The sequence below is a fragment of the Oculina patagonica genome, chromosome 10, assembly GCF_052425735.1.
Source record: "Oculina patagonica isolate OP01 chromosome 10, crgOcupat, whole genome shotgun sequence".
Classification (NCBI taxonomy): Eukaryota; Metazoa; Cnidaria; class Anthozoa; order Scleractinia; family Oculinidae; genus Oculina; species Oculina patagonica.
Window position 1 is genome coordinate 10021311 of NC_135767.1, and position 59560 is coordinate 10080870.

The 59560-nt window shown below is 39.0% G+C and overlaps 5 protein-coding genes across 6 annotated transcripts in view; 4 read left to right on the forward strand and 1 right to left on the reverse strand.

Moving 5' to 3' along the window:
* LOC144667104 (protein NEDD1-like) overlaps positions 1-2528 on the reverse strand; it is a 44941-nt gene extending 42413 nt beyond the window's left edge. For both annotated transcript variants that reach the window (XM_078528485.1, XM_078528484.1), the window contains exons 1-3: positions 2296-2528; positions 1566-1654; positions 51-167 (exon numbers count right to left, since the gene is read on the reverse strand). In XM_078528485.1, the coding sequence (XP_078384611.1) occupies positions 51-167; positions 1566-1654; positions 2296-2425 (336 nt within the window). In that variant the 5' untranslated portion in view covers positions 2426-2528. The remainder of the gene's footprint in view (positions 1-50; positions 168-1565; positions 1655-2295) is intronic.
* Positions 2529-6355: 3827 nt separating this feature from the next.
* On the forward strand, positions 6356-7726 carry LOC144629363 (transcription factor HES-4-like). The gene is made up of 3 exons (XM_078487598.1): positions 6356-6582; positions 6838-6928; positions 7053-7726. The coding sequence occupies exons 2-3, from the start codon at positions 6859-6861 to the stop codon at positions 7523-7525; spliced, it is 543 nt and encodes a 180-aa protein (XP_078343724.1). The 5' UTR covers positions 6356-6582; positions 6838-6858; the 3' UTR covers positions 7526-7726.
* Positions 7727-9442: 1716 nt separating this feature from the next.
* Positions 9443-19202, forward strand: LOC144667382 (b(0,+)-type amino acid transporter 1-like). Its single transcript, XM_078528777.1, has 2 exons — positions 9443-9608; positions 17151-19202. Exons 1-2 carry the CDS (start codon positions 9587-9589, stop codon positions 18641-18643), a joined length of 1515 nt encoding a protein of 504 aa, XP_078384903.1. The 5' UTR covers positions 9443-9586; the 3' UTR covers positions 18644-19202.
* Positions 19203-26019: 6817 nt separating this feature from the next.
* Positions 26020-47084, forward strand: LOC144628061 (uncharacterized). The gene is made up of 13 exons (XM_078486115.1): positions 26020-26886; positions 27006-27181; positions 29803-30023; positions 30860-31017; positions 31513-31601; positions 32377-32617; positions 37577-38008; positions 38331-38414; positions 39120-39560; positions 40560-40757; positions 42004-43551; positions 43785-43906; positions 45054-47084. The coding sequence occupies exons 1-13, from the start codon at positions 26554-26556 to the stop codon at positions 45985-45987; spliced, it is 4977 nt and encodes a 1658-aa protein (XP_078342241.1). The 5' UTR covers positions 26020-26553; the 3' UTR covers positions 45988-47084.
* Positions 47085-54863: 7779 nt separating this feature from the next.
* On the forward strand, positions 54864-57592 carry LOC144628068 (beta-2 adrenergic receptor-like). Its single transcript, XM_078486123.1, has one exon. The coding sequence runs from the start codon at positions 55105-55107 to the stop codon at positions 56170-56172; it is 1068 nt and encodes a 355-aa protein (XP_078342249.1). The 5' UTR covers positions 54864-55104; the 3' UTR covers positions 56173-57592.
* Positions 57593-59560: the final 1968 nt, after the last annotated feature.

A 59560-nucleotide genomic window follows, 5' to 3' on the forward strand; every position in this document is an offset into this window, starting at 1 on the left:
AGTTAATATTATCAGATGTTTATCAGACTTTTCTCTTTGAAAAGACTAACCTTGTATGTCTTCTTAATACTCTTGGTTTTCATATCCCAAATACTTAGAGTCTTGCTTTTTCCACCAGTCAGTAAATACCGAGAGGACGAGTTGAACGAAACACAGGTATTTCCCTCCTGAAATTGACAAAAAATAACACAATTGAACCTCTCCTAAGTACGAACACCTCTCTAATACAGGCACCTACCTATTACGGACAATTTCCGATGTCCTGTTAGTTTATAATATGTACCCTAGCTCTCTAATACGGACAAGGGACACTAAATCTCAGCCCCAACAGGGAGCAAATCCATATAAACCTAACCTGGTCATTACGGACAGTCCGGTAATTAGGTGATGATAGTTTGTCTAAGTAATACAATTTGTCTGTTTGTGGTAACAAAAACAACAACGCTTTATATTCACCTAAGACGTTTTCAGAATTTTGCTTAATGTTACTTTACATGCAGCATTCCATTACAGATCATATTGTTTGATAAAAGTGTTTCGTATACAGTACATTAAGCTGACATGTACAATGTAAATTAATTAATTATTGCAGCAGTTAAAAGACAAGTGTGGGCCTCATTTTAGTTCTTGCACACTTAAACTAACAGAGGAGTCATAAAAGTGATGTCATCATGGTGACCTTTATAATTCAGACACCTCTCTAATACGGACACTTTGGTTTGTCCCTTTAGTGTCCATTTTAGAGAGGTCCAACTGTACTGTCAAATTAAACCTCAATAAAAGAGGTTGTTGTTCAATGCAGGTTTTGTTTACTGGGACTGTGACAACTGGCCCCTAAAGAGGAGGTGGCTGTGAAACAGGAGGGAATAGAGCTTTGATGGTACTAACAGGAGAAAAGAACGATGAACTGAACAGCAAATAAATAAAATAAATCACTTTATAAAATTGTCAATGTATTTAGCACTGCTGTGCTAATTGTGAACACTGTAAATAAATAAACAACTATAAAATCCAACATAAACTTGTTAAAAACCCTAACTGGCAGGAGGCTGACCCGCTGGGTATTTACAAAGTGTGGAGGAGTTGAATTGGGGGCCACTGAAGACAAATCCGTCTAGTAGCAGGAGGATTGGAGCCCGGGACCTCCGGATTACAAGTCCAGTACCCTAACCATTAGGCCATTCCTCCCTTTTGCAGAACAAGCAGACATACTGCAGAGTCTGACCCAGAAGTTAAATTCCACCACTGACCTGTAGAATATTAGGGAGGAAACAAGGTATGATGACATTATCTATGCCGATACTGATCACTGAAACAGCTGCAAATCTGAACAGTCTATTTGTCTTAGCTCATAGGTTGCTAATATCATACGCAGGCATGAGATCAGTTAAAAATTATTGCAATATTTATCTGGCCTGGTAAGCAGAGTCTCTATGGATTTCTGAAGCCATTCCCATTTTTAGAGGCCTGGGAGAAAATGTCTGTAATCCTTTTCTCCTTGACCTAATAATATTTGACTCTTTGTTATTGACACCATACCATAATATGCAAAAAAATGCACTTACCCCAGCAGTAATTTCAGTTGAATCATATACATCTTCTTTGATGTAAGTGACAACAACTTTGTCATTAGCAGCACTGGCTAGACATTGATCTGATCACGTTAAGAAAAAGCAAACATCTGCATGCTACAATGTAACTACGATATTTCAGTTTCCAGAAGTGTGCAGTGCAAACAACATTAGACAGCTGTAGATAGTCCAAATAATTCAACTCTAAGCAAAATATAGTATTGATTAACAATATCCTTGTAGAGGACAAGTAAAAGCATTTAGTACAGTACTGAACCGTCTACACTACATTTTACTGGTGACTATCTAATAGATTCCATTTTGCCGTGGGTGTGTTCAGTAGTTTAATATAGATCACGGAAGACATCAAAAACGTGGTAAGAACATCAATGACTAGCTCGCTTAGCGCCTCGTGAGCCAATTTTTTGTTTCTACCACATTTTAACGTCACCTGTGGTCTATAACTGAACAGTCTCATGGTAAAATCGGATTAATTTGTTAAAATAGATTAAACTAACTAATTTTAAGCTTAAGAAAGCTTATATTGATCGCTTTTCAATGATCGATTTTCTTCGATTGGGAACGCAGGACTCCACTGTATGTCAGCAATTGTTGTGGCAATTAAGATAAGATTTTAGTTTTAATGATGTATATAGGGAAAGCACAAGCATCTTCAAGGCTTAAATGATAAGCTTAATTGGTTAAAAGCTACAGAAAAAGATACTGTTGGGACTCCAACACAACGAACCCACAGGCTGTGAGTGAGGACTGAAAGCCTTCACCATGTTTACCTCTGGAACTTCCCAAATCTTTATGTCGCCCCCAGATGATGCAAGATGTAACTTTCCTGCCATCCTCCCAATTTTATAACCCACTCTTTCGTCCTGGAGTAGTTGTGTCTACATGTTTTGAATTTGTTTCGTGAAATCAATATACATACGATATTGCCGCCATTTTTTCTTCTAGTGACTAACCATGATGCTTCAGTAGATACAGCTGTGTGGTTGTCCACTGACCTGAGGGCAGGCTCACTCGGTAGGAAAGAGATGGCATCTTATCTTGCCACAGGACAACTCGGATTAATATTAATCCGCGGATTATAATAATAATAGATTATAATAGGATTATTATAATCCAGTAATAGATTATTATAATCCAGTAATAGATTATTATAATCCAGTAATATATTATTATAATCCAGTAATAGATTAAGGCACGGCAAAAAATTGGAAGGATTAGATTATTATTAATATTATAATCCGGATTAATATTAATCTCTATTATAATCACGATAAAATTCCTTGAATGTTTGGATAACAGATATGTCTATTTGACTATCTGACAGATATGTATATGACAAACACACTGCAGACTTACAATGCAGGACTGACAGAACATAAGTCACTAATCACATCCGTCACATGACGATCACTTTTGCATATGCTAAAGCTAGATTAGACGATGTTGTTGACCCTAGAAGTAAAAGAAAATAATCAAGCGCCTCTGGGTCAGCGAATCCGTGCCGCGGGTATGTTCTTTCACAAAACAGGAGACCTAACGACAGGGAATCGTTACCAGCTACAAAGAAATAGCTGGTATCAGCTGTTATCAGCAGACGCACTTATTTAAAAAATATCTTTATATTTTACTGATCTTATATCTGTTATATTTAGATACCAAGCAAAAGGGTCCAAGGATGCATAAGATATTGATAAGGCCGCCTTAGATCATTAAATAATGTCAATGTTCGGAAGCTTTGGACTAGGATTGAGTTTTTGAGATTTATTATTAAGATTAATATTAATCCGATTAATATTAATCTTACATAAGATTAATATTAATCCTAATGGATTAAGGCACGGCTCAAACCTCAGTAATAGATTATAATAATCTATTACTGGATTATAATAATCTATTAGTGGATTATAATAATCTATTACTGGATTATAATAATCATTAGGATTAATATTAATCCGATTAATATTAATCCGAGTTGTCCTGTTGCCAGCCATCTTGCATTGGACATCTTGCCTACTTGCCTTCGTAATCGAAATGTAAATTTTCCTCTGTCGTAACCTGATTTAACATTCATTTTGATTTTCGGTTTATTATTACTGCTTTGGTGTTTTTCTATCCCACTTAAGAAGACAACTTTGCATTTGCGTACGTTGCCCTAGGGGTCCGGAGGGTTAGGGTTTAGCTCTGAAGTGTAATCCACGAACAGATTGTTTTATATGGTTTATGGTCCGTCCTCATTCGTTTCAATTCCTCGAGAAGACAAGAGGAAGACGAGCAAACGAATGAACCCCAGAAGTGGAGAGAGAGAGAATAAAGAGAGAGACGAGTGAGGGAGGTAGCAAATTAAATGCGACAAAAACGGTCGGCCAGTTAATGAAGTGGTAAAAGCAGTCCGATTTTACCGGGTTTTTAAAAATTGTAGCCATAGAAACCATGCCTATACAAACATATCGCAACGCACAATTATTAAGAAAAATGCTACACCACGTACACAGATTGCATAATTCGACTAACAAACTGAATGTCTTCAGGTTGAGTGAGCTTGCGATTTTTCAAAACTGATGCGCTAATGACCATACCTACCTTGCAAATCAAATTTGATGCTGTGATATGGGATACGACAAATTTAAAAAATGACTTGCAAAAAAAGGCTCTAGCTACTTAGCCATTGGTCTCCTTGTTCAAAAATAGCCAGCACATAATACGAACAAAGTTTGCGCAGATCGACCACACAAGCCAAGGTGACCTGACGTGAGCGGCTAGCTGGAAATTTATCAATAGAATATTATTCTTATCAAAGTATAAAAGAAAGTCAAACTTTATTTTCACATGGTTGCAAACTGATTTTGAGGGCTGGTACTGAGAAAAATGGACAAGAGTGACCCCTATATAACGCTCGAAACGTCAGCTGATTGTTCTAAGACGGCGGCTAGCTTTCCTTGGTAATAACTTGTACGCCGAAACAGCGCATTTTTTCGTTTCTTCCTAGCAAGCACAGCGTTTTGCGCTAACCTGCCATCAGGCGTTATTTTTCTCGGGGGTTGAGAAGGGGGGTAGTCCCCCCCCCGAAAGCCTGATCACAGGTTTGTTTTGCGCTAGCGATCAGTTCCCAATTTACACAGCAATTTACACTTCCCGCCAATATAGACTTCTCGTGAAATAATTCTGCCATGGCACAAAGGAAGTTCAGAAAAGCATACTATTGTTAAACGCAGTTGATTCCCTTCAATTTTAGGTTTGGAAGACGAATGCAGAGGTAGCAAAATCACGTGTCATTCTTTTTTGCGAGTGACATAAAAAGGATGTACGCTTTGGTTGATTTATTAATTGGGATTCAAGCGTCTCAAAGCGTGTCTAACCGGACGTATGTATAATTACAAATTAAACGCGAAGTATAAACAAAAGAATGATTTTATTCATTGAGCTCATCGGCAAAGTGTCCCTTGATAATTTTAAGAAGACCGCGACGCGAAATTGAAGTTTAATAAGGTATTATGTTGTGATTATTCGTACTAATAAGTAAACAGCAATACAACAGCAAATTAATGAGGTCTAAGTGAATTATAATGTCCGTTTCATAGCCGAAAACACGAATAAGATCGCTGACTAGGCTCGCGGCTGCCTTTTGATAAGCTATTGAATAGCATTGATATTAATATATTTTAATTGTCCACGGACAATTAACTTCGCGGCAAATCAAAAACAAAGTTTTTCTTGAAACGTAAAGGAAAAGGCGCTTGAATTTTGATACACCAAACCTTTTTATCGAAACACTTCAGAGGGAAACGCTTTGAAACGCTTAACTTGGGCTTTTAATAAAATTTAACCGATCTATTTCTAGCAAAAATAAATTTTCATGGAAATTTTTCGGGAGTCCTTGAAACAAAGTGCTTGTCAAGATTTTTTTGCATAATCATCTTTTTCCTTCAGAAAGAGGTCATCTGTTGAAGAACTTTTTTCCTTGATTTTGCATGCTTCAGGGCCCTCTATTGTTATTCATAAAGTATTGTTTTACACAGTTTTAGCCGGTTCACTTTGTCCTCCATTTTCGACCTCAGGTATTTTTCGGGCGGTATATGAATCTTTTTGTTTGCGTAATATTTTGCACACCGTAATTAAAGGCACGCGCTTATAAAGCTTTACACACATAGCTAAACAGGCTTACCTGTTAAAATTGTAATAACGTGAAAAATCATGTTCGGTTGTTTTTTTGCGCACAAATGAAGCGGTTGGAACTTTGTTAAGCTCCGAAAATCCATTAGTCGTTGAGGTTTTGAACGTTCACCGCGCATGTTCAAGTCCCTCAATTGTTAAGGACACGATCACACACAGTTTCATTTGGAACAAAATTTCGCGGGAATTTAACGGTGAGCACGCAAGCACGGCCAAAGTCAACTTTCAAATAAAATGAAACATGCGCCAATGTTTATTTTATTTTTCCTATCGGGATAAAAATATCTCCGCAATGCAAATCCACAGGGAGTTTATCGCTTCATCTTTGAAGTGAAAAGGTAAAAAGAATTTGACAGTTTAAAGGCGTGATGTTTGTTACAAAGCCAATAATTTGTTCGCATTCGCGTGCGAGAATGGAAAGCCTGATTGCATCAAGACAACCGCCGCTTCTGATTGGCTCAAAGGTGAATGCGTGCAAAATTGCGAACCCGTGCCATTGTAATTTAGCTGAAGAGTTTTTGCACCAACTTCATTTCCTGACTCAGCGTCGCACAGAAAGGATCTCTCTAATCTACAAACAAGAAATTTACACGGTGTTTCAACATGGCAGAAAGAGTTCAGCTAACTAGAAGACGACAGGTACTGTAGGCGTCCTATCCTGCTTTTTTTAAACTTTAAGGTCTTGTTTTCGTGTGTTCATTATTTATTTTCTTCTCTCCAGCAGGCAAGTAAACCCTTGCTGGAAAGACAAAGAAGAGCGCGCATAAACCGAAGCCTCGAAGAACTAAAAGGACTCGTTTTGTCTGCGCTGTGTCGTGATGTAGTTTGAGTTTGCTCGAATTTTTTAGCTCTATTTGCTTACTTCTCTACATGCGCCTTTTGCCGTGTTACTTTCCAGTGCTTGTTGTATGTGTGTTTTTTATTCAAACATTCGCGTATCAATGTTTCACGAAGTTTTGTAAGCTCGCTGTAAGCGTCACTCGAGGGGCAAATTTCACACCTAAGTACTCTGACTAGCAAGTAAATGAAAATTCATTACCAGTTTTGTGAGCCTTTGACCTTTTTGTCTCCACAGAATGATCAAAACTTTCAAAAGATGGAAAAAGCTGAAATTCTGGAGCTGACTGTAAACTTTTTGAAAATGATTCGAGAGCAACAAGTAACAGGTTTGTATTTTTACAATGTTGTTTCCACTCCGCTGCTGACTTTGCCGTGTAAATGCCAAAATATTTCATGTTAACTATGGCAAAGTTGAAAACATAATTAATGCCCTGTTAAATGTTTCTTTAGGTTACTGGACCAATCATGGTGATGCTGAATCACTGAGTAACTACCGAGCGGGATTTAATGAGTGCGCGACCAAAGTGTACAGCTTTATGGAAAACCAGCAAAGTGGAGTGGATTCCAAACTGCGGGAACAAATGCTGGCGCGTTTGGCGGCATCGTGCAGCTACAATACGCACACGACCACCCCGGTGCACGTGAAATCTGACCACCCTGTGTGTTACTCTCCCAGCCCATCAGTATACGGTTTACACACAACGGGAGAATCACCTTGCGTCGGCTGTGCTTCGACACCCCCGCCTTCGCCACCATCGAGCGCATTCAGCCCATTTAACCGCAACGAAGCTGCGATGATTAACACAGCGGGAAATACTTCCAGTATTAGCATTGTGGAGCCGAGAAGATTCGCTAGCCCAGTGGAATGCAGTCTGCCGCTTTGGAGGCCGTGGATGTCAAACACACGAGATGGGCAAAGTTAATTCCTCGATTCACTTGATTTCCAATTCCACTTGCATAATCCATTGTCTTCTTTAACAATCTTAAATAATACATCGCTCTCTAGCCAGAGACTGAGAAACGAACAGACAACTGAAAATCCGGTACATGTAAACAAACTTCTGCAGTACGGAGTTGACCGTTCTTTTAAATTGGCAATATGGTAGTAAGGCATATAAAGTGCAAAGTATGGCTGCATATGTAATACGAATATTTAGGAAATTTAACTTTAATGTATAAAAAGAAATAATTAAAAAAAATTAACACTTGAGTCAAAAGTCTAGTGGTCCTTTATTTCCATGTGGGACGGATGGTTGATTTTTTTGGGTTTACCGTATTTTCTCTCGATTAAACCCTGTCGTTTATGACTTAGCCTGGTGGACCCGGCGTTTATTTGACTCCTGCAGTTTATTTGAGCCCGATGTTCATTAAGCAAGGGTTTTTTATTCATTATTTTTGACAAAAATGTATCTTGCTAATATAGCTTATACCACAAATAAATACCCGAGTGGCCAATTTTCAACTTCACCTTGGAGACCCGGCGTTTTACCTCAGTGTAAGAACCTTTTTTTTCTTTGTTTTGGAGCTTTTGTTTTCCTGCTCTTAATTGTTTGAGGTTCTTTGTTAGCCTGGTTTTTCTTTGTTTTACGTCCTAACTGGTGAGTTACGTGAACATGTTTTTACACCGAGGATAAGCCAATATTTTTGGTTATGGCACGGACGGTAAAACTTTAAAAATTATCACTTTTTGTCGTTTGTAATCCGTTTTCTGTCATGCTAAAATTTGACCGTTGTGAAAATGTTTGATCTTTTTCGTGCTATTTTTTTTCGTAGCGCTTGTCATTCGTTACCTTTTTATTTACGCGACGGTTAGCCCAGCGGAAAGCTCTTTCACCAGTTCATTAAATAATCCCAGCAGGGAACCCCTTTACGTTCGTTGCTCGAAGGGCGTCGCGTTAACAAAAACTGAAGATCCCAACCCTGGATCCCAACGAATAACAAGCGCACCAATATTGATCGAACATTTTAATATTCGCTTTTCCTTTTTGATATATATTTCAGTCACTCACTCACTTAATCAATAAAATTTATTTACCCTCGGAGCTGCGCTGACGGTAGCCTGCTAGCCTCCTACGCACGTAGCCTCCTTACGAACAAAACGCGTGACAAGCCCTAAGAACGTCTGCGTAGGAGGCTAGTTGCCTGCGCGAGAAGGAGAAGCGAAGTTCGAGCGCGAAGCGCGAGGTGCAAGGAGAGAGCGCGAAGCGCGATCGGAGAACGCATCTCGCGCTTCGCGCTCGAACTCCCCTTCTCCTTCCCATTTGAAAGCCGGCCACGCAGGCTAGCGGGAGAGCAGACGGCTTTTTCGGTTAGAGTTTCACCCGCGAAACTCGGGAGAAGAGAGGGCCGGAAATGCGTCCACGTTCGCAGGCTGTGGGGGGCTGGCTTGGCCCCAAGCAAAACAAAACATATGCTAATAAGCCGAGAAAAAAAAAAACATAAATAAATATAGAAAGAAAAATTAAATGAATAAAAAAGTATTTAATTGATTAAATGAAAAAGCCAAATGATTAAGCCAAGACGTCCCAAATCGCGCCAAATGTGCTAAAAAAATCAACAGTTTTTTGTTGGAGACCTATTGTCCGAAAATTGTAAGTACGAACCAAGGTACGAACATTGTCACGAAATCTGAGTATATTAGGTAAAATATTCGAATTTAACTTAAATTTTGTAACCGATAATGACAGATATATTTATGTCGAAACATATTTTCCAAGAAAACCTTGTCGTGGTCGTCGTGGTCCAAAAGTCTGGCTGATCTTCGGCGAGACGTTGAGAAGCGCGGGCTCAGTGATATTTTCCCTGGCCGAGGATGGCCGAGGAGGACTCTAACCGACTCGGTGACGTGTCGCTGCGACTGGTGGCAGGACTTTTCATCCTCCTGCTGGGGACCCGGAATGTAGATGTTCAGTGATTCTGTCGCTCTACTGAGTACTATACATAGTCTGGTTTGCCAGGAATCAAATGTGACCCAATAAAGAGGAATGCGGCGGTCTAGGATGAAAGGTAAGCACAATATCTGATCAAGCTTATAAGTGTTTCTAAAATTCTAGTAAGAGTTCTAGCCTGCGTAGCGACTGTTATTCGTTTGGTCCTGAATCAATTTATTCACCTTTAAATGCAAAACACAGCTTTTGCAAGCCTTTCTTTTGCAGCTGCAATGTCATAAGAGAACATGATTAATAAGCTTAAAGCCCTCTTCCTTCCCGACTTCCACCAAGAGTCGCGAATGTAACCCCAAGCCACGAGGAATCAATAACACAACATTGATTGAATTGTTTAAATCTCCTCCACCCTTCCCATATACAGTCAATTCTTGCCTTGTGGACACACCGCTATTGTGGACACTAGCTATTACAGAGTTGACTGTATTCGATTTCCTCACCTTAATACTACCGAAATCACTAAACTGTTAGCACCCCGGAAAAAACGATCGATCGCATTTGAATTTTGGGCTTGCTCACGTGACCATTTCGAGCGACCGGATTAGTCACGTGACATTCTGTTTCTTTTCGCGGGCAGAACAACTTTGCTTTGAACTTTTCAAGTGAAATGAATGCTCACGGAAGAACTTTCGAACGTGGAAAACCAATTGGCAAGGATTTGAGGTCACTGATTGTTGATGATATTTTGAGCGGAGGCGGAGATGTTTCAACAGAGTTCTACCCAGGAAGTTTTAGAGCAATAGGATCAAAGTACAAAGTGAGCGGTGTTACAGTTTCGAATGTATGGAAGACCTTTTGTCAAACGGGAGAAAATCTGCCTCGCCATGCTGCTGCTAGGGGTAAGGCAAGATTCCGCACAGCCCCCTACATTAATTATGCATACAATATTTGAGTATTCTTTTTATATTGCTTTTATGTATAGTGATAGTATGAAATAATTGCATACATAATTATGTAGGGGGCTGTGCGGAAATCCCGGGGTCAACCGAAAGGCTGAGGACCTGATAGACTTGGTCAGCTGCTCGTAAAAAGTAGACCTCGATAATTATAAGGACATTAAAGAAAATATCGAGGCACACTCAACGGCAACAGCCGACCGCCAAGGCCGAGCTGTCCGTGGTTACCAGAAGGGAAGAGGAAAAGAGAAGGCCAGCAGCCGAAAATCCCCTGATCACGCATGCCAAGCACCCAACATGAGTACCAGATCCGTTTCGCGTTTTTTTTGATGAAGCTTTTAAATCGGTCACGACGCGGTGAGGGAACGTGTGTGAGGCCGAGCCAAAGTTACTTTTATGTCGGACTAAGGAGTAATGTACGCCAAACCCCAGGCGCCCATTTTATCAAGAGGCAAGCCCACGCAGCCGATGGAAACCCTAGATATGGAGACATATTTGATAATTTCTTCACCTCGATGGAGGACAAGCATTAGCGAGTGGTTGGAAGTTTTGGAGTCACCCTTTATATCTTCCAGTTATTCACCGGAGCTTACCCCCGTTGAGTTATTTTCAAAAAATAAAACTTGTTACATAGGTATGAGTACCGTGACCTCCTTAGGTTTAATATCGATGTAGCGATTACCATGCGCTTCAAGAGATTCGCCAGCTCGTTTTTTTATGACATTTGAATACTCAAAGAGTAGTTTTCGAGTTAGATATTAGATTCTATTTATTAAAACAGTATACAAACTACGCAGCTGCGTCGTTTCGGAGTTGATAAACATGTATTGTTATTGTATTAAATGTTCAATTTATACATTGGAATTGACACCAGTTATCTCTACAATGTCGAGTGTTGGGAAGATTTAAAATTAGTTTTATTCATCTGCTGTTGTTTTGGTATTAAGCGTTGACTGTTAATCTCGTAGCGTTTCTCCACGAAAATGAAACCAGCGATGTTTACAGATTAAAATTATTGTTGCACTGAGAACACAAACCATCTTTTATTTGGTAAACAACAAATGTTTCAGTTAATACAGAAATGTTTTAAATAAAGATAAAAGTAACGAAAGTTGGTGGGTTAAATTTGCAGTTCTCATGAATGTTCTATATTTAGAAACTCGCTATCAAAACATCTCTATTTCTGTAAACACAAATCCCGCGCCCGGGTCACGGCTTTCAAATATTTCAATGTCAAAAAAGCAGAATTGGCTGTTCTCGATGAGGAAACACAAACGGGCAACTAACACAAATTATTTATGTCAATGAAAACGGTGTTAAAAAAAATCACAGTTCTCGAGAATCTCTGTTACGTTGCCTGAGTAAAAATAACACTGTATCAAATTACTCTGTGAATAATCTCAAGCAAAATTCGCTACACTTTCTCATAGTAACAATGCATTTTCTTTTGCTATTTTCGATTTCTGTAAACACAAACATTCAAATTTTAACATACAAAAACGGTTTACAATCAAAGTTCTCAAGTATTTTTAGTTTGTCTCTTGTGGTCTGAACTTCAGACGTCTGTCTCTTGCCATCTAAGAAGTCTGAGTGAAAATTACTCTATTGTTGAATTGTCAGAAACCAAATTCGCTGCACTAGCTAGGAGTGACAGCGGATTTTCTTGAGACACATTCTTAGTGCTAGCATATGTACTACTTTGGTTGAAACTTGGGTCTTTACAAGGGACATTTACAGTCGTGAAGTCTTGAGAAAATGTGAAGTCTGGAGCTCGTGAAATCGGACTTGCATGGGAAAAGGAAAACTCATCACTGTGACTGTGTGATGATAGTGACAACAAATTTCCTTCAGATGCATTGATGGTGCTACTATATGTACAACTGCCTTGTTCTTGACAAGGAACATTTACAGCCGTGCAGTTTCGAGAAAATTCGCGGAACTCTTGAGCTCTTGAAATCGATCTTGCATGGGAAAAGGATAACTGATTACCTTGACTACACAGTGCGGTGTTTAGTTGGCTCTCACGCAAAGCCAAATTGATTTGATAGTTCTCCTCCTCTGGTGTTTGAGGCACAGGTATCGAACACCTCGAAGGCGGGCAAATAGGACCAGTTCCTGGAAAGATCACCCCTTTCTTCGCCCAGAGCTCTTTCACTACACTGGATCTGCTCCTTGTGCTCGACGCCAACGATGAGAGATTCTCCTGTGAATCGTGTTTCTCTATTAGTTCTTGAAGGTTGTCGTTTGGCCCAGGAATCGCACCATGGCAAATCTTCTCGATCTTTTTGGCGTCTGTGTTGATTGCCATCCAGTTTACTACTTCGCGGCCACTCTGATAAGAAGTGTATTTGTCCCTGTCGCTGTTTATCAAGCGTGTGAGAATCCGTTGGGAAAATGTTCGCTTGCTGGACTGCATGTTTTGCAGCAAACTATCAAGTTCCTCCTTAAATTTTTTTTTCTTTTGATTTTAGAAGCTGAAGATCCGTTTTCAAATCTTTAATTTGTCGTTTCTCCTATGGATGCCGTTTTATATCTCCACAAAGGCGCGCCGAAGTACAGCATTCATTCACACAATTTGCGCGCGTATGGCCTGCCCGCAAATGACACTTCGTGCACGCTGGTCTAGTCGAGTCGAAAGGAATTTGAGAATAGGCCTGCTCGAGTGCAGCTATTTCGTTCATTTTGGAGGATATTTCTGCTTCCTGCTTTTGAATTTGCTGTTCTTTTGATTGAATAAGATTTTCAACGGGTGATGTATAGCGTTTTATACTTCGTTCACCGGTGTGAGTGACATCAAGGTGGCGTTCACTTTCAGAACAAGTAGCCTGCGAGCTAGTTTCAAGTTCTTTCTTTCGCTTCTTCGGTGGTGCGGGGGAATACCAAACCTCGGCTTGAACATTTATCCTTTTCCAGTTTGTTCCCGGAACATCGCGCGCACACCTTAACAGTTCGCCCATGAGTCCTTCCTCAAAGTTTACGTAACAATTCTCATCGTCAAGATAACGGAGACGAATTTGATCGCAGCTTATATCCTGAAATGTTTTGGTGATATCTTTCACTCTATTAACAAATCCGTAAAAATCGAGATCTTCAATCGAAGAGGTGAAAAATGTTCCACACTTTTGAAAATCATTTCCATAATAAACCTTCACTTGATACACAGCCATGACACGTACGGGAGTGAAAGGCAAAACCCAACCCGCGAAAATGTCACGTGACTAATCCGGTCCCTCGAAATGGTCACGTGAGCAAGCCCAAAATTCAAATGCGATCGATCGTTTTTTCCGGGGTGCTAACAGTTTAGTGATTTCGGTAGTACCAACCATAGTTATCCAATGATGTGAAATTCTCCCCTCCCCCTGTGCACATTGACCAGTCAAATGCATGTCCGGTTATGCCCTGACGGGGGTGGGAGGATGTTGAAGTTTGGATTTAATTGGTACATTACTTGGGCATATATGTAAGGAGAGAAAAAAAGCAACAGTTTCCAAACATGTGGCACATCTGTGGACTGGCTGTCTCGGCTTCATATGAAATTAATTTTTCGTAAATATCTGTAAACAGTTCAGTTTCATCCACTTGACAAATGCAGAAGGCTTGAAATTGAAGTTCATGTCTCCCAAAATTTTTATTAAGGGAGGGTTCATAATTTATAAAGAAGTGAGCTATGTCAATTTTTAGGGGGGGGGGGGAAGGGCATGATTTTTTCCTGTTAAGTTTTAGGGGGGCTAATTTCTGCCAAATTGAATATGGAAGGAGGTAAGGGGGGGGGGGGGGGGGGGGGGAAAAAAAAAGGGGGGAAGAGATGATTTGTTGGATGATATTGCATGGCCAGTTATCAATAAATGCAGTGGTTTGATGGAGATAAGAATGAATAAATTCTCACCTTTATCAAGCCCCAGCAAATCTATCAAACCACTTACTACTTTATAACTGGCTGTACAACATGTGTAGACCACATTTGAAATGGCCATGACTCGGACTCCATTGTACACATTGTATGGTATTTTGTCCATGGTTGTGGGTTATGCAATGTGGGGGGGGGGGGGGGGGGCAGGGAAAATACACATCAAATAATAGGGAGGGGGGCTTCCAAAATTACAAGGGAAAAAAATCTAAAATCGACATAGCTCCCCTCTACATAAATAATTATAAACCCTTCCTAAAGCCTTTGCCACTATAAAAAAAGTTAGATTTGACCAAATTTGTGCAGGCATAACATTCATTTATTATACAAACTGCAGTGGTATAGTGAGTGGTAGCAAATAGAGAAAAATGGTGTCACACATGTGTGAATGAAAATGATATCCACACATGTGTGATATCATTTTTGACCAATCAGCTCGCAGAGTTTCAATGCTCAATAAGCCAAATTTATCGATATTAAGTCAAAACATCTTTGGATCTTCCCCAGCAGTCTTCGGCAATCTTTGCAAAACGTCGGAAATTGGAAAAGGAAAATGTTCGGAATCATTTGTACGACCTTCGGACAACATTTTAAAAATTTGGTTGGAAAATTGTCAAAAACATCGTAATTTCTAGGTTTAAACAATAAACAGAATAATGCATGGTTGCTTGGATATATGAAATTTATCTTCTCGTGTGCTCACAGACAGACAAGTCTCTGTGTTTGAGGCTGCGTGACGTAAGCGTCACGGTATGTACTATTTGATCCCATACATTCACTGTAATTTGTAATGATTGACCTCCACTTGAGTCAACTGATTGTGAGAAATGCTCCATTTATCATAGGGGCAGGAATGATCAAAAGCACATAACAATATTACAGCCTTAAAATATTAAAATATGCTAAATATATACATACTATCAAATAAAGGGGCAAGAGCAAGAAACGCACATCGAGTTTTGGCCAAATTGAAAATTGTCACAAACAACTCCAAATTTCGTACGCAAGTTCGTTTACGTGTACTTAACATTGATCTGTATTCAAATTCGCTGGATCTAGCTTCGTTTTCTAGAAATTACGTATGCAAAGAACAAAGGCGTTTTGCAAAGCTTACGTTCTCCACAGTCAGCCAGCAGTATGAGTTTTTCGACATTTATTTAACTGTCCAGGGAGGTTGAAAAACGTGTCAGAGCCATGCTTTTAGTTTCTAGCCGCCATTGTTAAGGATTCGCTTTAAGAAAAGGACTGGATAACACATTGTGACGCGAGGTCACCTGATAGGTGTCACGTGTGAGGAAAGAGAAAAAAATGGCCGTTTGTTCCTGAAAATCAAAGCCTTTGGTTAGTTTTAGCGTAACTGCGGCTGCCAGGTGGTTGAAGGACATCATTAAGTCTGAATACACGTAAGTTAAAAGCATCGCTCGAAGAACTGAGGGATGTTCCTGCCTTTGTTGTGTACAACAGCGCTGTTTAGCGCTCCAGAACAACGTTGCACAAACCAAGGTAGTTTTGAGCCTGGCAGAATAAAAGCCTAAAACGAGAGTTTCTTGCCAGGAACTTTGTCAAGGCGAGTTTTGCAGTGTCCGCTTGGATGCTGGCGCGACAAAGTTGCAGAGAAGTGACCTGGTTTTAGACTTATAAGATATTTGTGAGTGCCCGGAGCGCTACCTCCTATCGCAAATATGTTTTCGCTACCTCATTAAGTATGCATGTATAGATTGGTCAAAAAGTGTGTGCGATCTTGTCTTGATTACGCGCGCAGGGTCTTTAGATCTAGATTGTGTGATGTAATAATGTAAGGATAGGAGATGGGAGAGCAAACAGTGCTTTACTGAAAGCAAAAGCAAGATGTAATTGGAAAACCAGCAGAATGTGATTTTGCTGAGCATGCTCGCCATGCCATTTACTTGGCCTTCCTTAAATCGGATCAACGGTGTGTGTGTCACAGAAGTTGAGTGTTGTGCAGTCGCTTTATCGAGAAAACTTATCAAAATAGTGTTGCCCCAAACAACAAAAAACAGCTAACCGCAAGCAGGCTGCAGTGAAAGCTAACTGCAAGCAAACTGGAGAGAATTAGCTTACGGCAAAAAAAGCGTGATCTTAGGGTTAAGGCCGACTCGGATCTTAACCCTAACTTGAAACGCTAACCCTAACTTGATTTTGTAACCCTAACTTAAAGCGCTAACCCCAACCCTAAGCCTCAGGGTTCACTTTTGCCTTAGGGTTAAGCGCTTAAACCCTAACTTGGAACATTAACCCTAACCTTAGGGTTAGAGTTGTTTCAGTTATAGTTTGATCCTTAAAACGTTTGCTGGTTTCATTGTTTTAAGGAACAAAAGGGTTCCTTTGTTTATCGTTTGTCAAAGAAAATTCCTTAATATGCCACCAGCAAAAACCTTGTCTTTTTGCATGTGTTATTTTTCGAAAACGAAGGAAAGACCAGCAAAATTAAATACAGGGCAGTGTTGAGCACACGTAAACGAACTTGCGTGTGAAATTTGAGGTTGTTTGTGACAATTTTCAATTTGGCCAAAACTCGATGTGCGTTTCTTGCTCTTGCCCCTTCAAATGATCTTTAGGCTAAAAGCTACTTGAGATGAGACTTAACAGTAAAATAATATTATGCTGGCTAGCTGGGAGTACATTCCAAAGTGTAGGCCCTGATACACTGAAAGACCTGTCATCATAAGACTGATCATGGTCTGAATAATGCTTGAACTCTGCGAGTGCTTTAAGGTTACTGAATGGACAATTTTCCTTAGCTTAATTTTCATGGTAAAATTTGTTTTATTTTTCTTAGATGCTAAGGTTGTAGCTGAAGACCAAGACAACTCTGCTGTGGAATCCACTGCAGATAATAAGATGGGCAAGTCTTCAGTGCAGCAAGATGACATGAGTGTTGGTATTACATTTCACGAAAGCAAAGCAAGTGCAAAAGAAAAGCTCATTAACTCACAAAAGAACTCAAAAGAAAATGTCACAGGGAAATTGAAGAGAAATGTGACACTCCTACAGGGGGTCTCACTTATTGTTGGTGTTATGATTGGTTCAGGAATCTTTGTCACTCCACGCTATGTCCTTCTTCACTCAGGCTCTGTGGGAATGACCCTGTTGGTATGGATTACATCTGGTGTCATGGCAACACTTGGAGCTTTGTGCTACTGTGAATTAGGAACACTGATTCAACGTTCTGGTGGTGAACTAACATACATCCGTGAAGCTCTGGGCCTTTTGCCTGGTTTTCTAGTAAGCTGGACAATGGTTCTGATTTTAAAACCAGCCTCTGTAGCCATCATCACACTAAGTTTTGCCTCCTATGCTATCCAGCCTTTTTTAAGTGACAGCAGCATTGAACCTGAAGCCCTTATCAAATTCATTGCTACAATTTCCATTGTCTTGATCACGTCAGTAAACTGTGTGAGTTCTCGCTGGGCAGGCCAGATGCAGATTGTTTTTATGATTATGAAGTTGCTTGCAATTGGGATAATAGTGTTGATTGGAGCTACCAGAATTGCCAGTGGACGTTATGAAAATTTTAAGTCTCCCTTCAAAGGAACTAATCAGAACATTGGAGAAATTGCACATGCTTTTTTTAGTGGACTGTGGGCATATGATGGCTGGAACCAACTGAACTATGTCACTGAGGAGCTACAGAATCCTCATAAGAATCTTCCTCGTGGCGTCATGATTGCACTGCCACTTGTCACACTTTGCTACACTCTGGTAAATGTAGCATATTTAAGTATTCTGACACCAGCAGAAGTCCTGTCCTCCACTGCAGTAGCTGTATCTGTTGCTGAGAAAGTGCACCCCACCCTTGTTTCTGTCATGCCTCTATTTGTAGCTTGTTCTTGTTATGGTGCAGCTAATGGGTCCATATTCACTAATGGGAGAGTTGTTTGCTCAGCAGCCAAAGAAGGGCATATGCCTCGGTTTCTTGCAACCATCAGTGAACGATTCCACACTCCACTACTTGCCATAATGTTCCCATCATTCATTTCCATCTGCATGTTAATGCTTGGTGATTTAGATTCTTTGCTAAGTTGTTTCAGTTTTGTGGCATGGATTTTCCTTGGTAGCACATTCCTCTCACTGCTGGTTCTGCGCTGGAAGAGGCCTGATGACCATCGCCCTTACAAAGTGTGGATTGGAATTCCTGTTGTCATGGTGATGGTGTCATGCTATCTTGTTATTGCTCCACTTTTGGCCAAACCGCAGTCATCAGCAGTAGCACTGGCTTTTGTTTTGTCTGGTGTGCCTGTGTATTTCTGCTTTGTTAACCATAACAAGTAGCTAATGTAAAACCCCAAAATATAGCGGCCAGCAGTTGAAGTACTGTTATCATATAATACTATAATGATTTGATTTAGTATCCAGGCCATGGTTGTTTGGTGGATAGCGTTATATCCACAGTAGGCCCAGCGTGCTAATTCATTTTTGGTAGCTCAAGGGAGGGTGCTATGGAGAGGGGCACTTATTAGGGGCTTGGGCTCAGTTGCATAAAGCAACGTAAGATAAGTGGGATTTTGTGCACCTGTTCTGTCTGTTCCTAAAGGTGTTTTTACACCAGCATTGTATTTCTTCCCATGCTCTTAAATCCATGTTTGGTTGATTTATTATTAAGTAGTCTTAAGATGCTTTATGCAACCGGGCCCCGCTGCTTGTTTCTTGTTTATAACCATCGGCTTCTTTTTGCAGTACAGTGAAGTTATACGACTAATGCGCACATTAGATTGTAACCAAGGACTATATTTTTGATGAGATATTGAAATTATATATGTCAAACTTAACAATTTTCGGGACAGTGTTATGCCATGTCGATGAGCAATGGAATAAATTTATCTTACAATCACTTGTCAGCATTCTTATTTTCTTCATTGTATTACACTCTTTTTTAAGAACGAACGTTGAGGCTGAGATTTGTCCCAAAATTGTATGGGCTAAAATAAGAACATTCTCAGGCTCAGCCAAATTTTATGCGTTCTTATGTATAAAATCAAAGATCTCTTCGAGATATCGACTTTTTTTGCATGAAGTTAGTATGAGTTAAAGGTTTATGCTGGGCATTGTTGTTCGAACATATCATGGAAGAATTCAAACGTCTTTCAGTTCAAGCATTTTTTTTATTTTCGCGGAGGAAATGCTGTATTTGTCAGTCGCGACGGCTGGGTGCTTTGCGATTCATATACTTTGGCTTAGTTAAAAAGGCGGAGGGAAGGCTCAGGGAAGGCTCATTTTTCCGTTGAGCGAGAAAAATAACGCCTGATCGCACGTTAGGTTACGCACGACAGAGTTACCTTTTGTCTCGTCACGCAATCTTAACCCCACATTGAGCATGAGAAGTACATTTTTGTTTGAATATTACCAAAAGCCGCTTCTCCTCACGTTATTCTTTACCTTACGGCTACACATGCCATTTCTAACGACTACATTTCCAGTAAAACCGTTGCTGTTTATTTTTCTAATGGCGATGCATTAACTTCAGAACAGAAGAAACGTTTAGCGTTTAGTGCCCGGGGGGGGGGGGGGGTACTCCCATATATGGGCTATATAGGTATGTGCCGCCCGATAGGGTATGATTTTTGAGGTTCTCGGTCCTTAAATAGGGTATCATTTTTGCTCCTTTTGGCATTTTGTTCCTGGTGTGATCCTTAGATAGGGTACCTATATTCTATCAGCTTTAGTAAATGCCCAGATAAACAAAAAAAGGTATCTTAAAACTGAACTACCCGTTCAAGTATTAGTAAAGCGATTTTATAAAGATTTGTGTCTTGCCGTGCGCGGTTAGCCACTATTTGGGTCATCACGGAACGCGTCTCCTTCCCTTGAATAGGGTGTCATTTCTCGGTTTGGACCCTTAAAAAGGGTATCAATTTTCGCTTTCTTTATCCTTGAATAGGGTAAGGGTTTAAGAACCTTGGGGGCACACCCCTATCCGAAATTTATGGGAGCACCCCCCCCCCCCCCGGGGTTTACTGCTTCCACTGGAAGTAATTTCACAACAGGCTACAGAAACACTTGTAAATATCTGACTCGTCCCCAGTCGTCTTTTGAGTCCGTCTTGAGTCGACTGCTGAACACGGAGGGAATCATATCATCCTTCGCGTCTTGCAATTTTCGCATAAGAGACGACTGGGGACGAGTCAGTGTAAATATCACTTAACACATTTAATGATGTTGCAATTAGCGAAGCGCACTAATGACGTCACAGAATTTGACCCCGGTGTGAGTCAGATAAAATTCGGACAAACAAACCGCTCTCTGTAAGAACAATGTATGGTTGGCGGGCACTTCGGAGGCATATTTGGCGATTGTTTCACAAAACCCAGGCACAAAACCATGGCCAGATTGGCTCAGAATTCGAGAGAAAGCCTTACCTGTGCAACGTAGAAAGCTTAAACCGTGGTTTGAAACAAAAGGTTTGCCAAACAGAGTGATTAAACAATAAATGTGTAAAATGTTTTACTTTCAGTTATTGAATGGATTATAAAGGCCCGATTTGCTGCCGGGATTTGCTGAAAACAACATTTATTTTTATGAGAAATGCAAAACGTTTATACTGTTCTTAGTGGCACATTTTGCAACACAACAGAGCTAACCTCAGATTTATGCCACCACAAAATTACACAAAGAAACGCTCGTCCAATCGGTCTCCTTGCCTGACCCGAATATTTATAGAGGTCAATTTCGTTACACAATTGTCGCGTATTTAATATAGGCTGATCGAGTTCGGCAGCTGTAGCTGCAGTCTGTAATAGTAATGGGGATAAATTTAAATTATTAAAATCGAACCCTGCCGTCAATTCCATTAGAAAGGCGTTTGAATAGCATAATATTTTCGCCCTCTATCTATCATGTGTCGAAATGAGATCGGATGGCCGGCGATCAGTGCCGTCAAATTCGGGAAGAATTCTGAATTTCTTGCAACCGACGATCTTTCCGGGGCCTAAATGAAGCGAACATACAAGTGCTATCCTTCGCAATTATATAATTCGATAGTAATTCGCTATCCGCCGCTTAAATTTCTCGGCAGCCTGAATAATTTTGCAGTGGGAATCAAGGTGTCATTGCCTGATCTTCGACTAATAAATTCAATTTTGGGCCATTTTTTGGATACCTTCAGGGGCACCCATCGAGAATATAGTTCAAAACCATTTAAAGATAGCACCGTTGAACGTATTTTAGTACTGTTTAAACGGTAGATATAGGCATATTTTTATCCCCTAAAATTGTTTTATCTGTTCGGATTTCCTAGCTGAAAGTCTAGTGATCCGAAAGTTATAGGGATCAAAACTTACCTTTTCGAAAAAAATCCAGCCAGAGAAGGGCTCCCGAAAATTCTAGGTGAGCTTTTTCGAGTAAAAATCAATTAAAAATGAACAATTATGCCATTTTTTAGATATTCGAAAATCCTAGGAAAGGCTGGCAAATCTCTGTTTTTCACTTACTAAAGCAAAAATGTTTGGAATCTATCATTTTTCGAGCCTTTCGAGAATCTCGGCCTCAAGTTGTGCCTTTTTCACCCTTTTTTTGTCAAGAATGCGTTCCCTCCATACAAAGCCTCTGCCGAAACTAAAATTGTTGTCCGACTCACGCGAGGGGTATCATGCAGCGAAATCTATTTTTAGTAATAGTGCAATTCTAAATTGTGCAACTCAGCAGAAATAATCAATTGTCACGAAATGAGTTCCCTTTGGTTAACTGTTAGCAACGTTTTAGTGTGTAGCAACGTTTTAGTGTGTGAAAGACTTGTACGAGTACAAATTTGCGTTGTTTATCGTTTAGGTTAAATTAATATTAGCGCCTAAAGACTTGTACTAGTAAAAATTGCGTTCTTAATCGTTTTAAACTTCGCTGCCTGCCTTCGAGCGCTGAACCGCTTACATTCTTAATTGGTTATGTGACGTAACATTTGGGCTACTCACGTTTTTGATCCTTATATAATGTTTGTAAATTTGACAAGTCACGTTTTTACTACAAGAACGGAAGTGCTGAAGCACAACTATAGAGTGACACTTTACAAGTCACGCGCTTTGATCACCCACAGCGGAAAGTATTCCCTTGAGAGTTAACAAAAATGCGATCCCTTCCGGTTCAGATTTGAGCCCATGTAAACGCTATTCTACTTTTTTGCTTGTAAACAAGCAAAAAAAGTCGAAAAAAGAGTGTAGTTGATAAGAAACAGAACGTGTAGGAACTGTTAAACCACCGCGTTTAAGGTGATTCCACTGAAATAGAAGGAGTATTAAAAATTTTCTGAAACTTGGTCCAGGTTACAATTATGTTATGAGCATTAAAAAAATGAAATAAAAAATGGGGGTCACCGAGATAGTTTTTGTGTAAAATGGATGGGAATTATAGTAAATATACGACTCGCGAGGTATATATTAGGAACCCTAGTAATCCAAATGGGGAACGCTATTGTTTCCAGAAAAAATCATTTTTGCATTAAAGTATTAGTCTAGTTCAACAAAATAGACTTTGATCTTATATTAAAAACTATTCTTATTGTACAGGAATTAAGATAATGAAAGAAATTAAAGATTTTGCTTCGTGCGCACGTTAACGGCACTACCAAAAACTTAAAGAATTTTAAACTTTTCTTTAAAACGCGATATATTGTAGACAACCGTATGACATTAAAATTAATGCATTAAAAAATGGGGGTCACCGTGCTCGTTTAAGAGAAAATGATCATTTATTTCCCTACCGAGCTTAGCCTGAAGAAAATCTCGTAGTGTTCTGTGTGCGCGCGCGCTAAATGACGCGATAACTTATGCGCAGCAAGGATGCGCAATGCAATACCGTGGAATCACCTTAAGTGATCAATATAGGGTAAAGATTACGATAGCAGTAGCACATGTTTTACTCTGGTGGAAAGGAAATATATAAAAGCGCAAAAAGAAAAACATCAAATTGAAAAGTCTGCCCTTGCTCCCCCTTCAAAAATACGCTCAATCGGGATCATGGACCCGGGATCCCGGGTCACAAGTCATGGGATCCGGATCGGCCAATCAGATGGGATCAGAATGGAATCAGGGATCAAATGTTGCCACATTTTGGGGATCAGGAATCAAAATTTAAAGCTAAAATTTGGGATCAGCAATGTAAAAGTATACCTGGTTACGACCCTGCAATACCGATATCGTCATTCAATTTTAATCAACCACTTCTTTTCCTACCCCTTTGGTTGTTTTATTCAATAGGTCCCGCCGGCTGAGAGAGACAGGCGGCTCCTGGGTCGAGAACGGTATGAAGTCGACATAACCTTTCTTTGTACGGTTTCAATGATGAACACTCTCAGACAATTTTCGGACCGAATTATTGATTTCGGGCAAAATTCGAATTGTGAAATAAAGTTCTTAAAAGACAGCCGTTAACTATGCCCGCCGTTGGGCTAACCCCCAGGCTCGACGGACTCTGCGAAAATGTTTTCGCTTCAAGCTCGACGGACTGCGAAAAAATAGGGACTGCTCATAGTCTAGCCTGCCCACATTTCGGCATTTCAGGCTAGACTGTGACACAATACGGATCTTGCTTCTAGTTCTTCTGGGTGCAAAATTAGTCGGTTGCAAATATGCGGGTTAGGTTTGCTGATGAGAGCACTTGACTGTTCGCTCATAAATGTTTTTTAAACACTACAAAAATAATGGACCTGCTTTAACGTGGGTCAAGGAAATCATGAAGAAGTGAATGCATCCCAAGAATCCAAAACAATAATTTCAACGCAAATTTAAGGAGTGCCATAAAGGCTGAGCGTTTTGGAGCATGGATATTTTTTCTTTCGCTTTTCAAGTAAATTGCGTGCTGATCAGTAATGAAGACCCTCGGAAAACCTTCACTTTGGCAATTGATGTCGATATTACATAACTAATAATTAATCAATCAATAAAATTTATTTACCCTCGGAGCTGACGGGGGCTGACTAGGCCCCTAGCAAAACATATGCTAATATGCCGAGAAAACAAATCGTAAATATTTTCATATATATATATCTTTTCATGTAACCGTTATTGTAGTCAGTTGCCTGATGATTGCTTCGTAAGAGGCATGAAACTCCGGTAGATTATATTTTTTTAGCCCGGCCAATACATAGAAAGAAAAATTAAATAAATATAAAATTATTAATTATATTATTGATTAAAAGAGGCTATCTAGTTACGCACAGCATTGCGAAAGGCCTGCAGTGTTGCAATTGTTCTTACTTGGACTGGCAGTTGATTCCACTGACTAAACTAATCTCGATTCGTGGCTCGTGACCTGGGTTGTGCTACATTACTACATACGAAAATAGCTGAGAGGCTCCTGGATAAGTACAAGGGATAATGCTCTAGCTCCGAGCCCTTCTTTATAATGGATGTTATATAAAGCATCGATAAAGCAAGAATATATAAGCTTATATAAAGAAGTGTAAAGATTGGTGAACACCTGGGGTGAACATTGCTGAAACAATCACTTATGACAGTTCTCTTATGTTAGTGTGACATTTCGATCTTTTTCTTTTTTTGGTCATTTGACCGTTATTTAGTTTCACAATACACCCACCCACCCAACACCGACAGGAGAAACCAGTCACCAGCACAAATTTGATACGCCAAAGCAGAGAAAATACCGATAATAGAAACGTCACGCTATTTTAGTAAATTACAATTGAATTTGTCACGTGACATTTGTGTCTTCCGGTTGCACGCAATCACACGTGCACTTTGAAACATCTTGAAAAAAAAGTTTTAAATGGCTGATAGCTGTTCTTAAATGGTCTTTGAAGGAGACTTCTTGGGGGCAATTCAGCATAAAATTATTACGCGAGGATATGACCGGCCTATACAGTCCTTGCGATATATAATCTGAACTCGAGAACATACGTACATGTATATTAAGAACAATAGAACGTAGAAAATGTTTCCGAGGGAAAGATAATATTAAGAATTCTTGAACAAGTGCAAAATACAGGCGCGTTTAATTGCTGCATATGGCTTCAAGGAGTGAAGTTTGCGTGGTCTCTCAAGACTCCCCTTGGCCGGCCGCGCAACATTTTACTTGGATAATGAAGTAGCCCTGGAAACGACAGGGCAAAAAAAAAATTACACGACACCATTCAGTGTTACTAACGAGTCAAACTAAATACGTGGAATAAATCTATAAAGTTTATAAGTCCTAAAAGTAAAACATCAAATAAAAGAAAATTCTAAACACGTGCGCAGCCTTGTATGCAATGTCTATATTTGCCACATTTCATTTGAATGCGGCCTTGCGGTTGGCTGCTGACAAGTCACATGTATGACATATGGCAAACTATTCTCGTTCTTATTCTTCTTTCGGTTTGGTCTCATAATTGTTTAAATTACTTCTTTTAAGCACAATGCATACATGACAAAAAACCCGCATTATCCGTGCAAGACTTTCGCATTTTGGAGTATGCACCCAAAAAGCTGCTCATAAGGACACTTAGTGATATTGTGCACAGTTCCGTAACAAAGCAAAGAAAACACAAAGGATTTGACGTTGCCTCGCCAAGAAATGGTCATGAGACCATTTTACAACCGGTTTTTCCTGTAATAAACGCAGAAAAGCATGCGCAGATTTGCGTCTCATAGCAACAAACGATGGCTGACCGGTTTGATCGTGTCCTGCAAAAATAACTCCTTACATCCTCCCCCAGAGTGGACAAGTTGATGCGCCATTGAACATGTTGAATGGCCGTTGAGTTCACTTTCTTTCTACCGTATTTACTTGTACTCTTCGGATAAGTAACCGCCATTTCGTTGTTCTCGGTGATTTTTCATTGTGGTGAAGGTGCTTGTCGAAAGCATAGGATTTGAAGAGACTGACCGCGGTTCTTTTTTTTGTCCAGGCGCTTTTGCTAATCGATTAGGAGTTACAAAATCGACTGCAAGATTGTGGAGGAAGGCAGCGGTTGTGATTTGGCCGTGTTGTTTACAGCAATGGACGGCCCTTTCACTCTCTTTGTTGGCCTGACCTAGCGTTCATTGTTTGACCAGCCTTACGGTGGAAAAAGAAGACAGTCATTTACGTGGTCGAGACGGGAAACGGTTAAACTTTTTCAGGATGTGACTTGTGGTGATCGGAGCAATGGAATTCTTGAAGTACTCCGTATATCGTTGTATGGCGCCAATGTATTGGACAACTTATCCGCTTTGAATGCTTCGTTCTTGACTTCTTCTAACGTTCAGTTAAACGTTATGGAGAGTCAAGCGGATGAATCTCCCAAAGAAGAACCTACAAAGCCAAAGAAACATGTACAATTTGAGATTAGTAAGCTTGATGTAGCTGAGGATGAATCAAAATTTATTGAACCTTATGTAGCTTTGGTCGATGGCTCTCAAAAAGTTACAAGCAAAGGAGAAAACCGGGAGAAAGCTGTAGGACTAGAGGCAGAGGAGAAAGCAGTCGGAGTTAGTCCAGATGGCCGGTTCCTAAAGTTTGACATTGAAGTTGGCAGAGGTTCGTTCAAAACGGTTTACAAAGGTTTAGACACAGAAACGGGAGTAGCTGTGGCATGGTGCGAACTCCAGGTTAGCCGTTCGTGAAATTTGTTCTTTTTACCATTGTGCTTTAGTTTACATTTTAAAGAAGTCAAGACTTAGAGTGATCAGTACTAACGTTTATCTTGTACAATTTTCTTTCTTTTAAGGATAAATATTCAAAAGCCGAGCGAGCGAGGTTCAAAGAAGAAGCCGAAATGCTAAAGCAATTACAACACCCGAATATCGTGAAATTCCACGACTCGTGGGAAACAAGAATTGCCAACAAAGATAAGAAAAGGGTTATTTTAGTGACGGAACTGATGACTTCAGGGACACTGAAGACGTAAGTAGCTTAGTAAAAGTTTCAGCTAAAAGAGCGGTCGCCATTTTCTTGCCACGAATTCATGCGTTGTGGTTGTATATTTGCATGGGAAGGAGGCAGGAAATTAAGAGATGTGACGAAACTGTCTTGCCATGTCTGTAAATTTTGAATGAATAGACAAACAAAGACACGTTGTTTTACTTGTACCGACTTAAAGTGAGCTTCAAATTCTAATGTTCTTCCATTTTCAGTAAAAACCATGCAATTTCGATAGCTTTATAAATATTTCCCTGACCGTGTGCCATTCTCAGTTCGTCGCCAGTTTCCGGGGTTGTTGCATGCATTTGTCACACTCCTTCTTGAAAACATCTACAGTTCTTATTCCCCCGAAAGTTTCGTTGTTTTAGTGAATTTTTAATAGTTTCGTTTTCTATAAATGTTTTATTCTGAAAATGACTTTCTAGATAAGCTCAATTGTTTTCTCTTGTGCCGTGCCAGAAAAACAACTTTTAGTGGCAAGCTTCGTGGACCTATTGTGGATCGTACATTTCCAGCGGCGAAGAATAGTTGTGTGTTTTACCTAATATGATTCACAACATGCATCTTTGGCTGGCTTTAAATTACGAAAATGTACATTACAAGGAATATTTTTTTGAATCCACTTTCGCTTGTATAAATTTGATCGTACATCGGTGTCCCTTGAGGGTGAACGGCTCGTGTCTTGTGTGGTCGATCTTAGTGTTTCTTATTTTATTTTTTACGTTCCCGACGTTTCCTCCCCCAAAATTACGTGTTTCTTTTAGTGTCAGTAGATCTAAGCAAAACACAGCAGGCTACATCATCTGTGGTTTTGGAGTTGCTATAAGTTGCCGAAATTCATCATGGCTACCGCAACATTGCCGTGTTGCTTGAAAGGCATTTTAATACACATCACAAGTCTCTTTGATAGCATACCCTTAGGGGACTACTTGTCCATCCCTTGGCAAATTGCTGCTTAAATTTTTATATTACCTTGGTAGCTCAAAAATCGTGGTAATTAATAATTGTGCAAAATATTGTTGCAGTGCAATGTTGTCAGTGTGAATATGGAATACTTAATTATAATATCGTTACAATAATTGATGAACTTATTTGTGGATACAAGTATTTTGTTCTGTTCTCACCTGTGACAAAAGCCAGTTTTATGTTTCCTTGGCATTTTTTTTTTATGCCAGAGAAACAGACCTTTTTGCATTAAACTGCCGTAATATATATGATTCCTGAAGAGTAGCATCTCATCATTCCTATTTGGTGGTCAAGTACCACGGGTGTATTGTAAGGTCCTGTCCAATTTGAAAATGCATCTTTTTTCCTTGGGTAGGGCAGTCGTCCAAACTAAAACAGTGCTTTCTGTCACAGAAAATGGAGCTTTTCGATAAACAACTCCAGAGTGGAGAAGGTTTAAAATGCTGGCTAGGTGGTTTTTTGTTGATGGTCGAAAACAGAGCTTTTTGAAAACACTGACGTCAAATGGCCACATGTGTTAGAAATCTTCTTACATTTCTTTTGCCGTTTTCTGAGCAAACGTGAAATCATTAAATTCTGAATCGTGTGAAGTTTTGAACTTTCTTTTTGGAATTGATGGCTGTCTTTATATATATTTTTATATTCAGCTGAAGATAGCTTTGAAATAGAAACTAGTAGTTTTTTGATCGATGTTATCCAGAGCATCAGTAAAAACATTATTTTATTCATTTGAATTCAGCTTGGGCTCCAGAAATAATGCACGCATACTTTGCCTTTCATCTAGGGCTGATAATGCATTTTGTTTCGGATTGGTGTGGACGGTGAAAATATTCAAAACAATACGATAGTATTATGGACAAACGGATAGAGCGTTAGCTACTTGAGTTAACGAACATCAAAGAGCAGTACATGTAGGCGACAAAAACTCTTAAGATCGAACCAGTTTGGCCATGATATAGATTTCAATCATGCCACTGTGGTAGACAGGTCAGGCGATACCACAGAGGCTTCCTAGAAGATGGCGTTGGTAGAGGGACAGAATGTGGAGAACACATCCCTGATAAAAATCACTTACTAATGTTCCAGTCTCATGCAGCGTTCACGTTGTATAAGTCACTCGCGCGAAAACAAATTTCCAGCCATTTTCTCCATGTTTAAATGTCTTGTAAAAAGTTCATTATGAGCGTTGTTTTACGTTCAACAAAGTCAGCATAAGAATTTTTTAAAGAACTTTAAAGCACTGAAGCTGTTAACAAGCATCTTTGGCTCAGTTGGAAAAGGATTGCAATTCAGAAAAGTTAGGCAAAGATTTTTAAATTGTTTCCATGCATCTTCGAATTATAGAAATTTACAGCCGTAGCTTGACTTCTATCCGCAAATTAAGGTTATATTATATTCCTTTAGATAGCCAAAGATGATGTTTATTTAGGGTTAAGTTTTCTACCACTAATTTCATACCACTATCTACCACTAAAAATCTGCATAATCCCCATGACATAGTCCCTTTAAAAGGTGTTCGTTTTTTAGAGATAATGGTAAAAAAGATAATTTGAATGTGGCAAGTGTAGGGCTACAGTGCACTTTTAGTCACTTATTGTTTCTCCAAGTTTTAATTTGTCACTTGTTGACATCAACAGCTATCTAAAGCGCTTTAAGGGAGTGAAGGAGAAAATTCTAAAGAGTTGGTGTCGGCAGATTCTTAAAGGATTGCTGTTTCTTCATACACGGACGCCTCCTATCATTCACCGGGACCTCAAGTGTGACAACATTTTTATCAATGGTACAACTGGCCTGGTAAAAATTGGAGATCTGGGGCTTGCAACGTTAAAGAAATCCTCCTTTGCCAAAAGTGTAATAGGTAAGAGACAGCCTTTCCAGATAATCATTTTAGCTATTCCTTTTTGAAAGTGCTACAACTATGATCATGATGATGGCTTTTTTTAGCGTTTCATAAAGTATTTAATGAAATATTAAATATCTTTTTTATGTTCAGAGATATTTTGTTTAAAATTTTTGGGGTTTTTTTTCCCCTTTTTTTTTTTTTTTTTTTTTTTGGAAAAAAAGAAATTTTTTTAAAAAAAAAAAAAATTTTAAAAAAAAAAAAAAAAAAAAAAAGGAAAAAATAGGGGGAAAGGGGTGGGTAACCAAATTGTTGAGTTCACATGGTAATACACAACTAGCAGAGTGTTACTGCAAAAATCACAGAGACTTCTGATACAAATTGGCTGCTGAGATATCACGTTTTTATCATATTGACATCATTCCTTTGCTAATTTGCATATTTTAAAAACTTGAATATCTCTGGAAAGAAAAGAGATATCTGAAAACAGTAAACAGCATTTTTCTTCTCATTAAAAGAACTTTTTAATATTTTAAAGCGGCTACGAAAGGAAAGATGCGAATTTCATCATAATAGCACTTTAAATTTAATAGTAGTGTAATAAAGTTTGTAAGGTTAACTAGTACATACCCTTGGTTACCAAGGCTGTCTATGTTTCTTTTTCACATGGTCTTTGTTTCGTATTATATTATATATACTTTATATACAGTTAATATAAAGAAATAAAACTATGATTATGATCATCACATTTAATTTCATCATCATCATCGTCATCTTTATTATTATTATTATCGATAAATTTTAATGGAGTGGCTCAGCTGTTTTGTTGAAACCAATTTCCTTTATCTCACTAGGTACTCCTGAGTTTATGGCTCCAGAAATGTATGAAGAACATTATGATGAGTCTGTTGATGTTTATGCATTTGGGATGTGCATGCTGGAGATGACTACACTGGAGTATCCTTATATGGAGTGCCAAAACCCAGCCCAGATCTATCGCAGGGTTGTCAGTGTAAGTGAAGATTTTTTTTCTGTTGTCAGTGTTTGTTGACCCATCCATATTCCAAGTGTTTTTATTAACTAATTGTACACAACTTTTCTTTATTCCATAATTGAGTTGTTCTGTAGAAGGAAAAGATTATTTCATTGATACCCAAAGCAGAGTGATTGGTTTAATTGAGCTTGAAATATGTATGAAAATTGCTTAGACATTTAAGTGAAAACCCCAGAGAAAAATTTTCCCCTTCTACCCTTGGCTACTGTATGGAAAGGATTTCCTGTCTCATTGACAACTTCTCTGGAAGTTTTGAACTGAACTAAGCCATTGGAAGGCCAGCAACAGAAAAATAAAAAGTAAAAACATGATTTAAACTTTTAATAAGGGGAGTATAAATACTCCTAGTTGGTTGACTGATGCTACTAAAACCCAGATAAGGTCTTGCAGTATGAGGCACTTGACACCATGCAAACCTTTTTGCTTTACAATGTAATAATTTGTGGTTAACAGGGTATCAAGCCAGAGTGTTTGGATAAAGTTGGTTCAAAGGAAATTAGACAGATCATTGAAGGGTGCACAAAAGCTAAGATTGATGAAAGGTATTTTGAGTGCACACTTTGTTTCTTACAGTTGTGTCTGTAAACATTAACACCTACTGAAGCTACTTTAATCCTCAATCAACAACAGTTTTAACAGGGAAATTGTTAGCTTAACCAAAACATGTCTAAAGAAATGAAAACTAGACTAAGTATAGTTATGTTGAAGTGTATATGTTGTGGTTTTATTATACCTTTGGTACCATCTGGTATTTTCCTTTGTTTTATATTTATCATAGTATATTACAGTGACCATACACAAGAACAAATGTGACCAGGGCTCCACAGGAAAACATTTTTTTTTATTCAAAAAGCCTTTGTGTGTGTGTGTGTGTGTGGGGGGGGGGGGGGGTTGAGGCCCCTTTTCATACCCTTTGCAAACCCCTGGCAGACTGTTGCCAACCCTTCACACCCTTTCACAAACCCTTTCCAAACTCTTTTGAAACCCTTTGCAACAAATGTCAGTAACCTTTTCAAGCTATTTAACCATATTATGAAAACAGTGTTCCAAGGATGTTTTTCAAGCCATCTCACACACCATGAAGAATAAACCGCAGTTAGTAAATGATCAATCACTCTTACCTTGTTATCAGAAGTGAATTGTTTGTAATGTAACCTGCAAGGTAACAAGATTCTCTCTTAGAGCAAGATTTTGTCATGAAATTTTCTGGAAATGTAAGGTCTTTATGTGATCTATCAGGGAATGTCAAAAACTGAAATCTTGCAAAATAATCAATTTTTGGGTCAATGTTCTGATAACTTAAGTTACTTGTTTCAGATACACAATCAAAGATATATTGAACCACCCATTTTTCCAAGAAGACTCTGGAGTAAAGGTTAATTTAGTGGAGGCAGAGCCAGGAGTTGACAGTGACACTGCTAAGCCAGTTGATACAGTCAAGTTGTTACTTCAACTGGAGGACCCTAAGAAGCGCAAAGACAAACACAAGGAGAATGAGGGAATCCAGTTTGATTTTAACTTGGGCACTGACCAGCCGGAGAAAGTCACATTAGAACTGGTAAGTAAACCTAACAAAGAACAGCAGATAGTTATAACATAACAAAATGTTTTGTTTTACAGCTATACAGGTAGGTTCTTTTATTGTGAGACACATCCAGGCTAAAGTGAAAGTTTGTTTTTTACATTTCTTGGGTTTCCATCCATTTCTGATAATTATTTTTCCACCCATTGCAAATGGAAAGCAAATTTTCAGCTTTGCCTAGTGAACATGTGTGCGTTAGTATTATTTATTACTTTTGTCATCACTGGTGATTATTAACTTGTGGGTGAATTCAATTCAAAGGTCATTTTTGCCACTTGAGGATTGCCAAGTGAGCTGACTTTAGAGGTATTAAAAGCAGAAAGGCTTTTCAATGTGTAATTTTCAAAACTAAGCAGACATCTTTCTAAACAAGAATTTAATTTTTAACAAAACTTAACAGTTGAACAGAGAATTAGACAAGTTGAACAACAGGCTTTGAAAGGAAGGAGGGAGTTAATAGTTGTTACTCATCCCAAAAAGACTTCAAAGTGGAGGTTCATTGTGCTCCAAACATGCACAACATGAAACTTTGTGTGGACTCCAGTTTAACAAGGTACGTGAGCCAGGCTTATCACTGGTAGTTTCTTTTTTTTTTTCATTTACTGCAATGTTTGTTCTCATCTGCGATAACAGTTGTTATTAAAGAATGAAATTGGATTCCAAAGTAATTTCTAACCTAAGGTAAGAAAGCTTTTTCATGATGCAAGGTGCATCTTAGTCCACCCAAATTGGTTTTTTGAGCTCATGTTTGATAAAAGAATCCAAAGCAAATTACAAAATATGTATTTATGCAAGTTCTAGAGCTCTGTGTAAATGTTGTGTTTGCAACTTTTGCCTTCTAACTTGGCATTTTGTGTTCCATGTAGACTGCAGTAGCTGAACAAGATGATGACCACTTTTAAATGCATTGCATGGGCCAAGCTAGTTTCATAATTTGCTAGTGTTTTGAGTGGAATGTTTTATAGGAATCTACACTTCTGTAATAGTTTAGGGAGCTTTGATGTGATGTAGCAATAAATCTCTATCCAGTTGAGGTGTCAGCTCTTGCAGAGGGTCATTGTGCGCCAAAGAATGGGTGCTGCTGCTGTCCATAAATATGTACAGTTATTTTTTTTATAATGATGCTTTCCTGCCAAGCATCAAATCCTTTTTCCCAGCATTATTTCCTTGACCTTTGAATGCACCACAACATGAAAACCAGTCTGGGATCACTGAGCTGTTACAGTTAAAAATAACTGAACAGTTAAAGAAATAAGGGCTGAGGCATGTATAAAACAATAATTGTGTTTTGGTTTTCCCACAAAGCTTACTGTGATTATCTGATATTACCTTGGCAGTAGGGTCTTTTTCGAGTCAGGACGCTTATTTGCAATGGGCTGCTTATTTCTTTTTTGACATTGGTAGCTGAATGTGTAAAACAAAAGTGAGATATTTTGTTTGAAGGACTGATGCCGCTGTAAATGAAAAAAAGTATGGCCACTTATTGGAATAGGGGTCCTTATTAATAAGGAAATGCATTTCAGGGGTGTGTTTATTACTAACACTTATTGGAAGGGGGCACTAAATTAAATCTTTACTGTATTAAACAAGAGAATTTAAGTAAGATGCTCAACAGATCATTAAATAACTATTGATAGTTTGAAAGAGGCATTTGAAGGCAGCCAGTGTCAACAATTCACAGGTTTAAATAACACTGAGCTTGTCTGTGAAATGCCAATGTAATAATATATTGTGTTTGACAAAAGAGAAATTATGGACACATCCCACCAGTAATTTAGTAGGTTGTGTCTGTGTCCTGAGTCCTGGTGAGAGTTCCATGTATGCAATGGAAACAATTCTATAATAAATTTTAGTCTTCACTGAAGAGGCTGTTGGGTTCATTAGAGGATTCTTTTAAATTGGAGTGACTATGATTCTGAAAGATCTCCCCATACTTGAGACTCTTGACAGGTCTCAAGTTACAAGACAGCGTGTTTGTTTATTTCACAACCGCATTGTTAATTCCGCTTTCTGCTATCTGGCAATATATTGTTTAGAGTTAAGTTTTATTGAAATGGAAGCTGAGGTTATCAGCAAAAGTTCTGTCAAACTTTTCAGCGCTGCATTCTTGATGAGGCGAGAATTGTTCCACAAATCTAGTAGTCTTAAATGAGGAAATCATCTAAAATTTGTCCTCCATGACTTTGTGAATGCAGCACAACAAAGAGGACAAATTGAAAACACTTTCAATAACTAGAACCAATATGGGACAAAATATCTCAACTCTCCTAAACTTGTAAGTAGTTGTATTGTAAGTAGTCTTTTTTGTGTGTGTGTTGCAAAAAAACACTGAAAAAAAAAAGAAAACAAAAGAAGAAGAAGACTGACACCATAACTGACTAAGTACCTAGTAAGTAACTGTAAATAGAGTAACAAAGAAATGTAGAGTACTTGTATTTGAAGCGTTTTTTTTTTTTTCTATTTTGACACCCGGTAATAAGTAGTTTATGTTAGAGTCTGCGTAGTATTGTAAGTAATTGTATTGTTGTGTGTTGCAATAAAAAAAATCTAAAATTTATGGGTTAAAACTAAAAAGGACAATGCAACCTTGGAGCAAAGGTAGGATATAAGAGATTATAGGATGTTTATTAAGGACTCAGACATGAAAATTGGTAGTGAGCAGAAATGTGTGCTGTCAATGAAATTGAGCAGCTGAACCATGTTTTAGCAGATTAGCAGAAAAGTGTTTTGTTGATGTGTAATTAAGCTTGAGTAAATCCAGAGATTTCCACTACTTAAGTTTACCTAAAACTTCAGCTTTTGTTGTGCAGCACTAAAGATACATTGAAACCTTAATTTAATGAACCTCTATGTAACAAAGTCCTTGGTATAACGAACGATATTCTTCAGCCCAGCCAAAGTTACAGTAAATGTATGGAACAGTACCTCGATATAACAAACCTATAACAAATTAATAGTTACTAACATGCAACAAAAGATAAATGTAGAACAGACCAACCGGGTGAAAATACTTTGATCCTGTAACAGGAGAACATCTTCCAAGACATATGTCCACATCTATGTTGATATAGCCTGCGTAGCTGACAGGATTCGCAACCGCAGGCTATGTGGATATAAGAAATTAAAAGGTTGTCTTTCCACAAATTCGTTATATTGAGGTTTTCAATGTAACAAATCCTCGATATAACGAACAAGTTTCCTCAGTACCTTGGCACTTCCTCAAATCAAGGTTTCGCTGAAAATATAATTTATGGTTGAGGCCTTTGTACAACATAAATGGTAGAGATAGGTCAACCCCCTTTTTCTGACCCCTAGTTGATTGTTGTTTCACATTTCTGTAATCACTTATTTCAGATATGATATTATATGATTTAAAAGTACTTGGACCTTGTGCCATACAATTCAGAGAGTAATTGGCTCATAATTTCAAATCAGCCTTGAACTGCGCGCTCAGCTTATTTTAAAATTACTTGCTTGATTACTCCCTGATTTGTATTCCACACAGTCCAATTACTGTTACTAATTGGGTCAAGTAATTTTAGATCAGCAATGTGCAATTAGGAGCAGATTGGACACCCATGCGGCTGCACACCAATTAAGTGACAACTTGGAATGTGAAGAACTAGTTGGAAATGGAATGGTCAAGTGTTCTTTATTCCGATCTTTGTCACACAAAATATCAACACCCTTAGCTGCTCTGTTATATCACAAAGTTGTGTAAAATAATGCATGCTTTGTGCACAATCATCACAGCAGCTCTATTGACACGAGAGTTTCACTAATGTTATCACAAGTCACGCGTCAGTAACACAAGGAAGGATCGGGGCGAGACAAGAGTGCGCGCTTGATCGGATCGTGCGATCGAGGAAAAATGGACTGCAGACTCTTGTATAGTTTTTTGAGGACATGGGCTTCCTGTCTATTAACTTGGTTCTTGCGGGAGTAACCTCAAGTGGTTACCGACTTTAGAAGAAATCATAGCAAACTTTAGATTTCCCATGGGCGATGGAGATTTTGACAAGTGCTTCCAGCATTCACTAGAGCCGAACGCTTCTTCAATTGCTGCCGGCCGCGGCTTTAAACTTGCTTTCATGAAACAGGTTGCGCGTGCAAATGGCGTAACGGAGTACGTGTTTGCGTCAGCATAGTTTTTTGTTTTACAAAATCCTTTCCAAAGAGCGCCTGAATTCTTTCAATATAAGCATGCACCACTTAAGGTCTTCTTAATTAATTTTGTGGTACAGCTGTTTAATCTTAATCCCAAAATTTATATTTTGGTTTGCAAAAAGGGGAGATTTGCAATGATCAATAAGCAGCACGCGCACACGGAATGACAGTTGATGGTGAGAGCATTCGTAAGCTCTGCGCTTTGAAATCCTTGATTTAATCCACATGACGCTGTAGCTGCTTGTCGATGACCACATGATCATGACTGACGCGAATTTGGCTTTGTGTATTTTCACAACTGGAAGATTGCAGTTTTTCCAAAACCAGTGGGCAGCTATGTTAGCTATTTTGCTATGCCATTACGCAACCTTCGCTTCCCTCAAAAGTTATGTAATTTGGTATGAACTGCCAATCAGCAACTCTGTTGCTGGACCAACGGAAAGCTGACGGACATCTTCAAAAATCCCAAAAGAGTCTGTAGTCTGTCTTTTCTCGTCTCGCCCCCAAGCCCCTTTTTGTCCCTCGTCCTTCTGCTAGTTCAACCAGTTTTGCTCGCGTTCCTGATATAACCGCGTGCTCCTCCGACCCTAAGAGAAAAGACAGACTACCAGTAGTCTAGCTGTGATTTCAATAGGAAGGCTACAATTTTTTAGAATTCTGTTCACTTTTATTCATTTCATTTTGTTTATGTAACCTTTATGATGTTTCTGGTTGTAAATTAAAACTTGAATTTTTTGCTTTTATGTTAAAAAATGTGTGTTTTACCAGGTCCGACAAGGGTTTATATATGATGAGGATCAGAAGGCAGTCACCAAGTCAATCAGAGACCGCATTGCTCAAGTTATGTTAAACCAGCGCAATACCAAGCGTGAAGCTTCTGGAGAGGACAGGAAAGAAAAGGAGAAGCTAGATATTGATGAGCAAGCCATCAAAGCAGAAGGAGAGGATAGTGATAAAGAACAGCAGGCAGCGGAATCAGACAAGGAGAAGGATGACCGGGAAGAGATGGACTTCAGTGAAGAACCTGAATCATCAGATGCAAATTCAGTTAACAAACAGAACAATTTCAGCAGTGGAAGACGTATTATTGATCATACAGTGCAAAGATTGGAGGGAATTGCAGAATGTGGAAGTAGTCCACATGCAACAATTGATGAGAGAACAGTTCCTGCGGCTGCTCAACAGGATACTACTGAAAAGGTAAGGCTTGAGTGGGTTTAATTTTATAGATTTCCTAATTCTTTGGGAGACTGATGAATTGCATAGGTATAGTACCACTCAGAGATAAGCAAACTGTCAATTGAAAGTATTTGGTTTGAATTCGACTAGTTCAACTGTTTCATATCCCAAGAATGTTTATACACGTGACAGAAAAAGCAGCTCTGTCCTACAAAATAAGTTTGTGTTTATCTAATAAACCCCTGCACTTGACTAAATAATCTCTCAAACATGGTCACAACACTCAGTTTTGTGTAGCTACATTGGATATATTTTAACATTGAAGATTTTTTGTACTTGACAGAAGGTAGCTAGTGTTGTAGAGGAAGTGCATCAAGAGGTGCTCCCTGGAACAGAACCTAGTACAACTGTCACAGTATCTCCAGTGGTATGTATAAACAAAATGTTGCTAGAAAGGGAAAAAAGTTGCTTCATATATGATAACCTTCTGAGTATTTTTGGGACAGTCTTAGCCATTTTAGTAATGTCTGTCATAATATTCTGGATAACATTAAAAAAAATTGATGATACATTTGGGCCCTTGGTCTTCAAGAGAGGAAATTATTGACAAAATCCTGTTGATTCGAGCATTAATGTGCATGTACCACCAAGATTAAAATATGTTAACTAAGGTCTGAGCTACTGTTCAGGCCCAAAAGGTGGCAGTCAGTAATGAGAAGGTGGGCAGTCATATGAAAAAGAGGAATAAAGGTGGCACCATATGTATTTTCAGGTGCACTTGTCTACGACAATTAAACTATAACTTGGCTGTAGCACGAGGGCTGTAATACTATTTATTGTGGGAAAACTTGCAAGGATCATTCAACATATATAGCAAGATTCAGTTTGATTATAAGGATGTTTCATGAAAATGTTCTGCGCCATAGAATTTTTCCAAAATTTGCCTGCAATCATATGATGAGTAACTTATGTCCAAGATGCCAAAAATAGGGGTTGCCAATTTCGTTTTGTTTGTTCGTTGGTTTATTTTGATTGATCGATTGTTTGATCGATTGATTGATTTTTCACAGGACCCACATTGATAACAGTTTTAAAAATAAAAATTGTATGTTTAAATTTGTATTCTTTTTAGGAGGCAGAGCCTTTGCCTTCATCAGCTCTCACAACTCCCACTGAAACAACATTCAGTGCTGCTACAACTGAAACAGCATCTATATCCTCTGGTTATGTCTCAAATGCTTCATCCATGTCATCAGTTTCTTCTGTGATACCATCAGTAAATGAGGTTAGCTCCGTGGGATCTGCTGGATTCACCTCTAGTGGAAGCCAGAGCTGTGCTGTTAATGTTACATCAGTGCCTGCTTCTTCAGAAAAATCCTCAGAGAAAAAAGACAGCAAAACAGCTGCAAAATCCGGAAAGAAAGAAAGATTACCTAGAATTCAATTGAAAAGGATTGAGGGTTCTCCAGAAGGACCAGTTGTTGAGTGCAGTTTTGATACATACAAGAATAACAGGATAACATTTAAGTTTGGTATTGATGATGATGAGCCTGATGAAGTTTCTGCAAACATGGTAAGTCACCTAACCAATGTACAGTAGAATCCTGATTTCTCAAACCTCCAGGGGAAACAAAAGTTGCTTCCAGAACCTGGTGGTAAAATTACAGGGGGGGGAGCTTTGAAAAACCAGGGTTTGAGAAATCGGAATTCTATTGTATACCTTTCTAAGAGTATAGTATGACTGACATGAAGTCTGTCTCAAGCCAAGGTGTCATTACTTAAAGGGACAATGTTATGGGCAAGCATGAGGTTAAGTCATGATTTGAAAAGTTCATGCTGAGTTTTTCAAACATGATTTTAAAAAGTCAAAATTGAATTGACTAGTGGAACATGAAATATGGTGTCAACAAGGAACAACTGTCAGGGCTCGAGACTAACGGTAGCCAACTAGCCAAAGGCTAGTAGAAATGCAGTTTTGGCTAGAAGGTTTTGGACTTTCACTAGCCAAAATGGCTAGTGAAAATTTCAGGCATAAGTGCAAAGAAACTGCATTAATTATAAAAATCGTCTCTGAGAGAATAGAACTAACAAGTAAACTGTTGACGTAATAAAAGCATCATTAGTACTTGACACAATGCGCATGTTATGGATATCCGAGGGTATATAACTGCGGGAAGAAGCTGAAAAAAAGCGAGGTAAAAAAACAAACAAATACAACAAATACTGCCTATAAAGATGAACATCTGATGAAGTTGTGTGTACACGTCTAGATGGTTTGAGATTTTTTGTATAATTTAAATGTTAACATTTGTCCCCTTTCACCAGTAAGCACTGAGATCTGCATCAAATTAGCTTCCAAATGTCATATTGAGCTTACAAATCTGTTTGTATACCTCTTAGTCGTTGTGATGACTGTTAAAGTAAGTCGGTGGTAGAGACCTGTTTACCAAAATTAACCCAAAACAAACTGGGCTCACCCTAACAACAGCAAAGTAGCAACATGTACAGATCATGAACTTATTTATATTTTGGATTTATTTATTTTTTATTTTTTTTTTTTATAAAAAAAAAGATGGAAGCAGGCCATTTGCAAGAGTGCAACAAACAGCTGTTTGAGGATCAGCTTCGACGAGTAATACTTGAAGCCAAGGAAAGGGTCCAAGCTCAAAAGCTCAAAAGCCAGCCAGGAGCAGAGAGCACAGGTGAAAGGGCAGTGCTGGAAACCCAGATTTCCTCAGAAGGCATCAGTGTAGGGGCCTCATCACAACAGGTTTGTGGTCATGTTAACCTTGGTTTAGGTTACTTCATATGTACCTTAAAGGGGGGTCTCCAATATGAAGAATCTAGCGCATCTGGGCGGGTTGTTCGAAGGCTGATTAACACTAACCTGTCATGAAAAGTTGATCAGGTTTCAGCAAAAAAAAATAAACCAATGAATAAATAAAACTAAATTCACACAAATCCTGGATTAGCTTAATCATGCTTTGAACAACTGGGCCCTGGGTTACGTTACAGATATAAAAGGTTATGAAACTGGCTACAAGAAGGTACTAATAATCTAGTTTGATGAATCTACGAACTTTCGCCTATAGCTCTTACTTGGAAAGATGTTTATATTATGGTCATCCAATCTTTTCCAGAAAATGAGCAGATTTTATTTCAGCTGCAAAACTTAATTAAAGAGACCTGTATTGGCCCAGAATATATTTTGAGAAAACAGCACCAGCAGTCTTTAAACCTCTTGTACATCTTACTGTATTTCTCTGTTAAAAAATATTCTGGTTATGAGCCGTACCCCTCCAACGTTTCCTTAAATGAACTTTATTACCGTAATGATTCGATTTAGCGCCCGGGGCGCTTATTTACTTTAGGCACCTTAAGGGAGAGCGCTTATTCGAGACAGGACGCTTATTTATTTTTTTGCTGCAAATGTTTAAAACAAAACATTAATATATTTTAAAATAACTAGCAATAACATAAACTATAACAGCAAAAAATTGTTGAACGTTCAGTTACTTTTACAAGAATTGTTCATTTTAGCAATAAATACATGTACGGTACAGCAAATGTTCATGAGTTTATCTTTTCCACGTCAAGGACTTCAGTAGAGTCAATTAGCCACAATAGGAGCGCTTTTAAGAATAGGGTTGCGTATAAGAATGGGGGCGCTTATAAGAATGGGGGCGCTTATTGGAATAGGGGCGTAATTAACAAAAACACATTCTAAGGGGGGCGCTTATTTGGAAGGGGGCACTTATTGTAAGGAGAGCGCTTAATCGAATCATTACGGTAACTTGATTGTGCTTGGGGATAGTAACTGAATCGTATATATAACTTATAATAAAAGTGAATGCAGCCTGCAGTGACGAGTAGACTTTGCCATAGATTGTTATCATTGATGACCTTCTATCTATACCCAAATTACTGAGCAGGTGTAAAGGATAATGTTGCTTTAAGCAAAACGTAACTTGTTGTTATATAAAGAAAACATTCGTGATTTCCTTTTGATGTTGTAGTCACTGGAGAGCCCACATCCAAGAGAGATTCCTTTCTTTGTGGATGGTACTGCAACCACAAAGAAAGTGGACACAGTTCCAGCTCAGGCTGAAAATGAACTTGCTGTTTCTGAAATATCACAACCAGATGAAAAACAGTCGACTGTGTCTGAGCAAAAGCCTAATTCACCTGAACAGCCTACTGAAGTGTCTCAGGCACAACCCGCATCTGTGCCGCCAACAAAGGCTGAGGAAAAGGCCAGGCAGCCAGTTGTGTTGAATCCTGTCCCTCATCAACAAGCTCAACAACCTCAAGAAAACAAGCCGGTTTCTCCTGCAGAAGAGAACACAAATACGTGTAAAGACTCTGAGAGTGTTGAGGCAACACTTAAAACTGACCAGGATCTGGGCAAAGAAATAGATACAAAGGAACCACGCCCAATGACACCACAAACAGCCTCTCTAGAAACTAGTTCACACACTGTTGCTGATTCAGCCACACAGAATGACACGACTGAAAGAAATCAGTCACCTGTTGACAGTTTACAGTCTGTATTACCTCCACCAGGAGCCACTAAGAGACGCTTTACTGTTCGTAAAGTCGAGGATCCTGCTTTAAACAGTACGCCATCATCAGAAGTCCAATTTGAAAATAATACACCTGAACAATCATCAGTCCTGGACACCTGCAGCAATACTGAAAGAAACTGTGAAAATGAAGACATTTCAAGAAAACCTGAATCAGAACTTAACCAGGAACTATCTGATGATGTGGTGTTGCATGAGAAATTGACAGGAAAAGAAAGTTTATGCACTTCAGGGCAAGTAACTGGTGATACGACTAGTTCGAACACTGGACAAACGCTAACAGGTTTCCATGAAGGAGAACAAATGAAATTTAATTTTGAAGTCCAAGCCTCAACGGCTGGTGGTAAACGGCTGCACATCGAACCTACATCAAGCTCATGTAGGCCTCCAACTCCAACGTATGCTTTTCATCCTGTTGACAACTCTGTTCCCGATGAACAAGCTTTACCACAGCACAATGTGAAATTTGAATCTCAGATATCAGGAGAGGAACTTAATGCAGACAAACCTAAAGTTGAATGTGTGGTTTCATCAGACGATGAGTTGCCAACAAGTGCTCCTAATGACAAGGAAGGAGTACTGTCTATAGTAAGTGAGTTTGTTCAGGGACGATTTATTGTTTCGACGCCTTCTGATAGGCCTAATACACCATTATCTGAGACTTCAGACCAAGCTAAACCTCCAGTACAACCTGTGGAAATAACCCTTCAAGATGTGACAACGGCTGTTAGTATGGGATCGAATGCTTCTCTGACACCCAGCTCGTCAGTAGAAAGCCTGAACTCTGTTGGCTCTCAGCCAGGTGTGCAGTATATGCATGCTTTTTCCAGCTCACCCCAGACCATTTTTCCCGATGGACAGAGTTCAAGTAACCTAGTCACAGTGTCTGGTAAAGATCAAGCAAGAAAGAACAGCGGACCGATTGATAATGTCCTCAGTGATGGTAGTAGGCAGTCACTTGGAAAGCAGGAGGGAGAGCAGGTACAAATCCTGTAATTTAAAAAAACAAAAACACAGGGCTTATTAGAAAGTGTAGTTTCGAACCAAATGTTAATTGACCATTTCTTTTTTCTTTTAAGAAATCTTAGAGTCTTGTGTTCATAATTCATTTGAACCTAGAGATGAAACATTTTGCAAACAAAAAAATGATCTTAAGAAGCAAGATGTGGTTTGTAGTTGATAGAAGTTTATATTTATGTATCATTTCTCTACAGAAGAAAACAGCTCAGAAAACAAGGTCTTTGCAGCAGTCACAAACAGGTTTCGAACAGATACTGCACATCGCATTAGATTTAGCTCCTGAAGAAGAGGAGGAATTGAAGAAACTCCGTGCGAGGTATAACAGAAACTGTAAAGAAACGATTAAACATAGTAGTATCATTTATGTGTACGAACCGCAATCAGCCCCGCGCTGACTGTAATTCGACTTATTTGAGCTGTTACCACGGAGCGTTCCTATATAAGGCGGCTGAACTGTTTAACCTGCCAACCACAAATTCCATTTGACCATTGAGACGTTTTTATTGGTTGAATACTGAAATCAACAGGCTTTAGGTGTGGCGTGATTCAAGCTTGTCTCGCTTTCTAAACTAAAATTAAATAGGATTAAAACAATGCTTAGAAATTGTGAAAGATACATGTAGCTATCATGCATTATTTTACGAAATCACAGAATTTGCTACTCGCAATTGCAAGTGCCCGAGCTGAGTGCTAGTAACCGGAGTATTGGATTTAATGCGTTGCAGATTTTTCCTTCACGTTGCCTTTGTGGATTGTCCTCGTTTCACGATAATGTAATAATATGCCACGTTTGAAAAGAGCGTACTCCTTTGGTTCGCCTACAATTCGCCAGATAAAGATTGCTTTCCAAACGTCGTTGTTCGTCTTGTTTAAGTTTTTGGATCGTGAAAACAAAATACTGAAACGATTGATGTATTCAGCATCATCTGTTTGAGCTTTCATGTCGTACAGTGTTTGTGCGTGGTGGACACGAATTTAGAGTTTTTTAGGATTGATGTACAAATTTGTTTTATTTGTTTAAGCTTGTATGGAAAGCATAATTAAGGCTCGCTCCATGTTTGACTACACTAGCTTGAATCTTTAGGCTTGATTAAGTCTCGGTTTGTTTAAGCCGCAGTTTTAGTTAGTCACGAACATACGTTTTCGCACCCTAGTAAATTTTGTCGCTGCTCATCCGTTACTCTCATTTTTGCCATGGCGCTTGAAACCCGCGGGCTATTCTAGAAAGTGTTTTTAAAGCAAGTATACCGCAATGATTCGAATGACGCTGAAGGTGCTGTTATTAAAGCAAAACATAAATAAGAGTGCTTATTGGAATAGGGGTGCTTATTAACAAAACAACATTCAAAGGGGACGCTTATTAGAAAGGGGGCGCTAACCGAGTCATTACGGTATTTATACAGCCAATGTTTTGCGTCGCTAAACTATGTTTCTTTCTTTTTGCCTTCCTTCCTTTTTTCCAGACATCGCAAAGAGAAAGATGAGTTAGAGAAAAGACACGAAAAGGAATTGACCACATTTAAAAAGAAAGTTGAAAGTAGAAAACTACGGCAACACCAGCAACGCACACAGCAGCAACAACAACAATTAAAAGACGCTTTTCAGGCTCAGATGAAGAAAGAAAGGTTAAAAGAACAGGGTACGGCACAACAACAACAACCTCCAATTCGACACAAGAGCAGCACGGAAGAGGCACTGGAGCCGACAGAACATTCTAAGGTCAATGGGTACAGTCCTGAAACGTTGGCAGCAAATTTAAACCTGTCTAAAAAGTCCTTTTCTGGAATCGATAAAGAAATTGAACAATTAGCTCAGTTTGAGAGCAAGACAAAAAAGAAACCCCCATCTTCTGCAGTGCCAGGACAAGTGCCGGCTGGAAAAATGGAACCAAAGTTAAGTCTTAATCAGATCAAGGTGAACCAGCTTCAGCGGGATCGTGTTGTACCTGTAGAAGTTCCACCTGTACAAACTGTTACAAATCCTGCGCCTGCAAGAAGTGGGGCCCAGGTGGTTCCTCAAACAACGGTCTCCCAACAACCTCTTGGCACTTTCTCTGGGCCAAGAAATACAAGTTTTTCTAATTTACAGGGCCCTCAGGGTGCCCAGGTTCCTGCAACAAGTTATAGTGGTGCTGTTATAAATGGACCATGGCCCAATGGCCCTGATAATGTTCAATGGGCACCAAACATGGAAGAGCATCAGTGGCCGTCTGTTGGAGAGCCCCAGCCGCCATGGCCTGCAGAGGGTGCTGCTTGGGCAGTAGCAGTGAATTCAGGGTCAAACTCTAGTGGACAATATGTTGTAAGAATACCGCAGCCATTTGTGCCAAATGCAAATGTGTCAGGTCAACCTTTTGTGGTGCAAACAGCGCCTCATCAACAAATGCCTCATCGGTAGTATATAAGTATATTGCAGATTATTTTGTTGTTCTTGTTAAAATTTAAATGTAGCTCGTGAAGAAAAAGCAAGAGAAGTGCTCTTTAATTTTGTATTAAAAGATAAAAAAAGGTTACAAGCCCATGCCACCATGGTTTTGCATGCTTGCACAATATTGCATCCAACAAGGATAACTTACAAAGAAACGGAGTCATATAAAGCATGGTTAGATATTAGGCATGCAAAACCAAGCGGTGAATCGAGAATACTTCGTAAACTCGTACACCATTAGACAATTGAAATAAATGTAATTTATATGTTGCACAAACTTGTGATATACTGAAGCTTGTTCTATTTTTGTTAGTAGTAAAGATATCAAAGGGCCTGCCCAATTGAGCTTGGGTATAGCCATCTTATTTTTACTTCACAAAGAGAAATATAGTTTACATTAGAATTAAAGGCGATACAGGATAAAGCGTTTAGTACTTTGCTTTGTGAGTATCGGTACATTGATGATGGAACAAATGCATACTTTTATTATTGCAAGGTCGTTTTGAAATAATGTCGGTTTATTCTGTTAAGAAGTTTATATGAAGGCCTTATGCACTGTGCAGTTAAGGCGACTCAGCAAATGTTGTGTCCCTGATGAAGTATTCCAGCGATCTTTTGCAGTTAACAGTCTTAAAGGAGCTACGTCACGGGCGACTTGTCTTGAAAACAAGGTTGACCAATGGTCTTCCTCACTCCTAACCGTCCATGTTTATTTTCCATTTATTATTACTTGGGATTTTCCTTTTTAGGAAAATGCAATTTTGAGGTTTTCTTCAATTTGAAAATTGTTTTTGTACATCAGAAAAATGACTTAAACAATCGTGACATAACTCCTTTAACTATAATATGAGCTTTGATCTAAGTTAGCAAAGAGTACGGCAAGGAAACCTTAATTTTATGTTTTAGGACGTGTTTGACTAGAAAAAGGCTCATTTGAAACCTTCTTTCCCGCTGTGACTTTAAACGTCTAGTCCGAAGTGTATCCGTTTTCAAATAAATGTATCGAACCTACCTCATTATGGTCCAGCAAAATCTGAAACATAAACTGGCTTTATTTTGCAAACATACAGGTGTTGTTTTATTGTCTAAAGTCAAGTAGTTTCCATTCTGCTGAGACTTGACGTACACTATCAGTAGACTACGAGCAGTCTCTCTTTATTCTTAGTCCGTCGCAGGTGAAGCGAAATAAAGCGCTTGTTGAAAACTGGCATCGCGGGTCAGGCTCGACGAACTCGGCAGAAAGAGGAACTGCTTTTATCAATGACCACCTTGACCAGTAAAGTTTTTAAATTAAAGGAAAGAGGTGTTATCTTGACAACAGCTGATTTGACGAAGGCCTCAAAATTATTGCACATGTACTTTCAATGCGTAAAGAACAAGATGTTGATATGTTCACTCTTCGTTCTTTTTTGCCGCCTTTCAGAATTTTGTAGTCTTGCTAGAGACGATTTTCAGTTTTCGTCTTTCATTAAAATAAAATTGAATCATTCTTCTTGCAAGGGGATGTTTGTTTCGCATGTTCTGTTTTTCCGACATGATAACACTAGCCCTGACTATCTTGCATTTTGTTTATCATCAGGTGGGCTCGATTCGGGTACTATTCTGCTGTTGTGCTACAATCCTGGACAAAAGTCTTGCGACCCCTACCTAGTTTTCCCAATAAACCTAACTGAATTGGTGAGTTAATCCCCTTCCCCCCTCATCAATGTTGTTTCTCGTTAAAATGTAATCGGTAATCCTGTGTTGCAACATAGATTGGGGGGGTGTTTACGTTTTTCAATTGACAAACCATTGGGCGAGAAATAGGTTGTAAACACGTGTTCATACAATCCGATCAGGTGTCCCAAGGACTTTTGTCTAGTATTATAGATGAAGAGGAATAACAAACTCAGTGAAGACTCCTGGCGGCAAAGTGAACGTTAAAGTGCTACTATGACCAAAATTTTTGTTTTTCTTTTCGTCTTTTTCTAAAGTCAATTTGTTCAATAAGTCTATATTTAACTAGCGCGCTAGAATTTAGAACGTTGCGAGCGATATAAGCCTTGAAATAGCTTGCCGAAAATCGTGGAAAACCCGTCCGCCATTACTCGGACGTCTAAAGTGAGCCAGCGACTGTACTGAAAAGCGGATTTACGCATGAGTTGGTCCGTGACGTCATATGCGCATCGTCGCTTCGAGCTTCGAGTGTTTCAAGAGAGAATATACTGAGAATTAACAGGGTTATAAAAGATATTTCTTCGACAAATTCTTCGTCTAGTTTGCCCGGTGGCGAAACCGAAGTGAGCCGCAACGAAGAGACATTGCAATTTAGCGGTATCGTTTCTTATAATGAGAATTTAAAGCCGTTTGCCGTCGGTCTAAAGGGCAATGTTTGTATGCAAATACTTCAATATTTATTTCATTCGATGAGGTTTTGGCGCTGCATGCCTACAACGAAGCTGCCGTCTTCTTGTCCAATCGAAGCACCGATCGAAGAAGCCTCGAAGAACAAAGAGGAACGGCGATTCATGGACTACATACGTTTGAATACATGGTATGATGAGAACAACGTAATTGAATAGCAAATGTCTGCAATGTTTGAATTAATAGAGCTGCATATACAAAAAGTCATGTAGGTTGCTATTGCCGTTTGCGAAGGATTGAAATGATCTTAACTGTTGTTTTCATTCTTATAATCTATCATACACGCCATGGGCACAAAATCTATCTCAGCTGTTTATTCCGAAAAAAGCTTTATAAACATGAAATAATGTAAAATTTATACAGAAAAATTAAAGTCAACAAGATGGTGCAGGTGATAAATGGATTTAGCTCCTTGAGTTTTATACAGTTTTTCCTTCTTTGACTACAAAACAGGTAATAAATCTTTTTAAAACTAAGTGTTTTAATGGGTAATAACACTTCAGACATCCAGCTTCAGCTAGCATTCAGTATTCCTGTTTCTTAAAATAAGAAAACCATTTGAATGCTGTATAGAGTCCTTCACTCTATTTACTGATAATGTTATGAAACTGGCCCACAAGTAGCAGCAAAACTGGGTAGGAGTAGTTTTGCTTATTCATTTCACCCATTTGTTTTCCTCTTGGCCCAGTGATTTTTTGATGATAAAAATAACTGAAACAATATATGCACAACATGGGAACAAGTAAAATAATGTTAAGGGTATAAAGTTTTTAGTTCATAAACGGGAACACCTGGACCTCGAACAAAGACTGGGACCTTGATCAAACGTTACCAGTTTTGAACGGGCATTTAAATGAAGCCTGCGTTGAGTCGGGGTCTGGCGTCTACTCAAGAAAATATGGTATCATATGCAATACGACAGTGGCTCTTTCTAGAGAATATCACTGGCAGTACATTGTGCATCTGCAGTATGTGTATGTAATTGAGAGTTCAATTTTGGGACTAATCTTGTGTCAACTTAACGTGACTGTAAACAAGCCAGCTCCGTGTACCACCCTTAATAAACAGACACCCTACTGGAGACAGTTTTCTCCTTTCATAAGGGGTTAATTCCCATAAATGTGCTTCAAAATTGCTCCGTTGATGCAAAAAGGCAAAGTCTGCATGCAAGCCTACTTGCCCATCAGGCCAAAGTATATCTTGGTTTAAGTAGGATTAAGCAACCTGGATGAGATGGAAGTACAATTGCATCACAGGTTTAACCTCCCCACTCCCCCCACATACATGTAATGACACTGGTCTGGGCTCACACCTGAACAGCTTGATTCAGAGTCTTGCGCACTGACATTAGGTCACCGCACCTAAATCAATACAACTACCCCATTACTATGACAACATTTTTATTTATGGTACAGGTTTGACTGTATTTGTTGTCAGCTTCGCAGTTCATACATATATAATGGTTGCAAGAGTCCTTCATGACCTCAAAATTACCCCCTTGTAACAAAAAGACAAGGTCTGCATGCAAGTCTAGTTGCCCATCAAGCAAGCTTATCTTGGCTAAGGAGGATTAAGCAACCAGGAGTATTTCTACTTCCCCCCTGGATGAGATGCAAGTATAAGTTCATCAAAGGTTTACTCCCCCCCCCCCCCCCCTCTGGTCACACCATCAATTTGCCAGTTCCCATTCTACACTTGGAGAGGAGGCACCATGAGAGTAGTCTTGCCCAAGAACACAGCACAATGACACCAGTAAGAGTTCACACCTGAACCGCTTGATCCAGAGTCTGACATCTTTCACTTAGGCCACTGCACCTCAATCAATACAACATTTTTATTTATGGTACAGATTTGACTGTACTTGTGTTAGAAATTATGATGGATCAGCTGCTCAAGATAGTCTGAAATTTAGCCGTCCTCTCGTCCCTCAAGAGTTCTCTGGCACATTCACATGATTTATTGTTGGCTACTACATTCTCAACTTATGAACAAAAAGAGCATGCCAAAAAATAAATATATTGCAAACTTAAAATAAAGAGTAGCTAGGATTTCAACAGTGCTCTGTTGCACACAGCATAAGTGATTGGCACAGGTCATAACTATAGCTCATGGCCCCTGTTGTACTTAAATATAATAAAGATTTACTGAGTAAAATCCGGATAGCATGTATGTCTCTGAGACAGGCTAACAGTGTTCTATCCTGAGATTACTTCTCAGAAAATGTTTATGAATACTATTTTAAGTGCACAATAAAGTACAGTCCTACTGTAGTGTTTTACATTGCATGGCAGAAATAAACAAGTGACCAACACTGAAGACGTACGCGTGCTGGTGAGTTTATTAAGACTGCAGAGTATACAGAGGACTACAATGGAAACATTCTCAGTACATATAATCAGTAAAAACATATGGCTAAGCTTTGCATCCTTCTGTATGTACTTTCACATAATGTACCGCCTCGTGCGAATTTATTTAAGTTTATTTGTACAATAGAGGATATAATTCAGAAACATACAGGCCGATTTGCCCTGAAGTATTTACAATTAATTTAAAAATGACTATTCTAGAACACGAGCGCTTGAACAACAGAAGTAAATTACGCCACTCACTCAATGTTTTGCTTCTAAGAAGTAGCGAATACAGTAAACTCACTGTAGATAATTCGAAGCGTTCTATTCTATTCACTTCCCTTGGATAGTTGAAGAAGTTAACCTCACAATGGTTGCAGGGAGAAATATCAATAAAGCATTTCCAAGAGTACAACTTTCCCTCAAAGTTATCAGACGATCTATTATTCATCTTGCGTGGTTCGGGCGAGTAAAGATGTCACGAAATTTCGCCTTTTGAGTTGTTTTCTGCCACTATGTTGTGCAAAAGTGACCTGGAGATGCCTTGAAGTATGTTTTAAAAACATTTGCGCAGTAGATAAGGTTTCTACATCACTACAGATTAAAAAGAAAACCAATGTTTTTCCAGATCGGTCACTCCAGCCTTGGAAAAAGCCATTTTGTTGATGCGCATATGACGTCAGCATGCTCTCGCCCCAACTAGTTCCAGATCTCTATTTGGTCCTCGGACATTTTTGAATCTAGTAATGGCGGCAAGCCAAAGCCGAAGTTTACGCGTGAAATAAGTGGTCTTCCAATTCGAATTTGAACTTAAAATTTGGCAAGGCTACTATTTAATGTATGTACTTTCAAAAACCGAAGAGAAAAGGGAAGGTAAAATTTTGATCATAGTACCACTTTAAGTTTCTCTCGTCGAGCGACACTCGCTCAGTTCAGGCATTACGCCAAACTAATTTGAACACTTCTAAGTCTTCTGATGACGAATATTCTTTGCTGTCTAGAGAATTCTGTAATTTTCCTTTTCAAGAGAGCTTTAGGGCAAAGAGCAATTTTGCGATTTTCTGCCGAGTTTGGAAACTTTGAATCATGGCCTTTAGTAAATCAGTAATAAAGGCCGACTCGACGTCGGAAGTGTTCAAGATATCGCTTACTGTTTTGATTTCTTTCTAAATGCCCTCTTAAATGATTATAAAAGTAATAGAGTTGATGTTCTTGAGCGTAAATATGTTTTCCCCTTCTCAGAGCTCTAAGATAAGCCTGAGTCGGGCCAAAAGCATATTAACGCCCGCGAACATCAACGCTATTGTAACATTATATGGATGCACGCAATGCATACAGAAGCTATGGCGTTTCACAGAGGGGTGGGGATCTTAAATAATTTTTCAAAAAATAAACGTAAATAAAATGACTCTTATCCAACTGCAGCTTACATTTTTGACATAAGAAGCAATGTTAGTGGTTGCATAAATTAGCATTGTGAGGATCTGTTGGAATTCAAATTAATGCGATAAGGTAGTTCACAACAGGCTGTAGTTCATAACGCGCTCGCTCCGGCGCTAAAATACGCCTGCATTGCAGGCTTAGATGAAAGTCAAGAGTTGACTTTCCACTGATGAAGGGCTGGGGAGGAGTTTGCATCACGTTAGGATTTCTGACGCCTTACGAGCTAAAATTCAGTTGCATTTGGCATCTTAAAGTGGAATAGAAGAGATGGCTTGAGGAACTTGGACAACGTGACTCAATACGTATTCCGCCGTGAGTGAGACAAGGCAGGACCATAACCAGACCTTTGCCATAGACGAGGCAAGAACTTGCTAGGGGGTTCTGGGGGCATGCCCTCAAGAAAAGTTTGACATCTAGAAGCTCTGAAACTCTTTCAGAGACATCTTTTATGACGCATTTCTTGAGAAAACTAAATCTTGTCCAACTGCGGATTATTTTCCCAACAACTGAATCATATTTTGTTTTTAATTTTCGGCGAAAATTTAGACGAGGCAAGTGCCTCATCTTGCCCCTTGTTGGTTACGGCCCCGCGGAGGTTTGAGATGTTACTATCCACATATGAAGTGACGCGTCTGAGAAAGCCTATGCTACAGCAACGATATGAGTGTGCACTTTAAGAGCTTGTAAGTACACAGTTAGTTGCAGCAAAGTCAAGGTTGGCGCCATTTAAGATATGCACGGCACTCAAGATCAATTCCCATGAGCAAAACCACCTTTTGGGTTGACAGTGCAAATGTAGACTTTCGGGTCTATGGACAGTTCTGTCGAGGTACATTCCAACAAAACTTAACCCGGCTGATCAAGGGACCAGAAGAGCCTTAGTTCAAAGTTTAAAGGATGACTGCTGGAGGCATCCACCCTCGTTTCTACAGAATAGCGAAGTTGAATGGCCAGAAAGGAAATTTGAAAAAGCCCAAGAATGTTACAAGGAAGTCAAATCAGAGGAAAGAGAACGGCTTGTCAAGAAGGAGGGTCTGAAGAGGAATGCAAATCACGGTAATTAGGTGGAAACACTCAGGCGTGAACTTAAGGCCAACCACACCCGACCAGGTATTCAAAGTGGTACAGGATCAAAACAAAGAGAAAGCTGATTCGCAAAGTATGGAATTGCTGGATGCGGTAGTATCTACCAACCATTGGCCCGCGAGAAATGTCCTACCTAGACATAGAACCTCAAAATAGGAGACACGGTCTTACTGATTGAGCTAGATGCACCAAGGTGGGACAGGAAGATCTGATGCATCGAGGTAGTGTATCCAGGACATGACGGTCTGGTCAGAGTGATAGACGTGAGAAAAGGAGGAGTTGTGGAGCGACGACCAATTACGATCGAGACTCTCACCTTTGGAAGCTGATTTGCTCTAAAGCCTGGTTTTCATTAGCGACGCAAGCACAATCGCAAGCACAAGCGGAATCACGCAAAAAGGACAAATTTTGACCATTGTGCTTGTGCTGTGGCAAGCACAAGCAGAAGCATCAATATACAATGCGCTTGTGCTTTTGCTTGCGTTGAAGCCGTTTTCACGGTGAAATAAGAGCGGTTATCCTTGTGCTTGTGCTTATGCTTGTGCTTGCGTTGCTATTGAAAACCAGGCTTAAGCGAGCACATTGAACAATGGTACTGGCCAATTATGCTTGCACATAAATTATAAACGCTTAAAGGGACACTTGAATCGTGATCTTTTCATTTTGTTACGGAGATTAATTAAGTTAGTGTTGGATTTTCAATGTATTGCAAATCCCAGTCCAGGAGGGGGAAATGTTGAGGATTATTTTGTACTCTCTATTTATTAAAGAAACAGTTTGTTGTAAGATCGTACGGGAAATTTATTTTACCGGATGTATAAACGAACGTCCCAGGAAATCGGGAGAAGAGTTTCTCTGAAAAGAAAAAGTTGTGGTTGTGTTGCCGTTTTCTAGGGACTTTCGTGAATGGAAAGATGGGACCTCTTTGGAGTTTTGGACTAGGAACCTAACAAGAAACAATTACCGTAAAGGAGAAAAGAAACAAAACCTGAACTGGTTTATCTTTTTATCTTACAAATTTATATCCCTATTTGATTTTAATTAGTTTATTAGAGATAAACGCACGTACTTCCACGATTTGACTTCTTTGTAAAGGAAATGGAAGATGTTCCAAACGGCCTTGAAATATCACAAAAATGGAAAACGAGCCCATAAATTAAGATGAACGCGTTGTAAAGGACAAAAAAAAGCATGACCTGGTCTATCTCCATAGTTGGCCTTACAATTCTAATAGAGACAAACGCAGTTTTTGCAAAAGTATGAAAGGTTCTTTCAAGATTTTACCTGCCTGCTTGCAAATGGCCTTCTCGCGTCACAAGAATTCAAACGAGCGTTCTAAAATAACGCTGTTATAAAATCGCAATATTAATATATTTCCGTTTATTTAGCTTGATGAGCCTATTAGATCAAATCATCAGACCATACCAGGAGGTGGGGTGGTGGAGGGTCAAGTAGTCATATTGTGATCCAAGGCACTACGTGAAACAATAAATGCACGTGCTGAAATTTCGTGGAGCATAACGGCGTTTATCTTGCATTTTAATTAACACAAGCTGTCGCGACAAATTTAACCATGCATGTGTCGGGAGTTTTATTATATAAACGGAAGACCTATATATTCGACTGCAAACCATTTCCGCTCACCACTCGCGTTCCCTGGAACTAACATAACAGAAAGAGAGAAAGAAAGAGTGTCTGATTTCAGTACAAAGATCAATATTCAAGTTCACAATTGCTCAGTGGAAAAGACATTTTAATACTTCAGCACACATTTGAAGAGTAAAACTTGTAGCAACGAAGTCAAAAGATGGTCAACACCACCTTGGAACACTCAGAGCCTCTGTACAGCGAAATCGCCAAGCTGCTCCCACTGTCGTTAGCCATCGTCATAACAAATGTCTTGGTGGTTGTGCTTTTCTTCAAGAGGCGGTATTTACGCACTTTAACAAATTATCCACTACTAGGTTTGGCCGTATGCGACTTCATAACTGGATTTGTGAACATTCCTTTGTTTATCATAAGCATGCACATGCTAACGTGGGATGTAGGTTCCAAACAAGCAAAAACCTACCTGAGTTATCTGGTGTTAGTTTTACACGCGTTGACGTCAACACTGGCAGTGTACCACATTCTGGTCGTTATTGCCGAGAAGTATTTTGCAATTGTGTGGCCTCTGAAACATCGTCTGCTTACAAAGAAAAAGATGTTGATAGTATTGGCGTCCGTCTGGCTAGGTTCCTTCATGATCGCTTTCATCCCATTTTCTTGGATAAACGTCAGCCAAAAGCCCATTGGAAGAAAGTTTTTCCTGGGTTACGGGATTTTCTGCCTCGTCATAGTGTTCTTCGTATCATACGTGTTTATAGTGTACGCTTTGGTATTGATGTTTAGAACAATATCCGGCCATACTAAACAGAAAGAACCTTCGCTGCTCAGACGAAACAGTCGTAACTGCCGAATGACAAATAATAGACGTCGTGTTTGCATCATATTTGCCGTGATGGCCACAGTCTTTGCGGTATGTTGGCTTCCTTGGTTCATGCTTACACTGCTTGTCAATCTACAGGTACAGGTGGAAAACCTTGAAAGCTTTATGAAATGGTTTGTACCATTTAGATACCTAACCTCTATCATAAACCCTCTGCTTTACACATTTTTCAAACCAGACTTCCGCCGGGCTTTTAAAGAGCTGCTATTGAACAAAATTGGCTGCAAGTATCCGTATGGTCCGCAATCCAGCATGGCATGGCGAAGAGTCTCATTTCGGTTTCGACAGAGTTTCAGATCAAACAGCAACATTGTAGATGCTCCTGTAGTGAAACGAGGGATTGGAAGCAAGACCATTGATAATTACAGTTTTGTTTCGTCGGTGTGAACACAGCTGACTACGGGCCAAATGGACACTAAAATGAAGGAACGTCGGAACGTATCTTTTCAGTGAAGTAGTATCCGAAAACGGCGGCAAAACACTGACGCTATGTTACTGTGTTATGTAATACACTTTTGGGCGTAATGAAAGTGACTAAGGTCGCGTGTGCGTTATGGCGACTTAAATCACTGATAAAATCACGAGATATAACCTTATTGATTTGTTTTTACATTCTACAAATCTTGTAGCTAAATGCCTTATACAGATACATATTTTTACAGTAACAAAAGTCGTAACGAAATGTCGTGGAAATATAAAATTAGTTATAAAAGCGAGACCGTTAAGAGTGATTTTTAGTTCTTGGTTAAACTGTTTAGTTCACAGGAATACAAAATTCACAGATGATTAAACATGATGGCTAGCTGTACGTGCGTGCCGTATGCAAATTTTTTCGCTCGATCAGTCTCCCGACGGAAGTGCCTGTAGGCGTTCAACCGTTTTAGATAATACATAACAAATCCTGCGGTTTCCGTCAGAGAATGCTTCAATGACCTGGCGCCAAGCCGTAAGATGCAGAACGTTCCTTATTGATAACTTGACGTTCAAGATGAAAAGGTGCAATTTTAATTGCTTTCAAAAGCGTTCAGGCCCGTATCGCCCCGTAGGCTGGTTTAACACTGGTAGGTTAGTTCACAGACCACACAGGTGTGGATCGAATATTTGTATCAGTTCACTCGTGTTTTCAGTGGTACACGTTTTTCAGATAAAGGCTCTTGAAATGCTTTCTCCTTCTTTTTTTGATGATTTTATTTGTATTTTGACAGTACCGCCTAGATTATATCATTTGACAACAGAGAACTTTCACTCATTCTTTTTACTTACTCCTTAATGTCACATACCATTGTGCGTTTGCCAGTCAACTTTGCTAGACCAGAATTGCCGAGTTTTCACTTGCTACTTACCCTAATGTCGAAAGTGCTTCAGCCTGAACTGTTTTATTGCACTTTTCACGAGTCCAAAATACGATGCTCAAAACCTTGTAGTCCCGGGCCTACCTGCAACCCATAGACTAGCAGCTACTAGCTAGCCGCTACGGCTGTAGTCTCCGTAGTCCTCAACTGTTGTGTACTGGGGTGTAAGCGAGATTAATTGTATATCATAATAGATGTGTACAAGGAGCGCAAGGTTAAGCGACTTTCCCCATCGTTGCTCGCACGTACTTCAGTTGTTCCACCATACTGATGGCTTAAAAATCAGAATTTTACACACAAGAATTGGCTGTAAATATCGTTTTCTTTAGGCTATCCAAGGATAATGCATCATGTGGCGTAAGCTAAAACGAAGGTTCCGGTCTCTTTGAATACCTTATTATAGGAAATTAACGATACATGTTATTAACGTGAATTTCAAAATCGCGTTAATTTTATTGATGTTATTAATATAAACACGTTTACTATAAGCATTAACCAGAACTTTTCTTAAATTCGCGTTATTTTATTACGCGTCAATTTGTTCGCGTTGTTAAAATGCCACGTTATATTCCTATAATAAGGTAATCATTTCACCTTCTTTTGGTAAATGTTTCTCATGGTGAACTACCGTGATTCGTGTCGAAAAAGGGAATCTTTTCAAACATAACATCATCATTATCATCATCATTATGATTTTGACTTATATGCAAGAATAATTTTGACACTACGTTTTGGAGCAATAGGGTTTTGGAGCTATAAGCTCGGGACGTTTTGGCAGATAACAGAGACTCCAGTCTTGATTATTCTCGTATTGATCTTGCTTAACCTCATCCAGTTATAGTTTGTAAACTATTATGTTTTTTTTTATCAGACTATGCAACTGAGAGTTGATTTCTCCCCGCGTTTCTTTAGAGTTTACATGTATGTTATATGTTAGGTGTTTTGCCGCTGCTTCGAATCTCCCAAACGTTTAAGAGTGTTTATATAACTCTTAAAAAGTTGTGTGTTCTCTGAAGCTAAAAATAAAAGACACTTTTCCTTGCATTTCTCTGAGTTATATATATGTTATACTTTATTTCTTTTCATGACGTTGTTGTAATTATGGATAACTGTACGTTGTTGGTTTCAATTTTTTTCCTTATACGGTATGACATTTAGCATAGATAATCCCATAAACTTTAGAACTATAAAAGTCTGAACACAGACGTAATATTAATAATTAATTTTGAGAATATATACGATTGCTTTATGGGGACAAAACTACTGTGACAAAGACAGGTTATTAGTGGTAAGCCAGGTGATCAGAGCCGCCTTGCTACACCAGCTATAGCCTATATGAAATAATAAATACAGTAAAATCCCGCGAGTAAGAACCTGTTAGGCTAAAATTTGCCAGTTAGACACCCTCTTTATAAAAACCTCTTTGAAAATTTGAAAATAGGTTTTTACTTTCTAAAATAGATTTAAAATGTTTACTTTTAGGGAAATAAGATAAGTCAACATTCTGGATCCTCTTTGGAGACACCAAGGAGCCTTATCACTCCAGATGCAATGTAATGCCAACGTTGAAAATCATAAATTATTATTGATACAATCACAAAAATATAAATAAAAGAAAAAGACTGAATACACTGTACCACTAGAAACTCTTTTTCGATCTATTAACAACGATGTAAGTTTTTCTTCAGAAAATAAGAAGAACCTAAGTAGCCTAAATTTGTGCTGATTACAATTTATGTAAGAACCTGTTTAGGATGACTTGGAAAGATGCAGGTCGGCTTACTCGCGGGTTTTTATTGTTTATCTTAACTGGAGCTTACTACTGTTTACACACAGTTTACATGTGAAACCTATTCCCTTAATTGATACACTATCAGAATAATAACGTATTAAACAACATTTACTATTTACCTTATTTACGGCCTTCACAGCTTACGGACAGTATTTGTGTATTTTTCATATCACTGCTTATTTTTTGTCTTAATTTTGTTTTTGTTTTTCTTTCTATACCCGTTGATTTGCATCATTCGTTTTTTATCCATTGCTCCATGAGTTTTCAAGCGAGTTCAGGGAGGTTTTGTTCCCAGTTCCTAATCTTCCTTACAAGAAACAAAAGCTGACTCAAATATCTTTAAAGTTTAGTTTCATGTGGACACTGACTTTTATCGATCGTTCCTCGAATCAGGTCCACGAACCAAATCCTTTGCTGTGATTGACTACAGGAAGGATTATCTTGCACGCTCGGGATTTCCCGCCCTGTCCCGCAAGAGAAACGATGTTCTTTTTTATATATGCTGTGTAATAAATCATTTATTGACCAATCGATCCTTGTTCTGTCAAGATGGCTGGATATTGGCCTTGCTATTTTTTACACGAAAACGGATCCAGCCATCTTGATAATCAACCTATCTGTGTACGTACTG

What these genes read in the sequence shown, in the direction of transcription:
- LOC144628068 (XM_078486123.1), top strand. Translation starts at nt 55,105, where the DNA reads ATGGTCAACACCACCTTGGAACACTCAGAGCCTCTGTACAGCGAAATC.
- LOC144629363 (XM_078487598.1), top strand. Translation starts at nt 6,859, where the DNA reads ATGGAAAAAGCTGAAATTCTGGAGCTGACTGTAAACTTTTTGAAAATG. An exon ending in TCGAGAGCAACAAGTAACAG is followed by an intron (nt 6,929 to 7,052) that starts GTTTGTATTTTT and finishes ATGTTTCTTTAG; the next exon opens with GTTACTGGACCAATCATGGT.
- LOC144628061 (XM_078486115.1), top strand. Translation starts at nt 26,554, where the DNA reads ATGGAGAGTCAAGCGGATGAATCTCCCAAAGAAGAACCTACAAAGCCA. An exon ending in AGAAAGTCACATTAGAACTG is followed by an intron (nt 32,618 to 37,576) that starts GTAAGTAAACCT and finishes GTGTTTTACCAG; the next exon opens with GTCCGACAAGGGTTTATATA. An exon ending in ATGAAGTTTCTGCAAACATG is followed by an intron (nt 39,561 to 40,559) that starts GTAAGTCACCTA and finishes ATAAAAAAAAAG; the next exon opens with ATGGAAGCAGGCCATTTGCA.
- LOC144667382 (XM_078528777.1), top strand. Translation starts at nt 9,587, where the DNA reads ATGCGGCGGTCTAGGATGAAAG. An exon ending in GCGGCGGTCTAGGATGAAAG is followed by an intron (nt 9,609 to 17,150) that starts GTAAGCACAATA and finishes TATTTTTCTTAG; the next exon opens with ATGCTAAGGTTGTAGCTGAA.